General features: G+C 38.8%; 1 protein-coding gene across 1 annotated transcript; it reads right to left on the bottom strand.

Moving 5' to 3' along the window:
• Window positions 1-35850: 35850 nt before the first annotated feature.
• LOC128642088 (phospholipase A2, minor isoenzyme-like) lies at window positions 35851-69415 on the bottom strand. The gene is made up of 3 exons (XM_053694750.1): window positions 69253-69415; window positions 36253-36380; window positions 35851-35972 (listed from the first exon to the last, which is right to left on the bottom strand). The coding sequence occupies exons 1-3, from the start codon at window positions 69405-69407 to the stop codon at window positions 35851-35853; spliced, it is 405 nt and encodes a 134-aa protein (XP_053550725.1). The 5' UTR covers window positions 69408-69415.
• Between the last annotated feature and the right edge of the window lie 2674 nt (window positions 69416-72089).

Genomic DNA, 72089 nt, shown 5'->3' with positions numbered 1-72089 from the left:
GTGGGTTTAGTTTGTTAAATGGCTTGCAGGATTTCTTTGTTTGAAAATAGTTCTAAGAGCACAGGTAGGTATAAAAAAAACCTAGATATGCTTCTTCTTCATCTATGGGGTGTGGGACCTCATGCTCAGAGCTCTGTAAGTTATAGAGTTTCTCATAGAACTCAATGAAGGAATTCCCTATGGCATCTGGAGAAATTAGACTTTTCATTTTTACCTCTAACCCTTGTATTCTGGAATATAAAGCTCTCCCTCTAAGTTTGTTGGCTAGGTATTCATTGGCTTTATAACCTTTAGGGTACATCAATTGTTTAAATATGACAATGTTGGGGGGGGGGGGGGCGGAGCAAGTAGCTGAGCTGGCAAGTCGCATTTCTAGGGAGCTCTGCAATGGCACATAACTTTCAGTAACTTATCATTTTGAAGAGACTATATTGGCTCATGAGGATATAGAGATGTGTTTTGTCCCTTAAAGAAGTGGTTTGGCAACTTTGGAAGTGTGGTTTTGACCCCTGCTACCCAGCTTATAGGATACAATAGATATTAGACATCAGAACCACCAGGGTGTTCACCTTACTATTTCATTTAAAGAACCATGCCTACAATACAGCTAGAAGAGAAGATATCCGAGCTGTTGAAGCGACACCACTCTGAAATGTTAGTGATAATTTCCAGATGGCTCACACAATCAACTGCGCAACTTGTCATCCAAGATGGCGTCGTCCCGCTACCACGCACTGTTGAACCAACGAAGCCTGACTACTCAGCGAGAGATATTGAGGTCTTGATGAGATGTGCAGCCAACATAGAGATCTGGGACTCACCAGAGTTCTGTCTACTTCAGCCGAGACAGTTGCCTAGGCCAGACTGCTGTTGGGTAACTACGCAACCAAATTCTGTGGCTGACAGCCGACATATCACAAGTGCTGCGAAGTTGGGGCAGACACAAGGGAGAAGAGCCGGTGCGGTGGGCATCGGAGAGCCCCCCAGAGGAGAAAATCTACCTATGGTTGACTATGAGGAGAGTGGTAAGAACTCTAGATCTACGTTGGTGGTCATGGTGAATCCAACCCTGATACTGCCTATACTTAATAACTTACGATGGGCTGATACACTTGGTAGCTGCTTCCTTTCTGTGGCCTCTTTCATACATACAGCACTCCACGCTATCCTGACGGCAGCAGAGAGGTTTTGGTTCGCGGAAACGGACTTGCTGCTCTACCTATACTTGCTCCCAACGTCTGGCGTGGGGTAATGGGGCAGAATATACTAAAGGAGGACTTTGGTGAGAGAAATATCACTTTAGCCCCTCAAATTGGCTATATGTACTGCATTTATATATCCTCATTGTTATTTTCGCTCCTGCTTTTCCTTTTGGCTCTACTTTTCTTATGTTAAAGACTGCCACACTTCAATGACTTCATATGCCCTAATACCTCAGAGTTTAGGAGTTGGTTTAACTTATATATGCTTGAGATGTCCAGCATTGGGACTCTGCCATAAAAGTCATAGACTTTGCTTTTCCATGAGCTATAAACTTTGGGAAAATTACAGTGCTATAGAAATATTGGGTAATATTATGTTTTTTCTTTATGTTCACCTAAGATTCTCTGCTGCTCCTTTATGACAAATTCACTAAGAGGCTGTTTAACATTCAATTTACCATAGCAACTTAGTTGAGTGGCCTTCTTTTAAGCCCTATAATTTTATATCACTTGAGTAAAATTAATACAATTTCATAGAAGATGCCGTTGCTACTTCTCGCCACCAGAGGGGAGTCAAGACTTAATTTTAGCCCATTAATGTTTTTGTATGATAGGGGAAATATACAGCCCTGTTATTTTATTTCTTTTATTTACTTATTTATTTTTAGTCTCAAAGTCTTATTGATAAGATATGAAAGCCAGACCTCAATATATCTGTCCCACCCGCCACATAATCACTACCGGGTATGCTGAACATAATGTTATGTATGGAATGAAATGTGGTGGGGATTGTCTCTCTTATATATAAATGTGTATACATGTATAATGGCTAGACAATATTGTTTTACTTGCTCAGTTTAGAATTTACCATTGTCTTTCTTAATGGTAGATTTGCTATGTTATGATATTTTAGTTGCAGAAGCATGTTCACTTATATAGATCCCTTGCTGTCGGGTATAGGGCCCATACCCAGAGAGCAGACTACATTATCTTTTTTAGGATCATAGTGTTGATGCAAACGTTGGTTTATCCTGAACTAATACGAGCAATCACATAATTGACCATCTCAACGATCGTCTTAGTCTCATGACATATCTAGAGGTTACCCCCACTTAGGTAGCATTTTCCTATACATTGTTATTTCGGCAAAGGCGTAATAATGAACCCATTAATATTACATTTATTAAAAGGCCCTATAAAGGCACTTCTGGTTAGACAATTGGTCAGATTTCTTCTCCCCCCCCTCCCCATATAGTACTATGGTATTCCCTGTACCACCTCCCTCCCTCCCTTATTGTTAACCCATATCAGTCACCTGTCTAATGTCCCAAGCTAATTACTTCTATTGCCACCCTTCACTCCCCCCCCCATCCACAAATTTAAGTTTTGCATATATTTCTGCTGTTTTCCACCCCACCATGGTTTGACTATTTAAAGTAACTTCCAGCAACCTTTTGTGAGCTAATATACGCCATATATATAATTACATTACTCCAGCTTAGAGATAATTTTTAATCAAGGTTGACACTACTAGCTATAATGCCTAGACCATACTTAGTTGTCACTCCCACCATATCACTGTGTGCCAACCGTGCATCCCAGAGGTCTTACTTGATATTTCTGTTGTTTTCATAACTAATTCCTACTCTTGCTTGTTATATTTATATATATAGCTCCCCCCTACCACCAATACACTCAGGCATCCGCAAATATGCTTGACGTGTTTTAATGCGGTTTCCTTGATAAATACCGCAAATATAATCATATTTTTTCTTATGTATTGAAGTTTGAACCTTATATCCTTGCTTCATATTGCATAACTGTGCATTTTTATAATAAGGAATCTACATATATAAACTTTAAGCCACACGGTAGTTCTACTTCTACTTCAATATCTATCTTCCCCCGCTATAAAAGACTTATATGTTATTCTTCTTTTCACTGCAGGGAAATATCCTTTCACACAGTTTTAGTATAATATTACTTATATTCATTCAGGCAGCAACCTGATAAGTTATTCAATAATTGTAACATCCCTGTGATGTTTTTTTGTCCTCATATCAGCAGGTTGTTTATGTTTAATGTTCACTGTTGTTTATTATGTTACTGCTTTTCCCTATGCAACACTTATGTAAAGAACTGGGCCCGGTAGGTCCTAAAGGCTCACTAAGGGAACTATTTCTAAAGGAATGGAAAAAAGTGAAAATCTGAGGTCCCTTCTTTTTTTCTTTTTCTTTTGATTGTTAGATACTAGGCTACAACAACAAATTGGATTGCAAACATATGTTAAGATATTTGATATGCTCACAATTCTATGGAAATAGATGCAGCTCTTATATGTTTAGTTTGGATACGTACTGTAAAATGTTGTAGTACTATGATTTGTATCTTGTTTCAAATGATAATTGTTTGTAAACCTATTTATGAACCTCAATAAAAAAATATTAAAAAAAAAAAAAAAAATATGACAATGTTGGCTCTAATTCTCTCCTTTTCTCTTTCTAGTAACTTTGCTCAAAGGTTAGAGGTAACTGTTTTCAAGGTCTCATTTTGTCATTGTTTGTTTAGTTTTACTTTATTGCATAACTCATATACCAGAAGTCCCATTGGGCCTCCTCTTTCTTTCTTAATTTTGGCTACCTTGGCTATGCAAAATCCTCTAACATATACCCTTTGAGCTGCTCACACAGTCTGGACTGATGTCTGAATATTTAGATTTAATGCAATAAATTCTGTTACTGTCTCAGATAGGTATTCAGAGAATTTTGGTTCTTACCACAAATACTGTGGGAGCTTCCATGAAGCTCTAGAACACTGATAAGTACCCACCACTGCCATTGAAACTACACCATGTGCAGGTGTGTATATTAGCCTCTGTCATGTTATTAAGTAATCTGGAATCTGTGAAAAAATAGTCTAGTCTAGAATACTTATGATGAGGATTGGAAAAAAAGTAAAGTATTTTTCTTCTGGATGATATGCACACCAAACATTGTATAAATTGTACTACATAATAATTTATCTGAACTTATTACCAGAGGAGATAGTGAAGGAGTCATGTTTTTTATCCGTCTTCAGTCGTAATTCATAGGTAGTTTCCCAGACTAGATTGAAGTCACCTCCAACTATAACTCACCCCTGGCCCACTGGTTCTATCCTCCATAGTATGTTTTTTAGAAAAATAATTTGACTCTGATTGGGGGCATACAGGTTCACTAGGGAGAACAGCCTCCCATTAAGATGACAGATACATATGAGATCTCCCCCCCCCCCCCGACATCCTTCTCCACAAAGATTTGTTTGTAAAATGTTTATGGACCAGGATCACTACGCCTCTCATTTTATTGGTGTATGAAGCTGAATAAAATGTGGGTAAAATGGAGATCTATATGGATATTGTTGGGATATAAGCCAGTGTGTCTCTTGCATAAAGACAAAATCAGCACACAGTCGTTTACTATAGGACAAGAGCAAATTGCGTTTAGTGAGGGAATTTAGAAATGCAACGCTAGGTTACGAGTTTTGCGGTAAGGTAAAAAAGCAACGTTAACAGGTCCTAACGCTGCTTTTTCACTACCGCTGCTATTACGAGTCTTGCAGATTTAGGGGCCCCGGACACTTTTTGGCCTTACCGCAAACTGACTTATGTAAACTTCGTAAACCCTTTTTTCAATGGGACTTGAATAGCGCCGGTATTACGAGTCTGTCCTGAGAGGCCAAAAAGTGAGCGGTACACCTTCTACCTCCAAGATCTGTAACTTATTCTAAAGTCAGTAGTTATGAGTTTTACACTACAATGCCGTAGCATAAAACTCATAACTAAAGTGCTAAAAAGTACAATAACACCCATAAACTACCTATTAACCCCTAATTAGTTCCAATCAGCCAATAGAATTCAAGCTCAATCCTATTGGCTGATCCAATCAGCCAATAGGATTGAAGTTCAATCCTATTGGCTGATCTAATCAGCCAATAGGATTTTTTCTACCTTAATAGAATTCTATCAGCCAATCGGAATCTAAGGGACACCATCTTGGATGACATCACTTAAAGAGATATTCATTACGAAGAAGCCATCGTTTGAAGAGGATGCTCCGCGTCTGATATCTTGAAGATGGACCTGCTCCGCGCCAGAAGGATGAAGATAGAAGATGCCGTCTGGATGAAGACTTCTGCCCATCTGGAGGACCACTTCTGCCCGTCTGGAGGACCACTTCTGCCGGCTTCGTTGAGGACATCTTGCCGCTTGGATGAAGACTTCTCCCGGTAAGTGAATCTTCGAGGGTTAGTGTAAGGATTTTTTAAGGGTGTATTGGGTGGGTTTATTTTTTAGGTTAGGGCTTTGGGCCTGCAAAAGAGCTAAATGCCCTTTAAAGGACAATGCCCATCCAAATGCCCTTTTCAGGGCAATGGGGAGCTTAGATTTTTTTAGTTAGTATTTTATTTGGGGGGTTGGTTGTGTGGGTGGTGGGTTTTACTGTTTGGGGGGTTGTTTGTATTTTTTTTACAGGAAAAAGAGCTTATTTCTTTGGGGCAATGCCCCACAAAAGGCCCTTTTAAGGGCTATTGGTAGTTTAGTTTAGGCTAGGGTTTTTTTTTATTTTGGGGGGGGCTTTTTTTGATAGGGCTATTAGATTAGGTGTAATTAATTTAAAGATCTGTAATTTGTTTTTTATTTTCTGTAATTTAGTGTTTGTTTATTTTTGTAATTTAGCTAATTTAATTTATTTAATTGTATTTAATGTAGGTAATTTATTTAATTATAGTGTAGTGTTAGGTGTTAGTGTAACTTAAGTTAGGTTTTTTTTTTTCAAAAATATTTTTTATTGTAGAATAAACATATTAAAATGACAACAGTTTCAATGAGATTGTATGAAATCAAAGGTCCAACAGTTATTGTACAATAAATGCAATTAGCATAACTATGAGGACAATCAGTTGTTTAGGATGGACATAGATAAGATTCTCTAAAATTAGGGAACCTTTCAAATTAAACAAAAGTTGCTATCATAATTCAATTGCAGAAACTAGTACAGTAAGATACCCAGAAGTATTGTAATTGACAAGAAAAGTCAGCCGGTATTTACCATTTAATAAACCTCTTTTGATAACACGTAGGTTTGGGTGCGATGTGCATCCCCAGGTGGGGCAAGAAACCCCAAGAGAGGAGGGGGAGGGGTAAGAGTGGGGAAGGGGAGTGAGAGGTCACCTAGCAAGGGAAGGGCGGAGGGAGGAGAAGGGGGGAAAGGCCTCAGCCAAATGCTAGCTTCAGGTAGAGTTTTAAGCTAAACTTTATTATAGGGAAAACCTAGGAACCCTGTTCTGTACATGTACTTGTCTTCAGTCATCTTGGTAGACAAACCAGGGTTCCCAAATCTGCCAATATAAATCTTCTTTGTCTAGACTATAGTAAACACTTTTTTCCATATACCTGAATTATAGGGGTTACGGCTGTAATGTCTGGAGGTTGAGACTGCTTCATGCTCTAGCTATCGCCAGTTTCATGGCTGCAAGAATAAAGACTATCAATTTAGATAGGGGAGTCTGAACATTTTGTGGGAATATATGTAGGAGGGCCATCTCTAGGGTTAGTGAGGTTGACAACCCAAGAGCTGAGCAGAGCAGAGGTCAGATATTTGGTTCCATTTGGGCTGCAATTTGGGACAATCCCACCATATGTGGATATCTGAGCCCTTTTGTCCACATTCCCTCCAACAGAGGGGGGATGCTGAAGGGAACATCTGCGAAAGTCTGGAAGGGGTGTAGTACCATCTTAAGAACAGCTTCATGTAGGATTCTAAAGTGTCTGCACAATGTACAGTCTTTTTAGTTAAAGTCATAGCTAAATGCAAGTCCTTGTCCGTAATTGGTCTGGATAAGTCCCCCTCCCAGGCCCTAAGTTGCCAAGGTCTACCCTGGTTAGTGGACGTCTGTATTAGATTATAGTGGTATGATATGAGTTTAGGAGTCTTAGTTTGTAACTGCCACAGTTTCTCCCAGGTAGTCAGGGGTCTACTGGAGACTTTAGAGAATCCCCAGGATAGTAAGAAGGAATATAGCCTGGAGTACTCAAATGTGGCCCACAGTCGAGGGTTTTGTACGATAGAGCCCAAATTACTCGGAATAAGCAGTAACTTAGGTTAGGTTTTATTTTACAGGTAAATTTGTATTTATGTTAGCTAGGTAGTTATTAAATAGTTAATAACTATTTAATAACTATTCTACCTAGTTAAAATAAATACAAACTTGCCTGTAAAATAAAAATAAACCCTAAGCTAGCTACAATGTAACTATTAGTTATATTGTAGCTAGCTTAGGGTTTATTTTATAGGTAAGTATTTAGTTTTAAATAGTAATAATGTAGTTAATGATAGTAATTTTATTTAGATTTATTTAAATTATATTTCAATTAGGGGTGTTAGGGTTAGACAGGTTTAAGGGTTAATAAATTTAATATAGTGGCGACGACATTGGGGGGTGGCAAATTAGGGGTTAATAAGTGTAGGTAGGTTGCGGCGACATTGGAGGCGGCAGATTAGGGGTTAATAAATATAATGTAGGTGTTGTAAATGTTGGGGGAAGCAGATTAGGGGTTAATAAGTATAATGTAGGTGGCGGCAATGTCCGGAGCGTCAGATTAGGGGTTAATTTATTTAATGTAGGTGTTGGCGATGTCGGGGGCGGCAGATTAGGGGTTAATAAGTGTAAGATTAGGGGTGTTTAGACTCGGGGGTTCATGTTAGGGTGTTAGGTGTAAACATAAAATGTGTTTCCCCTTAGGAATCAATGGGTCGTAGCTTAAATGTGCAGATATAGGATGCGATTTAACCATTTATTTGTCTCTTTCAGCAAATGTCTAGTTTTAGCGAAAAACGCATATGTAGCAGGTCATAGCTTAAATGTGCAGATATAGGATGCGACTTAACCATTTATTTGTCTCTTTTAGCAAATGTCTAGTTTTAGAAACAAACAGATAAGTAGCAGGTCATAGCTTAAATGGGCAGATATAGGATGCGCTTTAACCATTTATTTGTCTCTTTCAGCAAATGTCTAGTTTTAGAAACAAACAGATATGTAGCAGGTCATAGCTTAAATGGGCAGATATAGGATGTGCTTTAACCATTTATTTGTCTCTTTCAGCAAATATCTAGTTTTAGAAACAGATAGATATGTAGCAGGTCATAGCTTAAATGGACAGATATAGGATGCGATATAGCCATTTGTTTGACAATTTCTGCAAATGTCTAGTTTAGGCGATTTTCGTATACACAAATGCATTGTATCACTGCATTTAAATGTATTTTCATATCATAATTTGTAAGATATTTGTAATATTGACGTTTTGTCATGTTTATCATTTATAGGTGATTCGGGTTACATGAGCCGGACTTGGCTCATTATGCCTATAAGTAACCCAGCTGACAACGCCCAGGTGCGCTATAGTCGGGCGCACAAGCGGACTAGGGCTGTAGTGGAGTGGATGTTTGGGTTCCTCAAAATGCGGTTACGATGCCTTGACAAGTCTGGAGGAGCCCTCTAATACAGCCCTAGTAAGGTGGCGAAGATCATTATAGCCTTCAGCATCCTGCATAACATTGCTCAGCAGGCTGGGATGTTGCAGGCCATCCAGGTGCCCTGAGACCTCCTCCAAGATGAGGAGGACAACCCAGTTCCAGAAGGGACATTCCGGGATGAGGGGATCAATGTCAGAGACAAAATTATCAACCGCCACTTCAGACGGTAAATACTATAAGTTATATAGGAGCATTGTGAATATGTGAGGCTTTTAGGAAAATGAAAGTAGAATCGTGCGAACATGTTAGGATTGTTCAAGAAATTATTATTGAAAAATAAAAATTATATTTTATTATCATAGGTAATTTATACATCAGATGATTCTGGCATTGGCTCCTGTAATGACTTTGCCACCTGATTTTTGAAGACAACATCAGATGGTAAGTAGACACAATGTATGGACTGAGACTGGGGGAGGGGATTTTGCACAATGATCCATCATATGGCATACAAGTAGTTTCAATGTATATTTAGTTTAGACATTATTAGATTTCAGATATTCTGAAAGGGATACATGCCACAGATAGCAGATAAAGGGATACTCTGAAGCACATAGCATTGTCAAAGTCATATATCAGAGGTTAAGTCTGCACAATTTATGTGACTCAGTTTAACACTTGATTGTCAGAACATAACACAAAAGAGGCTACATATGCTTAGTAAGCTATTGCTATAAACATATTAGAAATTAGGTAGTGTTAGGGGGAGGGATGAAAAACTATGTACAATTTTTTTAGATATTTGATTTTCAATTTATTTAACATTAGGGAGATGACTTCATCTACAGACTGAAAGTGAAGAATACCAATGTGATCATATCTGTAGCATTGTCTTTCAACTGTGCTGACTTCAACAAACATATCAAGACACCTTCACATTGTAAGTATATCCTTTGTATGGAGCCAGATGGGGGGTTGGCCCCTGATCCATAGCAGAACTATGTACCATTTTATTAGAGATTTGAGGTATACTTTATTTTCTATTAGGGAGATTTACTTAATCTACAGACTGAAAGTGAAGAATAGCAGACTGAAAATGAAGAATACCAATGTGATCATGTCTGTGACATTGTCTTTCAACTGTGCTGACTTCGAAAAACATAGAAAGACATGTTCACATGGTAAGTGTACACAATTCTCTGGAACAAGACTGGGGATGCAGGATACATCCTATGGGAAACAATTATGTTTCCTTTTTTTCTTTTAGATTTGGAAAGTGATAAATATGAAACAAAATGAAGATAAACTGATATTTTGAATAGAATCAACTTTTAAAGACCATACATCCAGGTTAGTTTGCACAATGCATGCTATTAAGAATCATAGGAGAAATAATGTGCAAATAATTCATAATATATTGAATGTGTAAGACAATTTTAAACATGTCCTATTTTTGAAGTGTGATGGGATTTCATTAACCCTATGTTATACTTGTAATTTTTAGTTAACAATGCATAGCTTTGCAAATAAACTTTGTTTATAGCATGCTTGTCTCAATAAAAGCTGCTATGTAATGTTAGATTGCAAATTAATATTGCTATTTCACTTGATAAATATGACAACAGTAAGAAATACATTCTTTCAGAAAGACACTTATAACTTACTATAAATGATAGATTTCTTTTAAATCTATCATGTACAGCTTCTTTACATAAAGACTGTACCTTGCTATAAAAGCCTGTTCACATAAATTGTGAAAAATATAATCTTTAATATGCTTATTTTGCAATATATGTATGATTATATTCAAATATATGTTTAAATGATGTACAATGTGTACAATGTATAACTGAATACTTTTATATGTTTAAACAAAAGTCTTACAATATAAAAGGTTTTTATTATCTGTCTGCTAACATACTAACCAACTAACTAGTTTTAACATAAGATGTTATATGATTTAAAATGGAGGTTTATTCAACCTTGAATTTATAGCTCTAAAATGGATGCTCATTGCAATTTAAAGTGCGTATGTTAAACTTGCATAACAATTTCTCAAGGATAAGTATAAAATGTTTATGTTTACAATAACTTAAGATGTCTGCATCTGATTACAGAAACATTATAAAAACACCTCTTCTGTAAACAAGAGGCATGTCTTTCTAGGCCATCTAGAGATAAGGTGACTGGTTGCATAGAAGTCATTTAAAGTGGTATGTAAACAATTGTTATAGTTGTTATTGAAAGCAAGTTTTAAACTGATAGTCAATTAACTCTGTGTGTAATTTGGATTTAAATTAATTTAATTTGTATTGCTTCTGTATGCTAATTATTTTGTATAATAAAAAATGTATTAAAACAATTTTATACTCTCAAGTACCATTTCTTTATTGTACTCAAAACTTTATTTGTAAGAAATGAGACCTGTTTCACTGATATAATATTTAAAGTTCAGTGCTTGGAATTTATATTTCAATATAACTGTGCTTTAAGACCTTATAAGTGAATTAGGTGTGAACCACTACAGAAGACATTTATTTAATATACATTCTCCCTACTTTGTGCTAGAGAGGACTCAGATTGTGATCAATCAGACAGATAAACCGATACATTTCATAGTTGACATTTAGGTATATTAGTTTTTGAAGGGACAGGAAATATTTCATTCAATTATGTCCCTCATATAATTGAATAATTAGGAATATTTGAACAAAATTGGATATTAGGCATTATTTTGTCTAATTTTAAATGTTAATATGTAAGTCAACTTTTGATTAGACAATTTAGTGTGATTAATGTTAAATTATGTGTAGATAGATATAGATGATATAGATCATCTCGATCTCCATTCTGAACCTGGCTTTAATATCAAAATATTAGAGCATAGACAGAACATGAATTTAAAATTATTAGATTTACAGAATATCTGTTTGGTCATGTGTTCATTAAATAACATAATTGATTTTATATTCTAATCTCTTCTTTTTTTTTCTTACAGATTTTCATTTTTGATGAATTCTAAAACGAATATAGATTTATTGTTATATTATTTTTCTAATAAATATCTTTACATACTATATATATATTTATATATATATATATTTATATATATATATATATATATATATATATATATATATATATATTTAAATACTATATATATATATTTAAATACTATATATATCCATTCTCTATCCAAGTAAGATAATAAAAAATACATCCTTCTAATATTAGGGCATGTAAACAAAATATTAGTCCCATGACTGCTGTTTGTTAAAGTATCTTTTTACAAGCACATGCCTGATATTAAATATAATACAGTTGACATTTTAAGTAACAAATTCAAAAATCAACACAGCTCAAGCAGATTATGGGGGGTAGTTATCAACGCTTCTACTTTTCCTGCCTTCGCCGGCCCAATACGCCCGCCTAAGCTCGCCTCACATCGCCGCCGCAGACCAGCAAAAATTTGCCTAAGTTATCAAAAAAGCTGTCAAAAAGCTGCGCACCAAGTACGGGGCGATGAGCAGCAGACTGTGAGAGTTATCACTCATCCGATCTCGCTGCTCTTCGGCTTTTTTACAGCTTTTTTGCTAGCCTGTCACTAAGCACCCACACTAAACTACACTGTTCTACCCCCTATACCGGCACCCCCGGAGCCCCCCGCAACTAAATAAAGTTAGTAACCCCTAAACCGCCGCTCCTAGACCCCGCCGCAACTCTTATAAATGTATTAACCCCTAAACCGCCGCTCCCGGACACCGCCGCAACCTACATTATACCTAGTAACCCCTATCCTGCCCCCCCTATAGCGGCGCCCTCTATAATAAAGTTATTAAACCCCTATCCTGCTGATCCCGCACCTCACCGCAACTAAATAAATAGTTTAACCCCTAAACCGCCGCTCCAGGACCCTGCCTTAACCTATATTAAACTTATTAACCCCTAATCTGCCCCCCTACACCGTCGCCACCTATAATACATTTATTAACCCCTATCCTGCCCCCCACTACACCGCTGCCACTGTAATAAATTTATTAACCCCTATCTTGCCCCCCACTACACCGCCGCCACTGTAATAAAATTATTAACCCTTAAAGGGACAGTCTATACCCAGTACAAAATTTTAATAATGTATTAGTGCATACCAGAGAAGCATCCTTCAACTGGTCACACAGCTATAAACTTGTAAGAAGTATATAAAATATTTAAATACTTATCGTTTTTTAGACTCCTAAAATGGTCGCTAAGCTCCGCCCACTACTGCATATATGTTTTGGTACATTATCTTTTTCCAATCACTGTCGACTCGTAAATAACTTTTCCTGCTCGCACACGCTGATTTTGAACATGCGCAGTTATTCAAGAAAGTGTTACAGGCTAATTATTCCCCAATGCTCTTTCTCCTCATTTTGGTTCCGGATATAATTGTGCACTGCTCTGCATAGTGTTATGTTGTATTTTGCGGGGCAGGGTGAAATCAAATACTTGTAGCAGGCATCGCACTCTGAGAATAGCAGCATGAGAGGATCTGTCTGTACACACACAGCACCACTGTATTATAGAAGTGCTGTGTTAGAGCAGCGATGTGGAGGTATGTTTTTTGAGAGCAGTGGGGGCATATTTTATTAGTGGGACAACACTGCTGCTTGTAATCTATGCCGGAGTGTGCACACCTTCCTGTCAAAGAGACTTTGAGCCTGTCATAGTGCCTCATCTACTTTCAGTCTGCTGGCTAATTTGTTAATGTATTAAAATGCAGCTCTAACTTTCTCTTCAAGGTGCAGGGGGGACAGTTTTTTTTCCCACAATAGCACACAGCATTCTCTCTCTGCGTTTAGCATTAAACAAACAAGCATGGATCTTTCAGTCCAGTCCTGTTCCCTGTTGTTAATCTTTAACCCCACCCTCCCTTCCTTTATGACCTCTTTCTAATCAGAAGTAGAAGAGAGGCAGTACTCGGCTCACCAGTGCTTTTGCCGGTATGTGTGTGAAGTGATTTATTTTACATTGGGTGTTAGGGCTTTCAGGAGTACTTCAGAGTCTGTCATTTTTGTTTTCTTAAGGGGTATACTGCTTTCTCTTTTAACCTATGAATAATTATACAGCTAATAAATGCACATAAACTGCAACTTCTGTCTTTATTTTATTGGAGCCAAAAGAAGGGACTCTTAAGCAGAACAAAAATGTCTGTGTGTGTGTGAGACACTGTGTGTGACTGTGTGTGTGAGACTGTGTGTGTTACACTGTGTGTGTGTGTGAGACACTGTGTGTGAGACACTGTGTGTGACTGTGTGTGTGAGACTGTGTGTGTGTGAGACACTGTGTGTGTGTGTGTGTGTGACACTGTGTGTGTGTGTGTGTGTGAGACACTGTGTGTGTGTGACACTGTGTGTGAGTGACACTGTGTGTGTGACACTGTGTGTGTGTGACACTGTGTGTGTGTGACACTGTGTGTGTGAGACTGTGTGTGTGTGTGTGTGAGACACTGTGTGTGTGTGTGACACTGTGTGTGTGAGACACTGTGTGCGTGTGAGACACTGTGTGTGTGTGTGACACTGTGTGTGTGTGACACTGTGTGTGTGACACTGTGGTGTGTGTGTGACACTGTGTGTGTGTGTGTGACACTGTGTGTGTGTGACACTGTGTGTGTGTGTGACACTGTGTGTGTGTGACACTGTGTGCGTGTGACACTGTGTGCGTGTGTGAGACACTGTGTGTGGAACACTATGTGAGTGAGACACTGTGTGTGTGTGTGGAACACTTTATGAGTGGGACACTGTGTGTGTGGAAAACTATGTGAGTTGGACACTGCGTGTGTGTATGACATGAAGTATGTATAATAAAATGAGTTAAGGAAACCTATGGGACCTATAAAACTACAAATAAGGTGATAAGCAGTGAGTGACCTTACAGGATACACAAAATGTAATTTAAAAAAAGGGAGGGAATTGCCTGATTTGTATTCATTTTTTAAAAGCTTTGTTTAAACCTCTAATTTAGCCTAATTGAAATATGCTGTGTGTGTTTTTTCTGTTATACACTATAATTTTATAATAATTATAAAATAATAATAATAGTATATGTTAATATTTTAATAGACAACAGCATTCTAGACTAAATGTGCACTTTACAAAAAAAAATATCTTTGTCTACACAGGAATAAAAGTGCACAGGCCAAAACTGTTCTGCACACTGCTTAAAAAATATTGCTGTTGGGTAAAACTTAATGTGGGGGCACAAGTTTAGTAGCAAAATGTCACTGTGTGTCACAGCCAGTGTGAGTATGTGTGTGTATGTATGTATGTATGTGTGTGTCACAGCCAGTGTGAGTATGTGTGTATGTATGTGTGTGTGTCACAGCCAGTGTGAGTATGTATGTATGTGTGTGTGTCACAGCCAGTGTGAGTATGTGTGTATGTATGTGTATGTGTCACAGCTAGTGTGAGTATGTATGTATGTGTGTGTCACAGCCAGTGTGAGTATGTGTGTGTGTCACAGCCAGTGTGAGTGTGTATGTATGTGTGTGTCACAGCTAGTGTGAGTATGTATGTATGTGTGTGTGTCACAGCCAGTGTGAGTATGTATGTATGTGTGTATGTATGTGTGTGTGTCACAGCCAGTGTGAGTATGTATGTATGTGTGTGTGTGTCACAGCCAGTGTGAGTATGTGTGTGTATTTCGATCTGACACAGCAGGTCAATTATGAAGATGTACAGCGCAGGCAGCACATGGAAGACACATGAAGCAGTCAGTGGTTTCTGCTTGGTAGCGGTAGTGCCTGGGCGAGTTCTTCAGAGGAGTGCAAACTTTTTGCATATAAGGTAGGCCACAGACTCAGCAGCAGAACCATATACGCCATAGTGTTTAACTGCATACTGTGTTAACATTATGTACAAGGTCTCTCCCTACAGGTGGTCTCCTTAATTTAGCCAGGTTTGTAGCATCCCTGGTTACCTTAAGGGGACCACATGTAGGGAGAGACTGTGTACATAATGTTAACGCATTATGCAGTAATTTATTATAATAAAAACGTCTCCCACAGTTTTTTAGTGTTTACCTAGAGTTTTATATATTGCTATATAAATAGTTAAATATTTATACCACAATTTACACATCCCAAATGCCTTCACCTTTCTCTAACTATTTTTCTTCCTTCTCTTCTCTCTCCCCTTCTCTTTCTCTACTCTTCCTCTTTCTCCATTCTTTCCATCCCTTATCTCCCTTCTTCCGCTCCTTTTCTCCTCTTCCCTCAATCCTTTCTCTCCCTCCCTTCTCACTAACACAGACACACCTACTCATGCCTTCCTACACTGCATTACTCTGCTCACATAACCTTTGGAGGCATTTCTGCCTAAAAAGAGAGGCGGACCTTGCAGATCCACATCCATTTTTGTCAGGACCATGCTTCTTGTTGTAATTGTCTATTCTATTTACTATATATATATGTGTGTGTATGTATATATATATATATATATATATATATATATATATATATATGTGTGTGTGTATGTATGTATGTGTGTATATCCTATATTTTATAAAAGGCCAGGTATGTTTGTTCTGGGCATCTCTCTGCCGCGTTCTTGCTAAAAGTAGCAAGTGGGGCAGTGCAGAAATAGTCTTGCAGAGGTACAGAAGCAGAGAGGGACACTCTGTATCCCTCTCTGCATCGGGCAGTCGTGGTGCCGATCTTTGGTGGTAAGGGAGGGTTAGGAGGGAGACAAGTCGGTGGCCCATCGCTGGGGGGGGTGGGACCGCTACGCTACAGAAAGAAAAATGTTTAGAGCGGCAGTGAGTGGGAAGGAGGGAGAGTGGGCTCCTATAGTGGAGGGGGGATTAGAGGGTGTGCAATCGATCTGGGAGGGGGAAGGGGATAGGGTAATGGGGGGAGGCAGCTACACTACAGAAAAAAAAAATGTTGAGATATAGGGATAGAGGGATATGGATAGAGGGATAGAGCTAGAGGGAGGGGGCAGGAGAGGGTGGGATCGCTGCGCTGCAGAAAAAAATGTTGAGAGTGGCAGGGAGGAGGAATGAGGGAGAGGGGATCCGATTTTTTTTTTTATATTCTTTTAATCTCAAAAAACTCAAAGGAGTGACCATGAGGTGTTACCTCAAAAAAATAAAAAAAATATCAATGGATAGTAGCCACCATCTCGCAGCACTACACATGTAATCGATAGCTATGCGCACAGAGCAAAATCAAATTGCTACAGCTGGCACAACTATACACTATGGGCTAGATTACAAGAGGTTATTGCTACCGCAAGTTTGCGGTAGCAATAAGCGCTCACAAAATTAACTAGAAATTAGATCTCTGGTTAATTTTTTTAAAAGTGTCCCAAATGCCCTCAAAAATAAATTTAAAGTAAAAAACAACTGCACTAGGCAGTTTTTGGGGTCTAAAGTTGGTGGGGTGTAAAAATGGAACTAAAAAGTGCCTTTACATTGTGGTCTATGGGAACTGGGTGTTCCTATAGACCGCAATGAAAATATATATGTATATTTATGTGTATATAGACATATTAACACATAAATATATATGTATATAATCATATACATATATATTTAAAAATGCTTCCCATCGCTGAGGTGCATCAGAATGAGGCTCCCATAGGAGCCTATGGAAGGGCTCACACTCGCATTGTGATTTACTTGTAAGTGCACATTATCGTGCGCTGGTATTACAAAGTGGAGCACTAATCAAGCAATATTAAGCGCTCCACTTGTAATCTGGCCCTACCTAAGGGGGAGGTGTAGAACTTTGTCTCCCTGCAGAGACCGGGAGATCAGGACAACTGTTTTATAATTATTCATAAGTAATGAGGAACTAAAATTCATAAGACTTTATTAACAATAACATAAATCAACAATTGAAGGAAATACATTTTGTTACCAAGAGATTATTAAGATTATTTATATTACAATAATCTCCAGCAGTAGAAAAACTTCAACATTTTATAAAGCAAACAGAATGCCACTAGAAAGCTATAATAACTATTGCTAGTTGTAGGAATTGATGTTGGTCCGCCTACAATAAATGTCCCCTACATTTCTGGCTGAGGTTAAAAAAAAACAAAAAAACTGCACTGTGCAATTTGAAATCTAACTGAAAAATCTTAAACGTGCACTGCTAAACTGTAATACAAGAAAACAGCTAGCTGGACAAGAAGAAAGCTATGGGTGGAGCTTAGTGGCCATTTTCAGTTGCTAACAAACGATTATTATTTAAAAGTTTCATGTGCTTCTTACCAGCTTATAGATGTGGCACCTGTTGCAAGATGCTTGTCTGATATGTAACAATAAGTAATAAAGACCAAGTATTCAGTGTAGACTGTCCCTTTAAACCTAAGTCTAACACTAACCCTAATACCCCCTAACCTAAATATTAATTAAATAAATCTAAATAATATTTATCTTATGAACTATATTAATCCTATTTAAAACTAAATATTTACCTTTAAAATAAACCCTAATATAGCTAAAATATAAATAATAATTATATTGTAGCTATCTTAGGATTTATTTTTATTTTACAGGCAAATTTCAATTTATTTTAACTAGGTACAATAGCTATTAAATAGTTATTAACTATTTAATAGCTTACCTAGCTAAAATAAAGAGAAATTAACCTGTAAAATAAAAAGTAACCTAAGTTACAATTACACCTAACACTACACTATACTTAAATAAATTATTCCTATTTAAAACTAAATACTTACCTGTAAAATAAACCCTAAGATAGCTACAATATAATTAATAATTACATTGTAGCTATTTTAGGATTTATATTTATTTTACAGGTAACTTTATATTTATTTTAGCTAGTTAGAATAGTTATTAAATAGTTATTAACTATTTAATAACTACCTAGCTAAAAGAAATACAAAATTACCTGTAAAATAAATCCTAACCTAAGTTACAATTAAACCTAACACTACACTATCATTAAATTAATTAAATAAATTAACTACAAATCACTACAATTAAATACAATTACATAAACTAACTAAAGTACAAAAAATAAAAAAAGCTAAGTTACAAAAAATAAAAAAAATAAGTTACAAACATTTAAAAAATATTACAACAATTTTAAGCTACTTACACCTAATCTAAACCCCCAATAAAATAACAAAGCCCCCCAAAATAAAAAAATGCCCTACCCTATTCTAAATTAAAAAAGTTCAAAGCTCTTTTACCTTACCAGCCCTTAAAAGGGCCTTTCGTGGGGCATGCCCCAAAGAATTCAGCTCTTTTGCCTGTAAAAAGAAAAATACAACCCCCCCAAAATTAAAACCCACCACCCACATACCCCTAATCTAACCCAAACCCCCCTTAAAAAACCTAACACTACCCCCCTGAAGATCATCCTACCTTGAGTCGTCTTCACTCAGCCGAGCAGCAATGGAACCGAAGAGGAGATCCGGAGAGGCAGAAGTTATCCTCCAAGGGGCGCTGAAGAAATCTTCCATCTGATGAAGTGATCCTCCAAGCGGCGCTGAAGAAGTCTTCCATCCGATGAAGTGATCCTCCAAGCGGCGCTGAAGAAGTCTTCGATCTGGGTGATGTCATCTTCCAAGCGGGGTCTTCAATCTTCTTCTTCAGGATCCATCTTGCAGACCTCCAACACGGAACATCCTGCTGGCCCGACGGACTACCGATGAATGAAGGCTCCTTTAAGGGACGTCATCCAAGATGGCGTCCCTTCAATTCCGATTGGCTGATAGGATTCTATCAGCCAATTGGAATTAAGGTAGGAAAAATCTGATTGGCTGATTGAATCAGCCAATCAGATTGAAGTTCAATCCGATTGGCTGATCCAATCAGCCAATCAGATTGAGCTTGCATTCTATTGGCTGTTCCAATCAGCCATTAGAATGTGAGCTCAATCTGATTGGCTGATTCAATCAGCCAATCAGATTTTTCCTATCTTAATTCCGATTGGCTGATTGAATCCTATCAGCCAATCGGAATTGAAGGGATGCCATCTTGGATGACGTCCCTTAAAGGAGCCTTCATTCGTCGGAGGTCTGCAAGATGGATCCTGAAGAAGAAGATTGAAGACCCCGCTTGGAAGATGACATCGCCCGGATGGAAGACTTCTTCAGCGCCTCTTGGAGGATCACTTCATCAGATGGAAGACTTCTTCAGCGCCGCTTGGAGGATCACTTCATCGGATGGAAAATTTCTTCAGTGCCCCTTGAAGGATAACTTCTGCCGCTCCGGATCTCCTCTTCAGTTCCATCGCTGCTCGGCTGAGTGAAGACGACTCAAGGTAGGATGATATTCAGGGGGGTAGTGTTAGGTTTTTTTAAGGGGGGTTTGGGTTAGATTAGGGGTATGTGGGTGGTGGGTTTTAATGTTGGGGGGGTTGTATTTTTCTTTTTACAGGCAAAAGAGCTGAATTCTTTGGGGCATGCCCCACGAAAGGCCCTTTTAAGGGCTGGTAAGGTAAAAGAGCTTTGAACTTTTTTAATTTAGAATAGGGTAGGGCATTTTTTTATTTTGGGGGGCTTTGTTATTTATTAGGGGGCTTAGATTAGGTGTAAGTAGCTTAAAATTGTTATAATATTTTTTAAATGTTTGTAACTTATTTTTTTTATTTTTTGTAACTTAGCTTTTTTATTTTTTGTACTTTAGTTAGTTTATGTAATTGTATTTAATTGTAGGGATTTGTAGTTAATTTATTTAATTAATTTAATGATAGTGTAGTGTTAGGTTTAATTGTAACTTAGGTTAGGATTTATTTTACAGGTAATTTTGTATTTCTTTTAGCTAGGGAGTTATTAAATAGTTAATAACTATTTAATAACTATTCTAACTAGCTAAAATAAATACAAAGTTACCTGTAAAATAAATATAAATCCTAAAATCGCTACAATGTAATTATTAATTACATTGTAGCTATATTAGGGTTTATTTTACAGGTAAGTATTTAGTTTTAAATAGGAATAATTTATTTAAGTATAGTGTAGTGTTAGGTGTAATTGTAACTTAGGTTAGTTTTTATTTTACAGGTAAATTTCTCTTTATTTTAGCTAGGTAGCTATTAAATAGTTAATAACTATTTAATAGCTATTGTACCTAGTTAAAATTTGCCTGTAAAATAAAAATAAATCATAAGATAGCTACAATATATTTATTTAATTATTATTTATATTGTAGCTATATTAGGGTTTATTTTAAAGGTATTTAGTTTGAAATAGGATTAATTTAGTTCATAAGATAAATATTATTTAGATTTATTTAATTAATATTTAAGTTAGGGGGGTGTTAGGGTTAGTGTTAGACTTAGGTTTAGGGGTTAATAATTTTATTACAGTGGCGGCGGTGTAGTGGGGGGCAGGATAGGGGATAATAAATTTATTACAGTGGCGACGGTGTAGGGGGGGCAGGATAGGGGTTAATAAATTTAATATAGGTTGCGGCGGGGTCCGGGGGCGGCGGTTTAGGGGTTAATACATATATTATAGTTGCGGCGGGGTCAGGGAGCGGCGGTTTAGGGGTTAACATGTTTATTATAGCTTGCGGTGGGCTCCGGGAGCGGCGGTTTAGGGGGTAATACATTTTTTTAGTTGCGACGGTGTAGGGGGGACAGATTAGTGGTGTTTAGACTCGGGGTACATGTTAGGGTGATAGGTGCAGACATCTCCCATAGGAATCAATGGGATGTCGGGCAGCAGCGAACATGAACTTTAACTATGGTCAGGCTCCCATTGATTCCTATGGGATCCGCCGCCTCCAGGGCGGCGGATTGAAAACCAGGTACGCTGGGCCGTAAAAGTGCCGAGCGTACCTGCTAGTTTTTTGATAACTAGCAAAAGTAGTCAGATTGTGCCGCACTTGTGTGCGGAACATCTGGAGTGACGTAAGAATCGATCTGTGTCGGACTGAGTCTGGCGGATCGAAGCTTACCTCACAAAATTCTACTTTTGCCTAGGGCTTGATAACTTAGGCGAATCAGCCTCGACACAAATACGCTGCGGAATTCCAGCGTATTTGCGGTTAACAGCTTGATAACTACCCCCCTATGAGTGTTAAAATCTTGTATCTTAGAAAAGTAAAGGTGGAGTTAGATACAGCCATCTAATTTTTGGTTGTCTGACTTAGGGATGTACAAATCCTAAAATTTTAATGATGAGGCTATGCAGTATAAAGTCTACATAACAACTTTGGTCATGTCACTTTTAAGAAATGTGTAGGGTGAACTTGTTAGATTAAAGTGACAGTGTAGTGGTTATGAGTCACTGCACTAACCCTAGCTAAACTTATAAGATGTGTGTACAGCGATGCTTTGGCGTAAAGGGAAGCTGCTGAAAAGCAGACTTGAAGTAAAAAGGTTTGTCATTGTGAACCTAATTTGCATATATTACCCAGAATCCTTTGGAAACAATGTAATTCAGAGGTTTTCTGTGGAAAAAACAAGCCTTCTGGCCTCTCTAGATTTGTTAATGAACTACACAATGGGCCTGTGTAATTTTCCCTATGGTTCTTGCACCCAGACCTGTCTGGAGTAAACTGCCTGTGACAGCACAGCTTCCTGTGAGTGCTTTGAGCACCCAGGGCTGAGCATGTTGCAGGGTCATGTGATGTGTACCCAGTCCGGTATGAGAGTGCAGTCCCCTTCCGTGTTTTGTATATGTCTAGGGTGATTACATAAGCCTGTGCACCCTTCCCTTGTTCCCAGTTTGTTTGGATTTGAGAGCTTGCATTGTGTGGCTGTTTTAGGGACCCAGGTATTGGAAAGGACCTTGATGTGGTACCTGGGCTTGTCCCATTTGGCCAGATGCGGTAACTAACCTTTCCATTTTTGCCCTGGGCTTGTCCCATTTGGCCAGATGCGGTAACTAACCTTTCCATTTTTGCCCTGGGCTTGTCCCATTTGGCCAGATGCAGTAACTAACCTTTCCATTTTTGCCCTGGGCTTGTCCCATTTGGCCAGATGCGGTAACTAACCTTTCCATTTTTGCTTTTAAATCTTAGCTGAGAGCTTGTAAGTTAGTGCTGAACTTTCTCTGTGTTATATATATATATATATATATATATATATATATATATACAGTGCTTTTTTGTAAAAGAAAAGGTGCCGGTACTCATTCATTTTTTATTTATAATTTCTGCTTAGTAACTTTTAGCAAAGCAAAGTGGCAAGATTATTTATGTTTCATGCATTTTACAGCCCCCACTTGTGAAAACTAGAGTATTTACATTATTATTACAAATATTACCTCTTATGACTTGGCAGAGGTGGGGTTACTCAGTACTGGTGAGTACAGTCCCCCCACAAAAAGAGCCCTGTATATGTATATATATATATATATATATATATATATATATACTGTATATATATATATATATATATATATATATATATATATATATATATATATATGTACACATTGGGCTAGATTAAAACTGAGGTGCAAGAAATATTGTGTTTTCGTGAGCCTTTTTCATTCCGTTGATATTACAAGTTGAGCGCAATTGCCATTTATGCTTCCATCCATACCGCAATCTCAGAGCTGTGGTTAACTGTTTTCCAAAACTAAAAAGTGTCACAAAAATACATTAGAAAGTACAGTTACACTCATATTAACACTGTCTAATCTAAATTACAAAAAAGTTATAATGGCTCAAAGATATAAGATCTCTTGTGTTAGAAAAAAAGTAGCCGAACGTCTTTAACATTGAGATGTCTAAATATGTATATGTACTGTATGTATGTATATATATATATATATATATATATGTATATATATATATATATATATATATGTCTATATAAGTGTACATATAGATTAATGTATTTATATATTTACAGACATACTGTATATACACATATAAAAACATTAATACGTACAATATGTACACATACAGTATATAGACATATCTATATATAAGTGCATTAGAGCCCTTTGCAATTAGGTAGATGGAAACATGATAAAACATATTTATGCAATATTCGTATTTAATAAAAATGTTAAATGGACAGGAAACCCCAAAATTTTCTTTCATGATTTGGCTAGAACGTACATTTTGAAACATCTTTCCAATTTACTTCTATTATCAAATTTGCTTCATTTTCTTCTTATCCTTTTATGAAGGAGCTGCATTGCATTACTGGCAGCTAGATAAACGCATATAGTTAGTCAATCACAAGAGACAAATGTGTGCAGGCACCAATCAGCAGCTAGCTCCCACTAGTGTAGGATATGTGCATATTCTTTTTCAACAAGAGAACGAAGCACATTTGGAAATAGACGTAAATTTAAAAGTGTCTTAAAATGAAATGCTGTATCTGAATTATGCAATCATAATTTTGAGTTTCCCTTTAACTATGTATTTACTGTAAATATTTGACATTTGCTAATGCGAATATGCATTGTTTGTGCGATGGGTGTTTTTTGTTCTCCATTGACTTCTATGGGGAATGCAAAAATGCAATGGGGTTTGAGCAATCTTCTGTGTTTTTTTCGGACTTTTTTTTTCTCCATTGATTTCTTCAAGCCCAGGGACAGTCCCTTGTTTTAGAGAATTCTCTAATGGTGGCCCCTGTGAGTGTCAGTAAGATTTTTAATGTCTAAGAGCTCGTTTCCATTAAACCTCAATTGGGTTTTTGCGAGGTTGCAAAATGAAAAAACTGCTGTCGGAAGCTATTACGCTTATCGACAGATTCTGATGGTGCATTTTCTATCAGAATTTTGTAGCCCATAGAAAATTTTGTAAGCCAAAAAGTGCAAATTTAGACCAGGTGTCCACTGAAAGTGCAAAAACAGTCAATGGAAATGAGACCTTATATGCAACTCTTAGCTAATCAGGCTCTATGAGAGGTGAAAAATAATAATCTGAACACAGTTTTATGGAGCTTATTAATGATTTTCAGCTTGTCATATGCCGCCATAATCGGATAACGCTTTCGACAGCAGCTTCTGCTTGGTGTAAACTGTTAAAAGGTCCTTAAAGGGACAGTATACTCCAACTTTCATTTAAAGGGACAGTCTAGTCAAAATTAAACTTTCATGATTCCGATATGGCATGCGATTTTAAACAACTTTCCATTTTACTTCTATTATCTAATTTGCTCAATTCTTTAGATATCCTTTGTTGAAGAAAGAGCAATGCACATGTGTGAGCAAATCACACAAGGCCTCTAGGTGCAGCAACCAATCAGCAGCTACTGAGCATATCTAGATATGCTTTTCAGCAAGTGATATCAAGAGAATGAAGCAAATTAGATAATAGAAGTAAATTAGAAAGTTGTTTAAAATTACATGCTCTTTCTAAATCCCGAAAGAAAAAAATTGTCTTTCATATCCCTTTAACTGCATGTAATATATACTACTATAAAGAATAATATGCACAGATACTGTTCTAAAAATCCATTATAAAACCGTTTAAAAATTTACTTAGAAGCTCCCAGTTTAGCTCTGTTGAAAAGGTTAGCTGGAACACCCATTGCATGTGGTTCTATAGCAAAAAAAAAGCAGACACTCCCCTCCCCCTTCCCTTGTGTATGAAAAGACTCTACACAAATATGAGCAAGCTGGAGTAGGTATACATCAGTATTCTCCTAAAACTTTGGTGCTTAGTTAGGAATCAGCGCAATGTTATTTAAAAATTAGCAAAACTATACTTTAAAAAAAAACACTAAACCCAAATTTTTTCTTTTATAATTCAGATAGAGCATGCAATTTTAAGCAACTTTCTAATTTACTCCTATTATAAAATTTTCTTCATTCTCTTGGTATTCTTTGAAAAGCAAGAATGTAAGTTTACACGCTCGTGCACGATTTCCCCATAGACATCAATGGGGAGACCCGGGTGAAAAAAAGCCTAACACCTGCAATAAAGGAGCGTAAAGCTCCGTAACGCAGCTCCATTGATTTCTATGGGGAAAGAAAATGTATGTTTAATCTGCCGCCCTGACATTGCTGACACCTACATTACAATTATTAACCCCTAATCTGCTGCCTTCACATTGCAGCCACCTACCTACACGTATTAACCCCTAATCTGTCGCCCCTAACATCGCCGCCACCTACCTACACTTATTAACCCCTAATTTTCCGTCACCTACCTACATTGATTAACCCCTAATCTGACACCCCCAATGTCGCCACTATACTAAAGTTATAAACCCCCAAGCCTAACCCTACGTCTAACCCAGTGACGTTAGAGGCTGGTGAGGCAGTGGCTAGGATACGCCTTCATTCTTTAGATATCCTTTGTTGAAAAAATAGCAATGCACATGATGAGCCAATCACATGAGGTATCTATGTGCAGCCACCAATCAGCAGCTACTGAGCATATTTAAATATGATTTTCAACAAAGGATATCAAAAGAATCAAGAAAATTAGATAATAGATGTAAATTGGAAACTTATTTAAAATTGCATGCTCTTTCTAAATCATGAAAGAAAACATATGGGTTTCATGTCCCTTTAAATTGTGTCTTGGAAAACTGGTCAACTTAGTAAACATCTGATTTTAGTCTAAAGGATTGTAACAGAAACTCTTGCCAGATAACAAAATGCTTGCTCTGATTACAAGATCTAGAAATCCAGGCCCATTAAAATATGTTTAAAACATACTTTTTACTTTAATGCTGCAAATTATGCTTATAGATTCCTTCATTATTCAGTAAATATAAAAATGTAGATCCAGTGGTGGCTGGTGAAATTTAAAGATGGTGGGGCACTTGACCCCACCCCTTTAAATAAAGCCACACCATCAGATGGCACTACCAATTCATTAATTAAATAAATAAAAGGTAGACAGAAACACAGAAAAGCACTCGGGGGGAGAGGGAGAGGGAGACGGGGGGAGAGGAAGAGAGACACAGAGGGTTAGAGAGAGAGACACACAATCACACACAGGGGGTGAAAGAGAGAGAGAGAGAGACACAATCACACACAGAGGGTTAGAGAGAGAGAGAAAGAGAGAAGCAATCACACACAGAGGGTTAGAGAGAGAGAGAAAGAGAGACACAATCACACACAGAGGGTGAGAGAGAGAGACACACACAATCACACACAGAGGGTTAGAGAGAAAGAGCAAGAGAGAGAGAAAGAAAGAGAGACACAATCACACACAGAGGTTTAGAGAGAGAAAGAGAGAGAGACACAATCACACACAGAGGGTTAGAGAAAGAGAGAGAGAGAGAGAGAGAGAGAGAGAGAGAGAGAGAGAGAGAGAGAGAAAGAGAGACACAATCACACACAGAGGGTTAGAGAGAGAGAAAGAGAGAGAGACACAATCACACGCAGAGGGTTAGAGAGAGAGAAAGAGAGAGAGAGAGAGAGAGACACAATCACACACAGAGGGTTAGAGAAAGAGAGACACAATCACACACAGAGGGTTAGAGAGAGAGAAAGAGAGACACAATCACACACAGAGGGTTAGAGAGATAAAGAGAGAGAGACACAATCACACACAGAGGGTTAGAGAAAGAGAGAGAGAGAGAGAAAGAGAGACACAATCACACACAGAGGGTTAGAGAGAGAGAAAGAGAGAGAGACACAATCACACGCAGAGGGTTAGAGAGAGAGAAAGAGAGAGAGAGAGAGACACAATCACACACAGAGGGTTAGAGAAAGAGAGACACAATCACACACAGAGAGTTAGAGAGAGAGAAAGAGAGACACAATCACACACAGAGGGTTAGAGAGAGAGAGAGAGAGAGAGAGAGAGAGAGAGAATCACACACAGAGGGTTAGAGAGAGAGACACACACAATCATACACAGAGGGTTAGAGAGAGAGAGAAAGAGAGAGATACACAATCACACACAGAGGGTTAGAGAGAGAAAAAGAGAGAGAGAGACAATCACACACAGAGGGTTAGAGAGAGAGAAAGAGAGAGAGACACAATCACACACAGAGGGTTAGAGAGAGAGAAAGAGAGAGAGACACAATCACACACAGAGGGTTAGAGAGGGGGAAAGAGAGACACAATCACACACAGAGGTTTAGAGAGAGAGAGACCATCATGCACAGAGGGTTAGAGAGAGAGAGAGAGAGAGAAAGAGAGAGAGACACAATCACACACAGAGGGTTAGAGAGAAAGAGAGAGAGACACAATCACACACAGAGGGTTAGAGAGAGAGAGAGAGAGAGAGAGAGATACAATCACACACAGAGTGTTAGAGAGAGAGAAAGAGACACAATCACACACAGAGGGTTAGATAGAGAGAAAAGGAGAGACACAATCACACACAGAGGGTTAGAGAGAGAGAAAGAGAGAGATAGACACAATCACACACAGAGGGTTAGAGAAAGAGAGAGAGACACAATCACACACAGAGGGTTAGAGAGACACATAAGGGATGAGAGAGTCAGAGGGGGAGGAAGAGAGACAGAGAGAGAAAAAGACCTTGAGGGAGAATGACACATAAGGAGAGAGATGGATAGATAGAGAGAGAGACACACACACACAAGGGGGGGAAGGGATTACTGTATTTTTAAGTAATATTTTAAGTGACTATCAAATGCTAATAGTCTACAATCTATTTTAAATATCTGAAACAGAACATCACATATGAATGGGAGCATTAATAAATTATTTATTTGTTGTCTACATCAGGGTTGTCCAAAATACACCTAAGGAATCACTGGATTACATGAAATACTATAGCTACAGGAGCCATGGAGAATATTTGCTATAACTCATTCTAAATTGCTTGGTTTCATTTTACATTACCATGCTGTTGGTCTAGCTTACTCTTGTCAAATAACAACTCATCCATACAAACAGCAGAGCTACAGAGAGTTCAGAAACTGAGACTATATATTAGTGTGCAGTACAGAGGCAAGCTGCTGGGTGTAAAGTTTGAGTAAACAAAATACAAAAACAATCCTTAAACTGCTGTAAAAGAGTAAAAAAACAAAAAACACTAAACCACATTCATTAAATTATAATTTTAACTAACAGAATCCCTTTCATTAAAATCTAAGGTTGCAGAACTTACTTTAATAAAATGTGGCTAAAACACTGCTCTGAGTCTGCATCTCTTCCTGCTCTATAGTCTGTAAGGAAGTGACAGTGGAACATTCCACTGCACTTGGAGGGGAAGAACAGAACTCTCTTTTTTTATTGAATAAAAGCTTACAGCTGAACAGGGCAGCAACAGAATAAATAAAAGTATTTTTTTTTCCGTTTTTGTTTTGTTTTATATGATTAAACATCCAGCCCCAACCCTAAGTTCCACTTACTAATGCCTCTCACTGTATTGGTTCAGCCCAAATAGGACTGCCTCAAATAAGCAGTTATGTGCCATGCAATGATCTTAACCACTTTCATCCAGTAGGTGGCGCAGCATGTTGTGTAATGGTGGGCAGACCTGCTTGTGCCTCTCCATTGCACAACATGCAGCTGTGGAAAAAAAAATGCTGGGGGAAAAAAAATTTAAAGCCAATAAAAAAATATATATTTTTGCCCATATGAGAGGTGAAGCACTGCCTCACCTGCCTCTAGTGACTGCACATCACTAACACCCCCTAACTTTAATATAATTAAAATAAATCTAATAAAAAATTCCTATCATTAAAGGGACACTGAACCCAAAAATTTTCTTCCGTGATTCAGATAGAGCATGCAATTTTAAGCAGCTTTCTAATTTACTCCTATTATCAATGTTTCTTCGTTCTCTTGCTATCTTGATATAAAAAAGAAGGCATCTAAGCTTTTTTCTTGGTTCAGAACTCTGGACAGCAGGTTTTGATTGGTGGATGAATTTATCCACCAATCAGCAAGGACAACCTAGGTTGTTCACCAAAAAAGGGCCGGAATCTAAACTTACATTCTTGCATTTCAAATAAAGCTACCAAGAGAATAAAAAACATTTGATAATAGGAGTAAATTAGAAAGTTGCTTAAAATGTCATGTTCTATCTGAATCACAAAAGAAAAAATGTGGGTTCAGTGTCCCTTTAACTAAATAATTCCTATTTAAAACAAAATACTTACCTGTAAAATAAACCCTAAGATAGCTACAATATAACTAATAGTTACATTGTAGCTAGCTTAGGTTTTATTTTTATTTCACAGGCAAGTTTGTATTTATTTTAAGTAGGTAGAATAGTTAATAAATAGTTATTAACTATTTACTAACTACCTAGTTAAAATAAATACAAATTTACCTGTAAAATAAAACTTAACCGGAGTTACACTAGCACCTAACCTTACGCTACAATTAAATAAATTACATAAAATTAATACAATTAACTAAATTACAAAAACAAACACTAAATTACACAAAATAAAAAATAAATGATCAGATATTTAAACTAATTACACCTAATCTAGTAGCCCTATCACAATAAAAAAAGTCCCCCCAAAATAAAAAAAAACCTTAGCCTAAACTAAACTACCAATAGCCCTTAAAAGGGCCGAAGTCTTCATCCAAGCTGGCAGAAGTCTTCATCCAGACAGCATCTTCTATCTTCACCCATCCGGCGTGGAGCGGGTCCATCTTCAAGACATCCGGCGCGGAGCATTGAAAAAAGGACTTTTTGAAAGCTGCGGTAAGTACGTTGCGTTACGGCCAAAAAAGTGTGCGGTGCAGCTATACCAGTGGTAGTGAAAAAGTGCCTTAACGCTGCTTTTTCACTCATACCGCAAACTCGTAATCTAGCCGAAAGACAGCAAGAGTACGAAGAAAAATTAGTAATAGGAGTAAATTAGAAAGTTGTTTAAAATTGCATGCTTTATCTGAATCACAAAATATTTTTTTTTTGGTTCAGTGTCCCTTTAATGACTGGTATGAAAACATATTTAAAACGTATGGAAAACGCACATATTAAAGGGATAGTCTAGTCAAAAATAAACGTCCATGATTCAGACAGCGCATGCAATTTTAAGCAACTTTCTAATTTACTCCTATTATCAATTTTTCTTTGTTCTCTTGGTATCTTTATTTAAAAAAAAAAAATTGGAAAGTAAGTCTAGGAGCCAGCCCATTTTTGGTTCAGCACCTGGATAGCGCTTGCTGATTGGATGGCTACATTTAGACACTAATCAGCAAGCGCTATCCCGATGCCGAAACAAAAATGGGCTGGCTTCTAAACTTACATTCCAGCTTTTTAAAATAAAGAGAACAAAGAAAAATTGATAATAGGAGTAAATTAGAAAATTGCTTAAAATTGCATCCTCTATCTGAATAATAAACGTTTAATTTTGACTATACTATCCCTTTAAATAATATAATATAAATAATTAAGAATATTGTTGATTATTAAATTTTATATATAAAATACACCTATAAAAATCAATATTTAACATATTAATTACTGAAATATATTTTCAAGCAATAATTCCTAATTCATTATTATACAAATGTATTTCTTAAACCACTACAAATATATTAACTAAATAACAGACTCTGACAAAGGTGTAAATTAATTAAATTAGTACAAATTTAAAAATGTGTGCTTATGTACTAGTAATTTTTTTTTTTTTTTAGATAAACTGTTACATTGCTGAATGTTACGGTAAATGAAAATATGGGGGAGGGTTACTCTTTTTACATCTGACTGTTCATGCAGTTGTAAAATGGAATGAGAAAATAAGTAATGAAGAAACAGGAATGCGTGAGACCATTGGAAAGCAGAGAGGTTTATTGACAATGGGCTTATGTTGAGAAAGTAATGTACATATGATAATAAATGTGACAGCAGAATGTTCCATCTATTATTCACCTATGTAATAAATGTAACATTCTAAGAATATGTTTTGTTTGTCAAGTACTGCTAATAAGCATTGTATTCAGATTCTACTGCAATGTTGACAAGGTCTACTAAAGTATAAAACAGTTTAAGGGACTTTGCACTATAAAATGTTCTCCCCTTTAACATGTTTTCAATTATCCATTTTACTTGCTAGATTGTATTAAATTGTTTACAAATAGCTACTTTACCTTTATTTTGTCATTTGAAGGAACTGCTTTTACTTCTTAAAACTTACACCTTTTCTGAAAATGTTAATAGTGCAGTATTGGCTATAGAAATGCTACATTATGTATACAAGATGCAGAAACATAACTCAACGTCCCAGTGGGGTTGGGGGTAATAGAGAGGGACAACTCAACCCAGTTAAAATGGTGTTCCTATAGTATATTTGATTACAATCAACACTTATCAGCTGGTTCCCTAAGTACGTTGTCCCATTAAAGGGACAGTAAACACCTTGAGGTTTTGATATAACATGTTTTGTTATGCATAATGAAACAACTTTGCAATATATTTTTATTATTTATTTTCTCCCCTTTAAATGCAATTTCATTCTGAAAATTGAGCAAATCTTCTCAGAACTGAAATACACCCTGCTGATTTCTCAAGTCGAACCCTGCTACATACATGTCCCTTATTGGCTTTACCAGATAACAACTGTAAAATAATTAATTTTGTACTAACCTTATGGCAGTGGCTATTCTTGCAATCTGCAGACTAAAGCCCTGTTTGGCTCCTCCAAATAAGCAAATGTTGGGTGGAGTTTACTGTCCCTTCAAGGCTTGGTGCAGGGAATTATGTTACAACTCTAAGATGTGCACTTCCAAGAATTATTTTACTTAGGAAATATATAGTTAGAGTTAATTTCAGGAATTAATAGATAATGAAGTAACTGACGGCTAGATTACGAGTTGTGCGTTAGGGTTAAAAAGCAGCCTTGAGAGGTCCCAACACTGCTTTTTAACGCCCGCTGGTATTACGAGTCTTGAAATGACAGGCTCACGGCTCACTTTTTTGGTCTGACTCGAAAATACCGCAAATACACTTACGTCAATTGTGTATCCTATATTTTTAATGGGACTTGTATAATGCCGGTATTACGAGTCTTCCAAAAAGTGAGCGGTACAGCCTCTCCTGCCAAGACTGATACCGCATTTAAAAGTCAGTAGTTAAGAGTTTTATGGGCGAACGTCATAGTATAAAACTCTTAACTAAAGTGCTAAAAAGTACACTAACACCCATAAACTACCTATTAACCCCTAAACCGAGGCCCCCCCCCCACATTGCAAACACACACAAAAATTTTTTTAACCCCTAATCTGCCGAACCAGACATCGCCGCCACTATAAAAATATATTAACCCCTAAACCGCCGCCCTCCCGCATCGCAAACACTAGTTATATTTTATTAAACCCTAATCTGCCGTCCCTAACATCGCCGACACCTACCTACATTTATTAACCCCTAATCTGCCACCCCCAATGTCGCCGCAACTATATTAAATGTATTAACCCTTAAATCTAAGTCTAAACCTAACCCTAACATCCCCTGACAAATATAATTACAATAAATCTAAATAAAATTACTACAATTCACTAAATTATTCCTATTTAAAACTAAATACTTACCTATAAAATAAACCCTAAGATAGCTACAATATAACTAATAGTTACATTGTATCTAGCTTAGGGTTTATTTTTATTTTACAGGCAAGTTTGTATTTATTTTAACTAGGTACAATAGTTATTAAATAGTTATTAACTATTTAATAGCTACCTAGTTAAAATAAATTCAAATTTACCTGTAAAATAAATCCTAACCTAAGTTACAATTACACCTAACACTACACTATAATTAAATGAATTACCAAAACTAAATACAATAAATACAATTTAAAAAAAATATCTAAAGTACTAAAAAACCAAACTCTAAATTACAGAAAATAATAAAATAATTACAAGTTTTTAAACTAATTACACCTAATTTAATCCCCCTAATAAAATAAAAAAGGCCCCCAAAATGATAAAAAGCCCTACCCTATACTAAATTACAAATAGCCCTTAAAAGGGCCTTTTGCGGGGCATTGCCCCAAAGTAATTAGCTCTTTTACATGTAACAAAAAGTGCAATACCCCCCAACATTAAAACACACCACCCACACAACCAACCCCCCAAATAAAATAGATATTTTTTTTAAATTGTATTTAATTGTATTTAGTTTAGGTAATTAATTTAATTATAGTGTAGTGTTAGGTGTATTTGTAACTTAGGTTAGGATTTATTTTACAGGTAAATTTGAATTTATTTTAACTAGGTAGCTATTAAATAGTTAATAACTATTTAATAACTATTGTACCTAGTTAAAATAAATACAAACTTGCCTGTAAAATAAAAATAAACCCTAAGCTAGCTACAATGTAACTATTAGTTATATTGTAGCTATCTTAGGGTTTATTTTATAGGTAAGTATTTAGTTTTAAATAGGAATAATTTAGTTAATTATAGTTATTTTATTTAGATTTATTTAAATTATATTTAAGTTAGGGGGTGTTGGGGTTAGACTTAGGTTTAGGGGCTAAGAACTTTATTATAGTGGTGGCGACGTTGGGGACCGCAGATTAGGGGTTAATAAGTGTAGGTAGGTGGCAGTGACATTGGGGGCGGCAGATTAGGGGTTAATAAATATAATGTAGGTGTCGGCGATGTTAGGGGTATCAGATTAGGGGTTAATAAGTATAATGTAGGTGGCGGCAGTGTCCGTAGTGGCAGATTAGGGGTTAATAATATAATGTAGGTGTCGGTGGTGTAGGGGGCGGCAGATTAGGGGTTAATAAGTGTAAGATTAGGGGTGTTTAGACTTGGGGTTCATGTTAGGGTGTTAGGTGTAGACATTAAAAGTATTTCCCTATAGGAATCAATGGGGCTGCGTTAGGAGCTTTACACTGCTTTTTTGCAGGTGTTAGGTTTTTTTTTCAGCCGGCTCTCCCCCATTGATTCCTATGGGGAAATCGTGCACGTTTTGCCAGCTCACCGCTACCATAAGCAGCGCTGGTATTCAGGTGAGATGTGGAGCTAAATTTTGCTCTCCACTCACTTTTCTGCGGCTACGGTCGGGTTTGTAAAAACCTGTAATACCAGCGTTGTCTGTAGGTGAGCGGTGAGGGAAAACTGCTCGTTAGCACCGCACCCCTCCTAACACAAAACTCGTAATCTAGGTGTGAGATTGGGAAGTATGTTATCAGGTGTAACAGGATTTTATTTAACTCTGTGTTACTCTTGTATTTGTACATGTAATTTAGCTAACACAAGTGCTTAACTTTACAATAAAGTTTTATCTATAGCAAGCTTGTCAATAAAAGCTGCTATGTAAATGTTAGTTTGCATATTAACATTACTATAAGATGTTTGATTAAAAAATACACCAACAGTAAGAAATACATTCTTTTAGAAAGACACTTATAACTTATTATAAATTAAAGATATCTTTTAAATCTTTCATATACATCTTCTATATATAAAGGAGAGTACCTTACTATATAAACCTGTTCCCATGATTGTCCTAAAGATAAAAAATATAATCTTTCATATGCTTATTATACAATATATAAAATGTATAACTGTATTCAAATATATGTTTAAATAAAATACTTCTGCAATATATAAAATGTATAACTGTATTCAAATATATGTTTAAATAAAATACTTCTGCAATATATAAAATGTATAACTATTCAAATATATGTTTAAACAAAATTCTTCTGCAATATAAAAGGTTTTTATAACTGTTCAAACTAAAATACTAACCAACTAACTAGACTAATTAACAAAAGATGTTAAATGATTTTAAAATGGAGACTTATTCAACCTTGAATTTATAAGCTTTAAAATGGATGCTCATTGCAATTTAAGTGTGTATGTTAAAACTTGTATAACAATTTTTCAAGGCTATTTACAAAATGTTTATGTTTTAAAAACATACGATGTCTGCATCTGATAACAGAAACATTATAAAACACCTCTTTTGTAAACAAGAGTCAAGTTGTTCTAGAGCATCTAAGAGATTAGGTGACCGGTTGCAAGGAAGTCATTTCAAGTGGTATGTAAATAATTATTATTGAAAGCAAGTTTAACTGATAGTCAATTAACTCTGTGTGTATTTTGGATTTAAAAGAATTTCATTTTATTGCTTCTGTAAGTTAATTTTCTGCATAATACAAATTTATTAAACAGTATTTCTCTCTCAATAACATTTCTTTATTGTACTCAGAAACTTTCTTTGTAAGAAATGAGACCTGTTTCACTAAAATAATATTAAAGGTTAGTGCTTGGAAATCATATTTCAACATTACTGTGCTTTAAGACTTTATGAATGAATTACGTGTGAACCTCTACACAGGTCCTCCAGTTTGCCTACTGACAAATCTGGCTTTTGCCAAGATTCTTGTATTTCTCATTATAGGTTGATGTAGAGAAGCAGAGCGCAGCATTCCGGTCACACTCACAGATGTGCGTTTCACAGCGGTTGTTTTCACCTGTTTAGTAAAAAGATGACAAATATCAGTCTGGTCTAGTGGAGAAAAAGAAATATGTTGTTGTAGCATTTGGGAACATGCAAAATACATTTGCTACAGTTTTTTCCCCCAAAGGATGTAGATTATACTTTAATTGTGAGTTATGTAACAGTGGGTGTGACCATTTTTAGGTATTTTACATGTTATGTGCTTTCTTGTTAAGAAGTGACATACACCTTATGTATGTGTAAGGTGTAAGCATATGTAAATAGGCTTTCAAACCAAATCTCAGAGCACTTACTGGAGCAGGTGACAATGTTATTTTTGCAGCTGTAAGAGTAAATCTCAAAATATGGGCTATCAAAGATAGGATTGCAGTCGGCAGCTTTGCTGGAGGCGGAGTAGCAGTTATCGTGAGTTTCACAGCATCTGCAGGGGAAGAGCATAAGGAGAGGGTATCAAAGGGGCATAATAATAGAACGTTATGTAAAATATATGAGGGTTATAAACAGATGATGTGAAGTTAAGTGTAGCTGCAACTTAAATGGACATTAAACACTAAGTACATGCTAGATAGAATGATGCATTCAAAGAAAAGATTAGTCCATGAGTAACATGTAGATGTATTTTTTAAAGTTTCATTAGTTGTTTAAAAAGTGACAATATAAGTGTAAAGTTTTAGTGTCTATAAAACACTGGGAGCTGCCATGTTGTAACTTGTGTTACCTTCTCTGCTGTGGCCAATTAGGGACAGTTATACATAGGTCATTAAAGTGTGCAGCCAATGGTTGTGCTGGATTTAACAGTGTTCTGCACTTCCATTTCTAACAGGAACTGAAAAGTTCACAATTTCATAATGGAATTACAGGCAAAGAGGACAAAATAAATAATGAAAGTATATTGCAGAGTTGTTTTATATATACAATTTATCATTTTATATTACCATCTCAAAGTGTTTAATGTCCCTTTAAGAGGAGAAATGTGAGAGGAGTAAGGAAAGAACAGGCTAAGAAAACCAGGAAAAATCATTTTCCTCATCTAAGAATGTGAGGCACTAACAATGAGCAGAAAATAAAGGATTGGGAAAATGTTTATGGAAATAGACACCTGCTGGACCACAAAAACTCAGGCCTACATATGAAAAAGACTTGACCTGGAACTGTCTGCAATCAATGTTTATGTAGTTATCTAAAGGAACCCTAGCAATGAAGTTATTATTTATGAATCTGGGCTTGGATGTCTAACAGCACAGGCTTTGAGAACAAAACAAAATGCTTACAAACTTGAATTCTATATGATATCTGTCTATGTTTAATGATGCTCAAGATCAACTGGAAGGAAATCTAAAGAACTTCAAGCTCTATAAAAATTGTTGAGACCTTTGGAATTGAATTAACCCCTGGGCTGATCAAACATATGAAATATGTAAACTTGGATTAAAAACTATTCCTTAAAGAACAAGAGGAAGGATTATGATATTGATGATTTTAATCCACTTCTACAATTCTAAAATCAGAAGATAATTCTAATACAATTCACATTTGGACGCATATGTTATTGTAGTTCTTAGCACACTAATACAAGTTGAAAGTAAATGCAAACATGTGAGCGCAATTGTGTTAGAAGGACTACAGAGCTTTAGTTGACTGTTACGCGAAACAAAAAAGTTAAACAAAAAAACATAAAAAATATATTTAAAAGTAAAGTTGCAATAATAATATCACTGTCTGCTAAAAATTATTAAAAAACAATGACCTAGATTACAAGTTGTGCGCTAAACCCGGTGTGTAAATAATGCTAAAAATTTAACGGTACCAAACTTTCAATAGCGCTGCCATTACAAGTTACAAAAAAAACGTATTTTGTCATGCGGTTTGACGTGCTCATGCACGTGTCCCCCCCATAGACATCAATGGAGAACAAAATGTTAGAAAAAAACCTAATACCTACGATTACGGAATAACGATCGCTATAACACATTCCCCATTGATGTCAATGGAGACAAGAAGGTTATGTATAAAATAAGAAAAATACAGATCCATATTCCACTGGTGCGTAAGCTGGCGTGGGTCAGTACAGGGGGTGGCGTGGAGCTGACCAAATGCGGTGGACAAATTGTGAAATTAAAAAAAAACAAAAGAAAGCCGCTACTGAGCAACAGAAAACGTGAACTTTAATCCAGGATTAAAATAGACACAAATACAGAAGGAAGAGCCTTGTGTATTTGTGTCTATTTTAATCCTGGAATAAAGTTCACGTTTTCTGTTGCTCAGTAGAGGCTTTATTTAGTTTTTTTGAAGGTTTTGTTTAAACACCCTAACATAAACCCCTAGTCTAAATACCCCTAACCCGCCACCCCTCTACATCGCTACTACTAAAATAAACCTATTAAACCTATTAAAACCTATTAAAGTGAGCGTAGAGCTAAATTGAGCTCCATACCTCACTCCAATACCAGCACTGCTTAAGTCAGCGGTGAGCTGGTTGTACGTGCTCGTGCACGATTCCCCATAGACATCAATGTGGAGAGCCGGCTGAAAAAAAGCCTAACACCTGCAATAAAGCAGCGTAAATCTCTGTAACGCAGCCCCATTGATTCCTATGGGGAAACTAAATTTATGTTTACACCTAACAACCTAACATGAACCCCGAGTCTAAACACCCCTAATCTTATACTTATTAACCCCTAATCTGCGGCTCAGGACATCGCCGACACCAACATTATACTTATTAACCCCTAATCTGCTGTCCAACATCGCCAACACCTACATTATATTTATTAACCCCTAATATCCCGCCCCCAATGTTGCTGCAACCTACCTACACTTATTAACCCCTAATAGGAATTTTTCAACTTTAATTCCGATTGACTGATAGAATTCTATCAGCCAATCGGAATTCAAGGGACGCCATCTTGGATGACGTCATTTAAAGGAACCTTCATTCTTCGTTAGACGTCGGAAGAAGAGGATGCTCTGCGCTGGATGTCTTGAAGATGGACCCGCTCCGCGCTGGATGGATGAAGATAGAAGATGCCGTCTGGATAAAGACTTCTGCCCGTCTGGAGGACCACTTCTGCCGGCTTGGATGAAGACTTCTACCGGCTTCGTTGAGGACTTCTTGCCGCTTCGTTGAGGACTTCTCCCGGCTTCGTTGAGGATGGATGTCTGGTCTTCAAAACTGTAAGTGGATCTTCGGGGGTTAATGTTAGGTTTTTTTAAGGGTTTATTGGGTAGGTTTTATTTTTAGGTTAGGGTTTGGGCAGCAATAGAGCTAAATGCCCTTTTAAGGGCAATGCCCATCCAAATGCCCTTTTCAGGGCAATGGGGAGCTTAGGTTTTTTTTTTAGTTAAGATTTTATTTGGGGGTTGGTTGTGTGGGTGGTGGGTTTTACTGTTGGGGGTTGTTCGCATTTTTTTTTACAGGTAAAAGAGCTGATTTCTTTTATGGCAATACCCCGCAAAAGGGCCTTTTAAGGGCTATTGGTAGTTTAGTTTAGGCTAGGGTTTTTTTTTATTTTTGGGGGGCTTTTTTTATTTTGATAGGGCGATTAGGGGTATTTAGTTTAAATATCTGATAATTTTTTATTTTGTGTAATGTAGTGTTTGTTTGTTTTTTGTAATTTAGGTAATTGTATTTAATTTAGGTAATGTATTTAATTGTAGTGTAATGTTAGGTGTTAGTGTAAGACAGGTTAGGTTTTATTTTACAGGTAAATTTGTATTTATTTTAGCTAGGTAGTTAGTAAATAGTTAATAACTATTTAATAACTATTCTACATAGTTAAAATAAATACAAACTTGCCTGTGAAATAAAAATAAAACCTAAGATAGCTACAATGTAACTATTAGTTATATTGTAGCAAGCTTAGGGTTTATTTTACAGGTAAGTTTTTTTCTTTTAAATAGGAATTATTTTGTTATTAATAGTAGGTTTTATTTAGATTTATTTTAATTATATTTAAGTTAGGGGGTGTTAGGGTTAGGGTTAGGCTTAGGTTTAGGGGTTAATAAATTTAGTATAGTGGCAGCGACGTTGGGGGCCACAGATTAAGGGTTAATAATATTTAACTAGTGTTTATGATGCGGGAGTGCGGCGGTTTAGGGGTTAATATGTTAATTATAGTGGCTGTGATGTCGGGAGCGGCAGATTAGGGGTTAATAATTTTATTTTAGTGTTTGCAATGCGGGAGGGCCTCGGTTTAGGGGTTAATAGGTAGTTTATGGGTGTTAGTGTACTTTTTAGCACTTTAGTTATGAGTTTTATGCTACAGCTTTGTAGCGTAAAACTCATAACTACTGACTTTAGAATGCGTTACAAGTCTTGCGGGATAGGCTGTACCGCTCACTTTTTGGCCTCCAAAAAAAAGCTTGTAATACCGGCGCTATGGAAGTCCAATTGAAAAAAGACTTTACGCAAAAAAGTGTGAGACCTACAAGACTCGTAATAGCAGCGGTAGTGAAAAAGCAGCGTTATAACCCATAACCCTGCTTTTTTACTCATAAAGCAAAACTCGTAATCTAGGCAATTACTATTTAAAAAAAAATATATACCAAAAATAAAAAAAAATAAATTAAAAAACCCTAACACTACGAAAAAAACCCCCTAACAATACAAAAAATAACAAACTCTAAAATTACGAAAAATAAAAAAAATCTAAGATTACAGAAAATAATAAACAAAATCATCCAAAATAATAAAATTAAACCTAATCTAATACCCCAATAAAAAAACAAAAAAGCCACCCCAAAAAGGGCCTTTTTTAGGGCATTGCCCTAAGTTTTACAGCTCTTTTACATAAAAAAATACAAATTACCCCCTAACAGTACAAAACCCCATACACCCAATCCCCAAAAATAAAAAAAACCTAACTCTAAAAAAACCTAAGCTACCAATTGCCCCTAAAGGAGCATTTGTATGGGCATTGCTTAAAAAAAACAAAAAAGCCCTAATCTAAAAAAAACCCACCCAAACAAACAAAAAAAAACCCTAACGCTAACCCCAAAATAGGTACTCACCATTCCTGAAGTCCGGCGGTGAAGATCTTCTTCCAGGCAGATCCATCTTCATCCAGCATGGGGCCATCTTCTTTCTTCATCCCGGTGTCGTGGAGCGAAGGCAGCGCAGATGGAGCAGGAATGGCGGCCGCGCAGATATCTAGCGTGGTGCCTCCTCTTAATACAATCGTCCGCCGCACACTGAAAATTTAATGAAAGGTATCCCTTTTATATAGGAGTACCTTGCATTCCTATTGGCTGAACATTTTTAATCAGTCAATAGGATGAGAGCTGCTTAAATGGCTGTTTAAATATAGTTTTTCATCGGTATAGCCATACTGCACAACTTGTAATCTAAGTCAATATGAGTTCTCAGGTGTTAGAAAAAAAGGGCTGCAAAGGGCTTTAACATAGAGATACATCATATACATGTCTAAATATGTGTATGTATGTATATAATAGGGTATAATATAGGGTTATGTATAATATAGCTTGTACTTTTCCCTATGTGCCTTGCACCCAGACCTGTCTGGGGTTAACTGCCTGTGGCTCTGAGGACAGCACAGCTTCCTGTGAGTGCCATTGAGCACCCAGGGCTGAGCATCTTGCAGGGTCATGGGATATGTACCCAGTCCAGCCTGAGAGTGCAGTCCCCTTCCATGTTTTGTATATGTCTAGGGTGATTACATAAGACTGTGCACCCTTCACTTTTTCACAGTTTGTTTGATTGAGAGCTTGCATTGTTTGGCTGGTTTAGGGACCCAGGTTTTGGAAGGGACCTTGAGGGGTACCTGGTCTTGTCCCATTTGGCCAGATGCAGTAACTAACCCTTCCATTTTTGCTTTTAATCTTAGCTGAGAGCTTCTAAGTAAGTGCTGGATTTTCTCTGTGTGTTGTATTAATTTTTTTTGTAATTTTCCCTATTTGCTTTGCACCCATATCTGTCTGGGGTTAACTGCCTGTAACTCTGGGGTTAGCACAGCTTCATGTGAGTGCCATTGAGCACCCAGGGCTGAGCATGTTGCAGGGTCATGGTATGTGTACCCAGCCCAGTCTAAATATATATACACACACACACACATACAGTATATATATATATATATATATATATATATATATATATATATATATATATATATATATTATATATATATATATCAGGGCTCAAAATTTCAAGTCCTATGCTATTAGCCAGGCCAAAATATTATTCGCCACATCTGGTCCATTACCTGCCCAAACCACACCCACTACTCCACCCCCTCTTTGCATATGATTAGCTATTGTGAAACATCTTATTGTGCAGTAATTTTTAATATTGTTTTTATTTTATACCATAAAAAATTAAATAATGCTACATATTGTAATACATTAACAAAAATAGCTGCAGTTAGCAACATCAACTAGGGGTTCTGTGGAAGACAACAGCTGGATAGAAAAAGGAAGTTGTTGAACTTAGAGAGTGCAGAGCAATCTGACAGTCATGGAAAGTCATAGCAGACCTGCAGATTTTTTTTTTTATAATTTTTTAATAATTATTATATCTTTCTTCTCTCTCTTAACTCTCTCTGCACTCTCCTCTCTTCAATCTCCCTTTTTACCCTCTCCCTTCTCTCTCAGGCCATGTCTTCTTTTTACACTTTCTTTGCCCTCTCTCATATCTCTTCACCTTTCAATCCAATCAGCCAATAGGATTGAGCTTGCATTCTATTGGCTGATTGGAACAGCCAATAGAATACAAGTTTAATCCTATTGGCTGATTGCATCAGCCGATAGGATTTTTTTCTACCTTAATTCCGATTGGCTGATAGAATTCTATCAGCCAATCGGAATCTAAGGGACGCCATCTTGGATGTTGTCACTTATAGAAACATTCATTCTGAAGAAGCCGTTGATTGAAGAGGATGCTCCGCGCCGGATGGCTTGAAGATGGAGCCGCTCCGCTTCGGAAGGATGAAGATAGAAGATGCCGTCTGGATGAAGACTTCTGCCCATCTGGAGGACCACTTCTGCCCGTCTGGAGGACCTCTTCGGGGGTTAGTGTTAGGATTTTTTAAGGGTGTATTGGGTGGGTTTATTTTTTAGGTTAGGGCTTTGGGCAGCAAAAGAGCTAAATGCTCTTTTAAGGGCAATGCCCATCCAAATGCCCTTTTCAGGGCAATGGGGAGCTTAGGTTTTTTGAGTTAGGCTTTTATTTGGGGGTTGGTTGTGTGGGTGGTGGGTTTTACTGTTGGGGGGGTCGTTTGTATTTTTTTTACAGGTAAAAGAGTTTTTTTTATTTTGGGTTGGCTTTTTTATTTTGATAGGGCTATAAGATTAGGTGTAATTAGTTTAAAGATCTTGTAATTTGTTTTTTATTTTCTGTAATTTAGCGTTTGTTTGTTTTTTTGGTAATTTAGCTAATTTTATTTAATTTATTTAATTGTATTTAATGTAGGGAATTTATTTAATTGTAGTGTAGTGTTAGGTGTTATTGTAACTTAGGTTAGGTTTTATTTTACAGGTAAATTTGTATTTATTTTAGCTAGGTAGTTATTAAATAGTTAATAACTATTTAATAACTATTCTACCTAGTTAAAATAAATACAAAGTTGCCTGTAAAATAAAAATAAACCCTAAGCTAGCTACAATGTAACTATTAGTTATATTGTAGCTAGTTTAGGGTTTATTTTACAGGTAAGTATTTAGTTTTAAATAGGAATAATTTAGGTAATAATAGGAATTTGTATTTAGATTTTTTAAAATTATATTTGTTAGTGGGTGTTAGGGTTAGGGTTAGAGTTAGGTTAAGGGGTTAATAAATTTAGAATAGTGGCGACGACGTTGGGGGCAACAGATTAGGGGTTAATAAATGTAGGTAGGTTGCGGCGACATTGGGGGAGGGGGATTAGGGGTTAATAAGTATAATGTAGGTGGCGGCAATGTCCGAAGCGGCAGATTAGGGATTAATAAGCATAATGCAGGTGTCAGCGATGTCGGGGGCAGCAGATTAGGGGTTAATAAGTGTAAGATTAGGGGTGTTTAGACTCAGGGTTCATGTTAGGATGTTAGGTGTAAACATAACTTTAGTTTCCCCATAGGAATCAATGGGGCTGCGTTACTGAGTTTTACACTGCTTTTTTGCAGGTGTTAGACTTTTTCTCAGTCGGCTCTCCCCATTGATGTCTATGGGGAAATTGTGCACGAGCACGTATAACCAGCTCACCGCTCACTTAAGCAGCGCTGGTATTGGAGTGCGGTATGGAGCACAATTTTGCTCTACGCTCACTTCTTGCCTTTTAACGTCGGGTTTATAAAAACCTGTAATACCAGCACTGCAGGGAAGTGAGCGGTGAGAAAAAACTGCATGTTAGCACCGCACAGCTCATAACGCAAGACTTGTAATTTAGCCGACAGTGTGTTAAAGGGACATAATACTCATATGCTAATTCCCTTGAAACTGATGCAGCATAACTGTAAAAAGCTGACAGGAAAATATCACATGAGCAACTCTATGTAAAAGAAAGATAGTTTACCTCACAATTTCCTCAGCTCAGCAGAGTAAGTTCTGTGTAAAAAAATAAAAAAAATGAAGAAATGAACAGCAGCCAATCAGCATCAACAGTGCTGAGGTCATGAACTCTTTTACTATGATCTCATGAGATTTCACTTAACTCTCATGAGATTTCATTGTAAACTTCCTTACACTGAATAGAGAAATAAGATGAGTGTGCACGAAAGCTCGCTCCTTCCGCTGTCCATGGACAGACATACTGATTTGTTGCTTAGAATATCTTTCTTTTTTACATAGAGATGTTTAGGTGATATTTTCTAGTCAGCTTTTTACAGCTATACTGCATCAATTTCAAGTGTTTAAACATTTGGGTATTATGGCCCTTTAACTTACTTATTTTATTTATTACAACATATTTATCAAAGCCTCAACTATGCTGCATTCGCCGGCACCAATACGCTCGCCTAACATCGCCTAACATCGCGGCCGCAGACCTGAATACGATTTCTATATTTATAAAAAAAGCTGGCAAAAAGCTTTGCACCAAGTACGGGGCGATGAGCATTGGACTGTTGTTAACTACCAGTCATCAATCTCACATCTATTTGGCTTTTTACTAACTTTATTCATACCCTGTCACTAAACGCCTCCACTATACTAAAATGTTTAACCCCTATCCCCCCGCTCCTGGACCCCGTCACCAAATAAATAAATGTATTAACCCCTATCCCGCCGCTCCCGGACCCCGCCTCCACCTAAACAAATGTATTAACCCCTATCCCGCCGCTCCCAGGCCCCGCCGCCACTAAATAAATGTATTAACCCCTAAACCTCTGGTCTCCCACATCACTACAACTAACTAAACCTATTAACCCCTAAACCGCCAGCCCCCCACATCACCATAAACTAAATTAAGCTATTAACCCCTAAAACTAACAAGCCGCTAACTTTAATTTAAAATTACCACATCCCTATCTTAAAATAAATTTAAACTTACCTGTAGAATTAAAATAAACTATTTTTAAACTATTAATTAACCTACCCTAACTATTATACTACACTTTAATTAAACTACCAATTAAATTAACTAAATTACATATTAAAAAACCTAACCCTATTCAAATTATTTAAATCTACTGGAACTTGAATGCAAGTGACGTCATCCAAGATGGTGTCCCTTGCATTCCTATTGGCTGAAAGGTTCCAATCAGCCAATAGGATTAGAGCTGCTAAAATCCTATTGGCTGTTCCAATCAGCCAATAGGATTTGAGCAGCTCTCATCCTATTGGCTATTCCAATCAGCCAATAGGATGAGAGCTCAATCCTATTGGCTGATTGGAACAGCCAATAGGATGAGAGCTGCTCAAATCCTATTGGCTGATTGGAACAGCCAATAGTATTTTAGCAGCTCTAATCCTATTGGCTGATTGGAACCTTTCAGCCAATAATAATGCATGGGACGCCATCTTGGATGACGTCACTTGCATTCAAGTTCCAGTTTACAGTGGCGACCGTTTTGAAGAGGAGTTCCGCACCACATGTCTTCAGGATGGACCCGTTTTGCACCGGATGGATGAAAATAGAAGATACCGTCTGGATGAAGACTTCGCTGGCTGGATGAAGATGGAAGAGGCCGCCTGAATGAAGACTTCTTGCCGGCTTGATGGATCCTTCAAGCGGGACTTCAAGAACTCTAAGTGGACAGTCGGGGGTTAGTGTTAGGTTTATTTAAGGTTTTTTGGGTCGGTTTTATTTTTAGAGTAGGGTCTGGGCAGTAAAAGAGCTAAATGCCCTTTTAAGGGAAATGCCCATATAAATGCCCTTTTCAGGGCAATGGGGAGCTTAGGTTATTTTAGATAGGCTAAAAGTAGTGAGATTGCACAATTTCTGCATGCCCCACAAGGGGGGCAGTGCAGAAATAGTCTTGCAGAGGTACCGAAGCAGAGAGGGACACTCTGTGTCCCTCTCTACATTGGGCAGCGGTGGTGTTGATAGTTGATGGTGTTGGAGGGTTAGGATGGAGGCGAGTGGGCGGCCCATCGCTGGAGGGGGGTGAGAGGGGTAGCGAGAGCGGGTGGGACCGCTGCGCTGCAGAAAAATAAAGTTGGGATAGAGATAGAGGGATAGAGATAGAGGGATAGAGATAGAGGGATAGATGGATAGAGGGATAGGGATAGATGGATAGAGGGATATGGATAGATGGATAGGGATAGTGATAGAGGGATAGACGAATAGATGGATAGAGGTATAGGGATAGGTGGATAGAGGTAGAGGGATAGAGATAGAGGGATGGGGATACATGGAAAGAGTGATAGGTGGATAGATGGATAAAGGGATAGAGATAGAGAGATAGGGATAGATGGCTAGGGTAGAGTGATAGGGATAGAGGGATAGTGATAAAGGGATAGATGGATAGAGATAGATGGATGGATAAAGGGATAGAGATAGGGGATAGGGATAGGGGGACAGATGGATAGAGGAATAGATGGATAGAGGGATAGGGATATAGGGAAAGAGATAGAGGGATAGGGATTGATGGATAGAGGGATAGGGATAGATGGATAGAGGGATAGGGATAGATGGATAGAGGGATTGGGATAGATGGATAAAGGTATAGGGATAGAGGGATAGATGGATAGAGGGGTAGGGATAGGGATAGATGAATAGAGATAGAGGGATAGATGGATAGGGATAAATGGATAGAGGGATAGGGATAAAGAAACAGTGATAGAGGGAAGGGGATAGAGGGGGTGGCAGGGGGCGAGAGCAGGTGGGACCGCTGCGCTGCAGAAAAATAAAGTTGAGAAAGGGATAGAGATAGAGGGATAGGGATAGAGGGATAGAGATAGAGATAGAGATAGAGGGATAGATGGATAGGGATAGATGGATAGGGATAGATGGATAGGGATAGATGGATAGAGGGATAGGGATAGATGATAGATAGATAGATAGATAGATAGATAGAGGGATAGTGATAGGGATAGAGATAGAGGGATAGAGGGATAGGGATAGGTGGATAGAGGGATAGAGGTAGAGGGATAGAGATAGAGGGATGGGAATAGATGGAAAGAGTAATAGGTGGATAGATGGATAAAGGGATAGAGATAGAGGGATAGATGGATAGAGGGATAGGGATAGATGGCTAGGGGTAGAGTGATAGGGATAGAGGGATAGATGGATAGACATATATGGATAAAGGGATAGAGATAGGGGGATAGGGATAGGGGACAGAGGGATAGAGAGATAGGGATAGAGGGATATGAATTGATGGATAGAGGGATAGGGATAGATGGATATAGGGATAGAGATAGAGGGATAGATGAATAGAGGGATCAGGATAGAAGGATACAGGGATAGGGATAGAGGGATAGAGGGATAGGGATAGAGGAATAGAGATAGAGGGATAGGGATAGATGGATAGAGGGATAGGGCTAGATGGATAGAGGGATAGGGATAAAGGAATAGTGATAGAGGGAAGGGGATAGAGGGATAGGGATAGAGGGATATTGATAGATGGATACAGGCATAAAGAAATAGAGGGATAGATGGATAGAGGGATAGGCATAGAGATAGAGGGATAGAGATAGAGGGATAGATGGATAGAGGGATAAGGATAGCGATAGAGGGATAGAGATAGAGGGATAGAGGGATAGAGGGATAGGGATAGATGGATAGAGGGATAGAGATAGAGGAATAGGGATAAAGGAATAGAGATAGAGGGAAGGGGATAGAGAGATAGTGATAGATGGATATAGGGATAATGATAGATGAATACAGGGATCAGAATAGAGAGCTAGAGGGAGAGAGGTAGAGGGATAGAGATAGAGGGATAGAGATAGAGCAAGAGGGATAGAGGGAGGGCTGCGGGAGTGGGACTGCTGCGCTGCAGAAAAAAAAAGTTGAGAGCGGCAAGGAGGGAGAAAGGAGGGAGGGGGGATGAGGGAGAGAGGATCCGAGTGGATGGGGGGATCAGAGGGTAGGGAAAAGTTTTTGGAGGGAGAGGTGGGTAAATGAGGGAGGGGGAGGGAGTTGGACACATTTTAAACCCCCTGTACACAGGCTTTAACACTAGTACTATAATAAAAACAGAGCCACTACACAGCAGGTTATGCAGGCTTTGGACTTTGTTTTTCTGTCTTAACTTACAGTTAGCAAATGGAAGGCTTATTGGAAATATTATTCCATGTATGCAGTGTATACAGGAGCTGCCTTACTAAATCATAAATTTAGAGTAGTGTGAATTGTAAAATTTCATTAAAAATAGGTAAAACAAGAGAACGCAATTAACTAACCACTTCAGAGGACACACACAATGGTTTTTGTTTTTGCAACTTTTTACCATGATTAAGAAGCTCACTCACTTAGACTTCTGTGAGCCAAGAAATATTTGATAAAAGAACAAGAAGAGTTTTAGGGGCTGAATTATCAAGCTCCGTATTGAGCTTGATGCCCCTTATTTCCTGAAGGCTCACTGGAAACAAGTTATGAAGTAGCGGTCTAAAGACATAACTTGTCCGCCTGCTCTGAGGAGGCGAACAGAAATCAACCAGATCGAATGAGATCGGGTTGATTGACACCCCCTGCTAGTGGCCGATTGGCCACGAATCTGAAGGGGGCGGTATTGCACAAGCATTTCTGGTGAACTGCTTGTGCAATGATAAATGCCGACAGCGTATGCTACATCACTGGCACTTTGATAAATATGCCCCTTAGTTGTAAACAGGACAAGAGTAAGTGGTGACACATGAAGTATTTGTAGGAGATAAAAAGAGGTTGAGAGCAATACAGAGGTCAAGGACCAGTGAGTAGTGAGAATGGAAGTAAGTACAGGAGTATACTGGTAGAGGAAGAAACAATTAATTGAAATAATTGTTGTTATTATTTTTATTATCATTAGACTAGGGACCAGATTATTAAAAATATGCTGGGTCAGACGTGGTTTTCCCTCCTAAAACATACAGGGGCTGCCCTATGGGAATTAAAGCATAAGTAAGGGTTGTTACCCGAAACGTCGCTTATTATTTGGGATGTCTGAGTGACCAATAAAGAATATTGAATAAGCAAAGAAGCGCTGTGGACATTTACTTATTACTTTGGATTTAAGGGATTGTTGCAGTATCCCTGTCTTACGTGCGCCCACTAAAGAGGTTGCTGTCTCATTACCTATACACTATGGGAATTCTATAAAAAGGGGCTGTCCCTACCAGTTGTGAGATGCCTCAGATAGAAATTAATAGAGCTTGCTGGAGAGGGAAGCTTTGCAGGGGAGAGCAGTATTAGCAGGAAGCAGGGGGCACATTTATAAAATGAAATCCTGCATCAATACAAATCAGATTACTCTGCTTTCAGTGTATTGTACCTCAAAAGAATTCCACAGCCTTTTTTGCTATTATTCACCTAGATTACATTTACGAGTCTTGTCGATAAAGCTGTACCGCAAGCCTTTTAGCCTGTAACACAACGTCAGTCCAGCACTAGAAAAAATGACGATTCCCATAGCTCTGCCATTACGAGTTTTGCGGTGAGACTAAAAAACTTGCGTTCCAGCCTAAACCAACATGATCCGTACCACCATCTGAGATCAGTAGCTATGAGTTTTACACAACAAAACTGTTAATCAAACTCATAACTAAACTGTTACAAAGTACACTAACACCCATAAACTACCTATTAACCCTTAAACCAAGGCCCTCCCGCATCGCAAACACTATATTAAAGTTATTAAAGGGGGGGGGCGGAGCTAACTGCCGAACAGACCAGTCGCCATATCATAGAGCTCCTCCATAGCTATCTCTAAATAAGTTTATTATTCCTGTAAATGGAAGCCCTAACACCTATACTTTTGTGGACACCCTCTGACAAAGAGTCCCTGTCTAAACAGAAGCTGGGGGATCACTGTTGAGAGTCCAGATCAGACATAGGATACCTAAAGAGCGGAGGCCGTCAGAGGCAGTTGAAGTGTCGGGACGGATACAAGAACCCCGGCAGCACCGGGATATTCTACTTTGTGACTTTGGTTTATGCAAGCCGAATTGCGCCCTATTCCACATCAGCTAACCTACCTCATCCTGCTCCGGAGGGTCGGGGATCCGCTCCGGAGCATAACTGATACTACCGCTACAGAAAGCAGAACAACGCATGGGGCACAGCTGAAAAATACTATCACGAATCAGGCTAACAAGTAAGTGTGAGCAGCGAACAGGCTAACACAGTTATCACTTTTACAGTGCCACACTTACCCGCCCTAGTCATACGACAGCACAAAGGACATTTTACATTAGGCTTTGAGGAACTGTTTTCTCAGCAGTGGCGCGAAACGCCATTTTCAGATTGCCCCATAGACACGCAGAACTGATACTGCCGATACAGAAAGCAAAACAAAGCATGGGACACAGCTGAAAAATACTATCACAAATCAGGCTAACAAGACTATTTTGCCTGTGGGTCATACACCAATACCTTCCCCCTCAATCGTCTGACAGAGACACTGCCCCAGGGGAGAGAGTGCAAAAGTTACAGAGAATCGATCCATGCAGAGCGGTTGTAAATACAGGAGCTCTCCCAATAATTGACCAAAAACTCATCTATATACCTTTTCCCCTGTAGATATCTACTTCTAATTTTATCCCCTATACTCCCCTATAAGTCCCACACCACCAAGTAAGCAGACTAACCCACGAGGGAACTCGGCTGACACCTCTCATTATCAGCACATTGAATCGGCCATAAGATCTTCCCACTGAGTGACTCCCTGCCTAAAGCCTGGTCACCACCTAGAAAAAGTCTCCTTACAACTTCAGTGACATTCGGGTATTCACCCGACATCATTTTCAGTCCACCCGGAGGAGCCGCAGAAAAGTGACACATCACAGGCAGCGCATACCAGCCTGCCGGATACTTACACACGCGGAGGATCAGCGCAGTCCCAGCCGAAATCCACGCTGCTGGGGAGTCCCTACCACACATCGTCACCGTCATACCGGACACCTAGTGGGACAAAGGACAGCATAGAGATACATACCGGACGAACATACAGCATCCCTTCAGAGCTCCCGGCCCATCAGAGCGAGAGGCATACTTTTGGTGCGAACGGACGCCATCTTCCTGGCCACAACCCAGCTGCATCGCACCCTCAGATCACGGCCGTCTTTCTCACAGTTGAGAGCCTAGGTCCATTTGATAGCAGAAGGGTAAGCACGTTTAAGACACAATACGGACTCTCATCTCAAAAGCCTCCTACACAACAGCACTAGTCCTCCTACCACGGGCCACATTAAGGGGAATCAGGGGAACTGATCTGCCACAATTAGACCGTTATTTCCTTCACCCATACTGATCTGCGCAGCATGCTTCAATATTCCCCCTGTATAAATATAAGAAGGGGTAAAATATTCAATAAAGTGCACTGTGGGATACTTTTGCTAAGGAACTGAGGTTAACTACCGGTACCTATTACCTCTCAATCTTAACACCGCCACTGTAATTTCTGGCCTCCACAATTAGGAAAACCACTTGCACTGTTTATAAAGACAGTTGAGCCTAACATACTAGCCATTCTGTATCGGGACCCCCTGGCAAACAACTACAAGCTGATTGAACCCCTCTTAACTTAGCCACGGATCCTTAGTGCTCCTGACTTAGAGATATTGGGAAGCCTTTTACTCAATACTTGCTGACTCACTGTGAGAGCTGTGCAAGGGCTGGAGGCCTGCTGACAGACACGTAACTTATACTGCAGACTCTCACTCCCTGCTGCAGGACACTTGTGTCACAAGCATACATCTGCACACCAGCACAGACAGCTCTGCCCACTATACTGAGCACTTGCAGAGGGCCTTAAGCTACTTGGGCCACACATACAGGATATATCCCAGCTGGAGAAGCAGCCCCAACTTACTGGGACTGATTACTGTCCCCATCCTACCTAGGACCATCAACAAACCCTGCAGAGAATACACACAGTAAACTAAGTAACTTCAGCAATAGAAAGGTCAATTCATCTTGCTTCACTTCCCTAACTGGAGCCCAAGTGATTGAGACATACTCATAACCTAGACCCTGAGAACTGGACACTACAGCCAAACCTTACAGTGAAGTGTATGCAGAGTATCCTTTGTTGATTAACACAACCTTGTTCTTTTTCTGTGGAGTGAAACTTTTCACACCCCCTACCATTGAGACATTCTCACACTAACCTCTTTTTTATTTATGCTAGCTGCTGCGACAGCTTTATTGTCCTCAGGTTCACAGCCTGAGGTGGAGTGTGATTTCACACTGCTGCCTTAATCATACATCTTTCTTCCACAGGTATTTAAGTGTATCATGATAAGTGCTGGTGTAACTCCTCATTGATATGACGTGCTGACAGCAAGGCTAAAAAACACTGGTCTTTCACTAAAGGTTCTAGTACCCTAGCCTAACATATATACTTACCTAAAGCTACCAAGAAGTTTAACCAACACTTACCCCCCGAGGCGCATACACATAGACACACATATTGACGTGGTCCCCTAGCCACACATACACTGACACGTAGTGGCAAACACACTAATTACACATAGCCTGATCTTTCCACACCACGCTCCCCCTAATGTAACATACCTTCTGAATTCTCAGATCCAGTAGAACTTCACCTCCACCTACACTCCTAAACTAACAATTTAAGGACTTAATAGCAAGGTATCTTATCCACCCCTGCTCAATATTCCGCTGAGTTACACTGTCTGTTAATTCTCTCTGGCACCTCTCCCTTTCCGGTCCAGCCAGTCTGGACTGGTCACTTCCCCTCTCCTTTTTCCCTTCTGTATAGTCGTATCCCACCACCCCCTGGGGTGCCAGTGACTCACATACCTGCATTTATATGTTGAAATCGAAGGGTTCAATTACTATCTATTATTTGATGCTGTAACAAAATGTCATAAATATAGAAAATGTTATTGACCCCTGCTCCGCAGTCTAGCAATACATATCAGACCTAGTAAACTTTACTGTACGGTGCTTTATACTTTTCAGATTGTTTTCAGAGCGCTCTATAAGAGAAGGTTGGTGTTAATCTTTAACCTACAGGCATACCTAACAGTCTTAACACAATGCCCCACGGGCCCAGGCGTCAGGGGAAGCCCTCCACTACCACTCAGAAGACTGTTTATGATCACTTTACCCAATCAGGAAAGGAATCTAACCCTGTCACCAACAAGGAGATGAGCGACCCTGAGTCGATCGATGCTGAATCTCATTCTAGTGTGCGCTCAGAAGCGCCATCACATCATTACATTACTAAGGCTACCCTACAGCATATGTTGGCCAGTCAAACGCGCTCTATCACCCAGGTGATTCAACGGTCTTCTGCGGAACTGAAAAAGGAAATCTCAGAGATTGGAGAAAGAGTTGAAGCACTAGAGCGGAAACAGGATGATCTAGCAGTAGACCAATCAAACCTGCTCACTTACTCTGAAACCCTAGCAGATCAGATGACTCAACTTGAATTTAAAATGGCAGACATCGAAGACAGATCTCGCAGAAATAATATCCGGTTTAGGGGTATCCCAGAAACCGTAGAAAATACTCATCTCCAACCCTACCTAAAGGAGCTGTTTGCAGTACTCGTGGGCACCCCAGATGGACACACTGATACAATGGAGAGAGCCCATAGAGCTTTAAGATCACGACTTACTCCAGCTGACAAACCAAGAGATGTAATTGTCTGCTTTCACAGCTATATATATAAAGACAAACTTATGCAAGCAGCCTTCAAAAGACCGCCTATGCCAGAAAAATTTAAGGATGTTCAACTCTTGCCCGATCTTTCAACTCATACCCTACAGTACCGTAAAACCTTTCAACAAATTACCCTGACGCTCAGGAAGGCCAACATTAAATACAGGTGGGGCCACCCTACAAACCTAGTGGTCACCAGAAACAACCAGAGCCACACAATTAACTCCATACCTCAGGGTATGGCTCTCCTGACCACATGGGGCCTACACCAGGAACAGCCTCCACCGTTACAGCCAACCCACCCAAAGCTGAGAGCTTCGGCTCCCGAATGGACTATCAAAGAGCAGAGAGCCAAGAAATCTAAAACTAACCCACCGTAAAAACACGCCTGGTAACCTTTAACGGAACCTACCTAGACTTTATTTGACCTGGAAGTTTGACCTGTCTCCAACAGATCATAACTGAGACTGAGTTAAAGCTTGAAAAGTTTACTATTAGATAGTACATTTAAGTTAAGTGTTAGATTGTTGTTTAAGGTTGTTGTCTTAATTTAAGTATTGCACATATGTAATAGCAAGTTAATTTACAATGATTACTGCGGAGCAGGGTCCATTCCAAAGACCCCTGTTTCTGTTAGCTTTTTGCCCCCCATCACAGGCAGCCCACACTAGGGCTCCACCATAGCGAACTATTTTCGCTAACTCTTCTTCACACTATCTGTTGCCTATTTCCCTCCCCCTATCCTCCCCACTCACACTAATTCTCAGTATTGAAAGATCTGACCTACTCTCCATACCTCTCTATGCCACCCCTTAAAATACTAACCCACAATGTACGAGGCCTGAACTCCCCACATAAGCGTAGCCTTTTGGCTAGATCACTCAAATTCCATAACCCTGACGTAGCATTCCTTCAGGAAACACATTGGTCATCAGACAATCCTCCTTACACAATATCTAAAGACTACACTGTCCTTGAATACACCTCTTTTTCAAAAAAAGCTAGAGGTACGGCAATTTTAATCCATAAAAGAATAGCTTATGAACCAATCCAAGTCCTAAAAGACCCCCAATCTAGATTTCTCATTCTAACATGTAAGCTAGACCATACTGACCATACCTTAGTTTCTATCTATCTACCTAACTCACATCAGCCTAGATACCTCAAACAGATCCTACATACAGTTGACCGGATAAAAATAGGCAGAGTTTTACTAGCGGGGGACTTCAACATGACTTGGGACCCAGCACTAGACAGAAAAAGAACTGCCCGGACAAAACACATTACCCCTCCTGCTCAACTTTCCCAAAAGTTCAGACAAATAATTACCCACTTCAGTTACTTCGATGTATGGCGTTCACTTCATGCTAGAGATAGAGACTACACTCACTTCTCATTCCCTCATAAAACATACTCCAGACTCGATTATGTCTTTTGTTCAGCAGAAACCCTTAACCTAGTCAAACATTCTAGCATCTCCCTATGCCCATGGTCAGATCATGACCTAGTCTCAGTAACTCTCCGCTCAGCGGAGCGACATAATGTGAAGCCTTCTTGGCGCCTCCCGCATGACATCCTACAGGATGCTGCATTTAAGGAAACCTTGAGAAAAGACATAACCTTCTACTGCCAAACTAACGACAATAATCAGGTCAGAGACGACACATTATGGGGGGCGGCAAAGGCCACCTTTAGAGGTCTCATAATTAAAAAACAAGCTCATCTTAAAAAACTATCTGGCCTTCCCCTTTCCAAGTCTCATATTGAATTGCGCCGACTAGAACTCCTAAATAGAAGTACACCCTCAGATGATACCACAGCTCAAATTATACAGATTAAAAACCATATTAACCAACTAGAGCTAAAACGCACTCAGGCTAACTTATTTAAACTGAAACAGATTACTTACCATAAGAGTAACAAAGCAGATACACTACTAGCAAATAAACTCAAAAACAGAGCGAGTACCTCAAGAATTCACCAGATCCACTTTGAGAACCAGACACACCGCAAACCCTCAGATATCGGTACTTGTTTTGAGAAATTCTACTCAAACCTGTACAATCTAGAAAAAAATGCAAGCGACAAACTAACTCCTGTTGACAAAATACACTCCTACCTTCGCAGCCTAAACCTCCCCTCATTGACACCTGACGACCAAGAAACACTCTTATCCCCATTCACCTCTAAGGAAATTAAACATGTAATAAATTGTCTAAAACCCTTTAAAACTCCGGGTCCAGATGGCTACTCAGCAGCCTTCTACAAAACATACATAAACGAACTAACCCCACTACTCTTAAGATTCTTTAATCACGCTAGAGAACAGGGTAGGTTTAGTCAGGAATTTTTGGAAGCAACGGTGATTACTATTCCTAAACCCCAAAAAGACCCATCCTTATGCTCCAATTACAGGCCAATCTCCTTGATTAATTTAGACATTAAAATTTATGCTAAACTATTTGCTACACGTATCTCTAAATTACTCCCGAACCTCATAAACTTAGACCAAGTAGGATTTATCCCTCACCGCGAGGGGCCAGACAATACTAGACGTCTCCTAAACATCTGCACCGAATCCACCAGACTAAATAGGCCATTCTCTGTTATCTCATTAGATGCAGAGAAGGCTTTTGACCGTGTTAGATGGTCCTACTTATGGGAAACTCTTAAATTTTTTGGTTTCCCAGATCAAATTATCAAAGCGATACAGGCTCTTTATTCCACCCCCACAGCAGTAGTTAGAGGCCTAGGCTTTGCTTCATCCCCCTTCCCAATTTCTAATGGCACCAGACAAGGGTGTCCACTCTCACCCCTGCTCTTTGCCCTGGCAATCGAGCCACTAGCAGAACAAATTAGACAAGATAAAAAAATCGATGGCATTCGCCTACATGGCACAATTCACAAGATTGCACTCTTTGCAGACGACATTACTATATTCTCGTCAGACCCCCTATCTTCATTCCCGAGACTGATAGAAATCTTAAACTCCTTTGGAGACATGTCACTCTACAAATTAAATCTAGATAAAACAGAAATCTACACCTGGGGAATCCCACAGAACACAGTTGACACCCTCAAGGTCCAATACAGAGTACACTGCGTCAATAACTTCATCTCCCACTTAGGTGTTAAGATATCGAACAATATCCCTCAGATGATCAAAGACAACTATCTGCCCCTCTTAACCGAACTGCGTACTTTGAAAGACAAATGGGACTATACTCACATTTCATGGATAGGTAGGTTAACAGCCCTTAAGATGTCCTTTCTACCTAAAATTACTTATTTATTTAGATGTCTCCCTCTCCGTATCCCGGAATATCTCCTTCACCAATTTCAGAGCGAATTTACAAAATATATATGGCAGCACAAACCCCCCAGAGTGGCGCACAAAATCCTTCAAAGCCCCCTTAGTAGAGGAGGTATAGCCTCCCCATCAATAACTAGGTATTATGAAGGAGCCATGCTCACCCATATCTCACAATGGGGTGCTAAAGACTCTCCTAGTAAATGGAAAACCATAGAGCAAGCCTCCCTCCCAAATCATATATTTCTGCCCGACTTAATTTGGATTCCGGCCCACCTAAGGCGTACCACAGACATTAGCAATAACATAATACGAGAATGCCTCGCCATATGGGACAAGCTTAGACATTATCCACACGTCGCCCCACACCCTTCGCCTATTACTCCCTTGACAGGTCTCCTACGAGGCTTACCTGACTCTCATCCTTATGGCTGGACTAGAATTGGAATACAAACTGTAGCTGACCTTTGGGTTACTTCACCAACCCCGTGCTTTATGACACTCTCAGAAATAAAGGCAGATTCCAACTTACCCAGGTACATGACATACGAATACACAAGACTAAAGAGCTTTCTTACTAGCTGGGGATTCCAACCTGAGCTACACCGACCCCGTACACTCTGGGAAACGACTTGGCAACAAGGTAACAAATTACACAGACCTTTATCAATGCATTACACTTTAATAGGAAGCACAGACCCTGAGAACAAACTTCCTCACTTACTCACTTGGGAATCAGTCCTGAACCTGAACCTGACCCCACAAGTATGGCAACACGTAATTTCCCTCACTAAAAAAGCACTGCACTGTGTCACACTCTTTGAAACATATTATAAGCTCTTAACGAACTGGTACCTTACCCCTGCGAGACTTAATAAAATGTTTGTCTCGGCCTCTCCCCTATGCTGGCGCAATTGTGGAAAAAAAGGAGACTCCCTACACATATGGTGGGAATGCCCCAAGCTAAAACCCTTATGGAGTACATGCTTCCGTACGCTAGGGAGATTAGGCATAACACTTCCTATAACCCCTTCTAATGCCCTCTTGCACATAGGCATCACTAAACTACCCAAGCACCAAGCATACCTAGCAATTTATTTGCTAACAGCTACTAAAGCGACAATAGCCAAGGCATGGAAAACTGTGACGCCCCCAAAATGGTCATGCATTCTAAACTATATGGCATATATCTACAATATGGAAAAACCTATCTTTTCCTCTATAAATAATTCAGACCTATTTGAATTAGTGTGGGCAGATTGGCAATCTAACCACACCACTACTTGGGCCCCGAACACTAGAGTAAACACACACTAGGCAACCCTCCCCAAGTACCACCCGCACATGAACCAAATCCCTGCCTCTAGCAATTACCCTCCCGTTCCTCTTTCCCTAATCTCTTCCCCCCACCCCAATTAACCCACCCCACTTGACTTGAGCTATATTCCGTTCACTTTTTCATTTCAGGAATGCATTCTAACTTGACATATTTTTGAATGTTCCAATTTTTCTGCTCATACTGTCTGTAGGAGCCTACGTGCTCCAAATTATTTAATATGTCACTGTTGTATCTGAGAAATCTTTACCAATAAAAACTTGAAATTTAAAAAAAAAAAAAAAAAAAAAGTTATTAAAGGGACAGTAAACCATAAAAAAAATGTTATATAATTCTGCACATAGTGCAGAATTATATAACATTATAATAGCGCAAACATTGTAAAACCGAATTTCCCCTTTGAATTTAAAAAATAACTGCTGTTTTACAGACCCGCTCTCTGTGATCTTCTGAGCGGGTCTGTTTTTTTCTAACAGCGCATCGGGCCAGCTGTATAGTCACAGCCCGGCCTGACCGCGCCATAGCACTAAGTGCAGCTCGCTCCTGCTCTGTCAGACAGCAGGAGCGAGCTGCACTTAGTGCTATGGCGCGGTCGGGCCGGGCTGTGACTATACAGCTGGCCCGATGCGCTGTTAGAAAAAAACAGACCCGCTCAGAAGATCACAGAGAGCGGGTCTGTAAAACAGCAGTTATTTTTTAAATTCAAAGGGGAAATTTGGTTTTACAATGTTTGCGCTATTATAATGTTATATAATTCTGCACTATGTGCAGAATTATATAACATTTTTTTTATGGTTTACTGACACTTTAACTCCTAATCTGCCGCTCCCAACATCGCCGCCACTAATAAAATGTATTAACCCCTATTCCGCCGCTGCCCGACATGGTCGCCACCATTAATTAATAAAGTTATTAACCCCTATTTCCCCGCACCCCAACATTGCCCACACTATAATAAAGATATTAACCCTATTCCGCTGCTCCCCGACATCGCCTCCACTAAATAAAATTATTAACCCCTAAACCTCTGGCCTCCCACATCACTACCACTAAATAAACCTATTAACCCCTAAACTGCCAGCCCCAACATTGCAACACACTAAATTAAACTATTAACCCCCTAAACCTAAAACTATAAATTAACCTAGCATAACTATTACACTAAAATTAAAATAAGTACAAAATTAACCTAGCATAACTATTACACTAAAATTAAAATAAGTACAAATTAAATTAATTAAATTACTCATTAAAAAAACCTAACACTACTAAAAAAATTAAATCTACAAGTACTAAATTACAAAAAATAAAAAAATACTAAATTACAAAAAATAACTAACAAAATTATCCAAAATAAAAACAATTACACCTAATCTAATAGCCCTATCAAAATAAATACATAAAAAAAAAACCTAGCATACAAAAAACTACCAATAACCCTTAAAAGGACCTTTTGAATGGCATTGCCCTAAAGAAATCAGCTCTTTTCCCTGAAAAAAAATACAAAGACCCCCCCATCAGTAAAATCCACCACCCAACCAACCCCCCCAAAATAAAACTAACTCTAAACAAAAACTAAGCTACCCATTGCCCTGAAAAAGGCATTTGTATGGGCATTGCCCTTAAAATGGCATTCAGCTATTTTACTGCCATTAAAAGGGCATTCAGCTAATTTAGAATTGCCCAATAGCCATAATCTAAAAAAAAAACAAAACAACCCACAAATAACTTTAAAAAAACCTAACACTAACCCCTCTTTACATACTCACAGTTGCTGAAGTCCGGCTTGAATGATTTTCATCTCAGCGGCTCCATCTTCATCCAGATGGCTCCATCTTCATCCATCGAGGGACCGGCATCTTCTTTATCCCTTTGGAGAAAGAGTAGTCGATGCACGGAGGGGGAGGTCCATGCGAAGGTCCAAGGTGGAGGTCCAGGCGAAGGTCCATCGATCCGACTTGGAGGTCCTCTTCATGCGATCGTCCGCCACGCACTGAGGATTCAAATGCAAGGTACCCCTTTTATACTGGGTGTACCATTGCATTCCTATTGGCTGAAAAATGTAAATCAGCCAATAGGAAAATAGAGCTGCTAAAATCCTATTGGCTGATTTGATGAATCGGCTGATTTGATTGGCTGGGATGAAGATTGTTCAAGCTGGACTTCAGCAACTGTGAGTACCTAAAGAGGGGTTAGTGTTAGGTTTTTTTAAATTTTTTGGGGGGTGAGTTTTTTTTTTAGATTAGGACTATTGGGCAATTCTAAAAGAGCTGAATGCCCTTTTAAGGGCAGTAAAAGAGCTGCATGCCCTTTTAAGGGCAATACCCATACAAATGGCCTTTACAGGGCAATGGGTAGATTAGGTTTCTTAAGTAAGGTTTTTATATTTTGTGGGTTGGGGGGGGGTTGTAATGTTAGGGGGTGTTTTTTTATTATTTTTTTATTAGAAGATTTTTTTTCCTTTAGACATTTGTACAGAAGGGAAAAAACAGAAAGAAAACATACCAATATATTCATAAACATACCTCACACCAGTATTGTTTAAAATAAACAATCCATCCGATGTGAATAGAGGTCCCATGTTTCAAATGGTAATTCCCATTGTTTACAAAATTATTCAGAACCTGATATTTAACGCATATTCTCAGCAATGAAGGACAATCCCCTCCATGCCGGATATTTACACAGAGAGAACGAGAAACAACAAAAAAAAAAAAGGTGTTCTCTCTCTCCCCCCCCAAACTATTCCCCCACTCTCCTCACCTCCCTCAATTGGATCGAATAGCCATTCATCCCTTAGCCTACAATTTTCCATATACATTGTTTTTTCAAAAGTTTTTTTTTTATTTTTTTTATATATTTTATTTGATTTTCATAATAAATAAGTAACATTGCACCCAACAGTGCTCAACACATTACATAAGTTTAGTAACAGGATATGTAAAGAAAAAAAAAAATAACAGATACAATGGCAATATAGCCCGCCTCTGGGCTAAATCATTGCCCCTAACACATCATTGCAAAGTTATATTCAGGAACATAGACATGAAAGTAAAACAGAGAAAACACACATATATATATATATATATATATATATATATATATATATATATATATATATATATATATGTTCTATATGGGGGTGGGTAAAGGAGGGGGGGCAGGATAAGGGTAGAGGGGGAGATCGGGGAGGGCCATTGTAAGGCCTCTAGAAGTCTGGCTGGAATATCCACTAGGTGTGGGGAGTGTTTGTTTTAATACTCGAATCAGGACGTGGAAGTCTCTATACATCTATTTTCGGGCACCATTGGGTGTCGTACTTAGATTTCCACTCTGCCCATATTAGTTCAAAAAGGTCTATTTTTCCAACAGAAAAGAAAATATTCTTCTCCATTGAGTACATATAGGCCATAAGCCTGACTATGTCAGACCATGGCGGGGGGGTTGACGGTTTCCAGGATCTAGCAATTGAGAGCTTAACTGTGGAGAACAAGTAGATACTCAAAAATCCTTGATACTTAGATAGCCTGTTTTTTTTAAAGTTTTAACTACTCGTCTTTGATCTTCGTGGTCTAAGGTTTTTAACCACTTCTCCCATTTATCAAAGAACCTTTCAATATTAACTTCAAGATTAAACCAGGTATCTTGCTGTTCTATGAGAAATTGTTTATGAATACTCTGTTTAAGGGCCATCAAAGATGGTGCTCTAACACTCTTCCATACTTTCAAAATAAGCTTCCTACCAATTAGAACTACCATTGTTATGAATTTCCTCCATTGAAGATATCTCCCTGCATATTGGAAGAAAAAAATCTGTTCTGCCTGTAAAATTATTTGGGATTCATAGATCTTGTTAATCCAGAAATTTACCATTTTCCAGAATTTTTGTATCTTTGGACATAACCAGAAGCTATGTAGCAGATTTGTTCTACTTTGTCGACACTTTATACAATAGGTTCCTTCCCCTGTACCTCCCCACTTATCTATCTTCTCCGGTGTAATATATGCCATCCATAGGATCTTTATATGCTGTTCTCGCATGGGTACTTTTTCAATACGGTTTGTTCTTGGAGGTTTGTGAAATACATTTCTCTCCATTTTACAACCGCTCTATCAAGGTGTATTTTATAGTCTATATTATTCACTATATTGTAAAGAAGTGATATTGAATATTTGCCATTTTTGATGGTATTAATTACTGGAGCTAATGGTGCAAGATCCCATTTATCTCCTTGTATTCATATTAACTTCTGACAGTAATGCCTGATTTGCAGGAAGGGGAAGTATGGTTTAAGGGGGTGAGCGCAAAAGAGAGAGGGGAGAGAGCCCAAAAGAGAGAGGGGAGAGAGAGCGCAAAAGAGAGAGGGGAGAGAGAGCGCAAAAGAGAGGGGGAGAGAGAGAGAGCACAAAAGAGAGGGGGAGAGAGCGCAAAAGAGAGGGGGATGAGAGCAAAAGAGAGGGGGGAGAGAGAAAAAGAGAGGGGGAGAGAGCAAATGAAAGAGGTAAAGAGAGCAAAAGAGAGGTGGAGCGAGAGAGCGCAAAAGAGATGTGAAGAGAGAGAGCGCAAAAGAGAGGGAGAGAGAGCACAAGAGAGAAGGGGGAGTGAAAGAGCGCAAAAGAGAGGGGGAGAGAGAGCACAAAAGAGAGGGGGAGAGAGCGCAAAAGAGAGGGGGAGAGAGAGAGCGCAAAAGAGAGGGGGGAGAGAGCAAAAGAGAGGGGGGAGGGAGCAAAAGGAAGGGGAAAGAGCAAAAGAGAGGGGAGAGATAGCAAAAGAGAGGGGAGAGAGAGCAAAATAGAGGGGGAGAGAGAGAACAAAAGAGAGGGGGGAGAGAGAGAGCAAAAGAGAGGGTGGAGAGAGAGAGCAAAAGAGAGGGAGGAGAGAGAGAGCAAAAGAGAGTGCGGAGAGAAAGCAAAAGAGAGGCGAGAGAGAGCAAAAGAGAGGGGGAGAGAGAGAGCAAAAGAGAGGGGGAGAGAGAGAGCAAAAGAGAAGGGGGAGAGAAAGCAAAGAGAGGAGGAGCGAGAGAGCACAAAAGAGAGGGGGAGAGAGAGCAAAAGAGAGGGGGACAGAGAGAAATTCATTTGTTTTTCTTTTTGGGGTGTGTTTTTTTTTTTTTTTTAGAATAGCCTATTAGCCATTTTTTTATTTTTAATGGGCAGCAAAAGAGCTGAATGCCCTTTTAAGGGCAATGCCCATACAAATGCCCTTTTCAGGGCAATAGGTAGATTAGGTTTAACTTTATTTTTATTTTGTGGGTTTGGGGGTGTTTGTTTTTCTTTTTTAGAAAAAGAGCTGATTTCTTTAGGGCAATGCCCTACAAAAGGCCCTTTTAAGGGCCCTTGGTAGTTTATTATAGATTAGGTTTTTTTTTTTTTTTTTTTTTTTTTTTAAAAGGGTATTAGAATAGGAATAATTTTTATTGTTTTGGATAATTTTGTTTGTAATTTTGTGTAATGGTAGGTTTTTTTATTTTTGTAATGTTAGTTGTTTTTTGTAATGTTAGGTTTTAGTGTAAGGCAGCTTAGGTTTTACTTTTATTTCACAGGTAAGTTTGTATTTATTTTAACTAGGTAGTTAGTAAATAGTTAATAACTATTTACTAACTAGTCTACCTAGTTAAAATAAATACAAACTTACCTGTGAAATAAAAACCTTAGCTAGCTTACGGAGCTTTTCATTCCGCGATCGCAGGTGTTAGTTTTTTTCTAACAAGCTCTCCCCATTGATGTCTATGGGAAAAGCAGGGGTCAATTCGGGCGGGATCGCATGGGAACGGAGTTCCTGCACTATTTTTGCAGGAGGAACTAAGTTCCCTCTGGGCAGAGAACAGAAAGCTTTAGTAAACACTGCTGCTGCTTGTAAGAGGAGCTGGAGCACAGTCTGGTTAGAGGGATAGTGAGATCCTCTAGTAATGGGCAGTAACATTTCCTACAATACACTAAATGCAATCCTGTCAGCGGTCATGCAGTGTGATCACCCTGCACTGTGTGGAACACATGGTGCTTATATTTCTGTGTGGCTTGCTCTGGGGTTATTTAGCTCCCCTCAGAAGACATAGGACTATTGCTCCAAAAGTGGGTGAGACACTGTAACAGAGGAGGATTCTCAGGCCCAAAGGCAACAATTCAGATCTTTATTGCATTTCATTTGCTTTCATTAACCAAAGTGCACAGATTATATACATATAAATGCAGTGTGTGTGTGTCTGTATATATATATATATATATATATATATATATATATATATATATATATATACAATATTAATTGTGAGGGGGACGAAGTCTTGGTGAGTTCCCACACTTTTTTTTGTAGGACTTGACCCCTGGGGAAAAGCATGCATGAGCATGTCAAAGCAGCGCTTGTATTTTGTGCAGTATGGAGCTCAACGCAACCATTTCGCACGCACAAGGCGGCTTTTCTAAAACTTGTAATGGCAGCGCTATGAGGGGTGAAATAACACAACTTTTGTTGCGTTCGTTTCACACCCTCTATGGCGCAAAACTCGTAATCTAGGTGATTGTGATTAAATAATAAAACATTTTACTGTGGATTTTTATTTCAATATTTAATTTATTCCTTTTATATGATTTTTTTAATTATGATTTTAGTCCTATTTTAATATTAGCATTACCTTCACATACTTCATATAACCTGTCACAGCTGCGCTTTCCTTATAGCAGCCTGTCATGGTCATGCTCACACTTAGCTCTTGTCAAGTAGCGCACTTTTGGTGTTGCATGCTTCAGACTTTACATCCCTGTTCTTTGCATGCGCCTGCCATTGTGTCTGCACTAATCTCAGCACACTATTCCATGTTGTATTCTGGTGTGCTAATTGTTCATCTGGTGCGCTATTTAAAAGGACAGTAAACACCAAAAATAGTATTGCTTAAAAAGATAGATAATCCGTTTATTTACCATTCCCCAGGTTTGCACAACTAACAAGGTTATATTAATATACTTTTTACCTATGTGATTACCTTGTATCTAAGCTTCTGCAGACTGCCTATTTATCTCAGATCTTTTCACAGACTTGCATTTTAGCCAATCAGTACTGATTCATAAATAACTCCAAGGGCGTCAAACCAATGTTATCTATATGGAACACATGAACTAACGTCCTCTAGCTGTGAAAAACTGTAAAATGCATTAAGTTAAGAGGCAGCCTTCAAGAGCTTAGAAAATAGAATATGAGCCTACCTAGGTTTAGCTTTCAACAAAGAATACCAAAAGAATAAAGCAAATTTGATGATAAAAGTAAAATGGAAAGTTGTTTAAAATGACATGCCCTATCTGAATGATGACAGTTTAATTTGGACTTTACTGTCCTTTTAAGGCCTGCTTAGCACATTGGGGCATATTTATCAAGCTCTGTATGGAGCTTGATGCCCCTTGTTTCCAGCGAGCCTTCAGGCTTGCCGAAAACAGAAGGAATGTTGCAGTGCTCTGAGGCGGAGGACAGAAATTAACCCGATTGACATCTCCCTGCTAGCAGTAGATTGGCCGCGAATCTGCAGGGGGCGGCATTGCACAAGAACTGCTGGTGCAATGATAAATGCTGACAGCATATGCTGTAGGCATTTATCGATGTGCGGCGGACATGATACGCTACTTTGTATCATGTCCGCTCGCACATTGATAAATATGCCCCTATCTCTTTGCCTGTGTATAGTGTTCTACTTCTGGGTACGCTATTTGAGTCTGAATATTTTCTTTTTGACCGACCCTTTGCATGGACTCTAACTATTCTTTGGATTCTGCTTTAGTTTTCTTTTCCTGTAACCTCTGACCTATGGCTAACCCTCAACTATGCTTCTGGATTGGGATTTGGCTTGTTATCTGTCCGCTTGCTTTTAATACCAGGTTTGGTCATTAAGAATATCTTGTCATGCACCTGGGACTTTGTAAAGCCCCTGCTGATTTATTAACGACATCTTTAAAGATTATCTAAATAAGAGCTAGATTACAAGTGGGGCATTATTTAGCACTCCCGCTCGCTAACTTTGCTAGAAGTAAGGTTTTCGTGTGTGAGCACTAATCCTACGCACGCAAAAAGCTAAACTTCAAATAAAACATTAACGTATTCCCCCATAGACTTCAATGGAGTGCGAAAAGTGGGGGAAAATTAAGCACCCTTACTTGCACAATCGCGTTTATTTAAGTGTGCTAAACCGACATTAAATATTATTATTAATTTATTCTTACATACACACACACACATAAATATATATATATATATATATATATATATATATATATATATACACACACACACACATAGGGCTTCATTAGTTGCACCAAGTTTTCTTGAGCTAGAACACATGAAATACCTGAACTGGCTAGGGGTTTTGTTGAGTCTCACGTTTGGCTGCATGTTAGAAATATGGCAAAAGAATGGTCCAAAAAGTTAAGAGAAGAGATCATCACCCCTTCACAAACAAGGAACAGGATACAAAAAGATAGCGAAGGCACTGAATGTTCCTAGAGACACCATTGGAAGCATAGGGGCCTATCTATCAAGCTCTGAATGGAGCTTGATGCCCCGTGTTTCTGGCGAGCCTGCAGGCTCGCCAGAAACAGCAGTTATAAAGCAGCGGTCTTAAAGACCGCTGCTCCTTAACCTGTCCACCTGCTCTGAGCAGGCGGACAGACATTGCCGGAAATCAAACCGATCGAGTACGATCGGGTTGATTGACACCCCCCTGCTGGTGGCCCATTGGCCGCGAGTCTGCAGGGAGCGGCATTGCACCAGCAGCTCTTGTGAGCTGCTGGTGCAATGCTGAATACGGTGAGCGTATTGCTCGCCGTATTCAGTGAGGTCTGGTAGACCTGATCCACACTGTCGGATCACGTCCGCCAGACTTTCTTAAATAGGGGCCATAGTCTGTAAGTTCAAAGTTAAAGGAACAGATGTTACACTACCTTGACAGGGGAAAAAAAGGAAGCTTTCAATGGCTGCAACCAGATTTCTGAGAAGGCAGATTGAGAAAAATCCTTGAGTGACTGTAAAACATCTGCAGCAAGACTTGGTGGCATTAGGCACTGAGGTTGCAGTTTGCACAGTAAGGCGCGTACTAAATGCAGAAGGTTTCCATGCCAGAACTCCAAGACATACACCAATACTGACCCAAAAGCACAAGCATGAATTATCAAGCTCTGAATGACTGCTGCTCCATAACTTGTCCGCCTGCTCTGAGGCGGCGGACAGAAATCAACCCTATTGAATACGATCAGGTTAATTAACACCCCCTGCTAGCGGCCGATTGACCGCGAATCTGCAGGGGGCCGTATTGCATAAGCAGTTCTGGTGAACTTCTTGTGCAATGATAAATGCAGACAGCGTATGCTGTCTGCATTTATCGATGTGCAGCGGACATGATACGCTACATAAATATGCCCTGAAATGTCAACTCCAATATGTTCAAAATCATATATATAAGCCACATAAGTTTTGGTATTCTGTTCTGTGGAGCGATGAAACAAAACTGGAACTTTTTGGCTTGATGGATCAGTGGTATATCTGGAGGAGAAAGAATGAAGCATTAAAGAACACTGCCTACAGTTAAGCATCACAGTGGCTCGGTGATGCCCTGGGGCTGCTTTGCATCCTCTGGCACTGAAAACCTGCCACGTGTGGAAGGCAAGATGGATTCATTATATATTCAGTATCAGGAAATCCTAGGAGAACACGTCATGCTGTCTGTGAGGAAGCTGAAGCTTGGGCATCATTTGACCTTCCAACAGGAATATCCCAAGCATACCTCAAATTCCACCAAGGCTTGGTTGCAGAAGACGTCCTGGAAGATGCTACAGTGGCCATCACAGTCACCTGACTTGAACCCCATAGAAAATCTGGTGGGATTTGAAGAAGGCAGTTGCAGCATGTAAACCCAAGAATATTACTGAACTGGGGGCCATTGCTCATGAGGAACAGGCTAAGATTCATCAGAACTCTGCAAGAAGCTGGTGTCTGGCTATGCATCTCGTTTGCAGCAGTTCATAACAGCAAAAGGGTGTTCTAAATACTAAAGAGTTAAATAATTTTGAGACTGCAGAATTCATTAAAAGTTGCATTTTCAGTTGAATTTGGGGAAACCATTTGTAGCATTAATTGTGTTGAGCTATTTCAATTGCTTTTGTTTGATTTGTTCATTGCAAACAACTGAAAGTCTGTAAATTTTGACAATAAACCTTATTTGCAATGGGGGTTGAATAATTTTGATTACAATTGTATATATACCAGAGTTTTGAAGTTGTGCAATCTCGATGGATATTAAATTCAATTGCAATCAAGTGAATGCATTTACTTTCAACTCGTAACTTAATATACATTCGTAATACATTCCAATGTGTGCAAAATACCCCTTATTGCTCACGTGCTACACTTAGCACTACAATCATAATCTAGCCCTATATTATTAGTATAAACTTTTGATTCTCACAAATTTACCTGTCCAGTGCATCAACAGGGGTTCCAGATCCGCCCAGTCCACAGTAGCAACCATAACCATTGTATGTGTGGAATGGTGTGCTGCCAGGGATGATGCATTTTATTATCTTTCTGAACTGCCAGAGATTTCTTCCCAAGTGGAGGGCACAAATCATGTGACCTGCAAGAAAAAAAGTGCATACTTGTTTAAGCAAAATATGGTACTCCTTCAGGGTAATTCCTAATGGTACCTTTTAGGGTCTAAAGTGCTATTTGTTCTTTGGTAGATCTCTGGATGTTCACTGGTTCAAAATAAATGATGTCAAGTCTATTTTCTTTATTCCTCCCATTGGGCAGACATGTTTGACAGGTTTTAACTGTTATATTTCTCTATTCTTGTTTTGTGAACCTCTCTCAATAGGGCCCTGTTTACCTCTTATGCTGTGAATGAGAACAGAGACAAAATAGGTTAGGAGTGACTTAAGGGTTAAGACCTGCATGGAGAGGAAAGATTAAGAAGAAGGGTTTGAGACAGCAACAATGCTGTTGTCTAGTGAGAGTATCTTCCTACCTGTTAAAAAGTCTCTACACCAGGCTTTGGGCCTCTTCTTCACGTGGGACAGCTGCAAGTTTTTTCCCCTCCCTCCCTATGTGCTGGACTGTGGTGTGAGTATTACGGCTTCCTATAGGTTGCTATACTATTCCCCATGGCGAATTTAGAGTTACTCGAGCCATTCTTCAAGAGACCATGGCCCCTTAATGTTAACTTCCCTCCCCCTTTTAACTAGCAAATAACAGCTTGTACCAGCAAGGCCACCTATGGGTTGAGAGTTTTGACACTCTGATTGTGGGAGGTTATGGCCTATGTCATCACGACAAAGATGTTGGGGTGGAGTAAGGGCCGGACAGCAAAAGTAGTTTCCGAGGTGTCTCTCCTTTGTTTTGGGCCTTTGCAATTCCCGATAACCTCATTGCCTCTGTCTTGAGCAGAGTTTTTTTTGCTGCTGCCTCCTGGCTATTGACCTCTTGTCATGTTGCGGACACTTAGGAACTTACTTGCCCCCATCCAAGTTTTTCAGCCAGTTTATGGTTGTCTTCAAAATGTAAATGTTATTAAATTTACCAGTTCATGTTTTTTCCTCCACTCTTGTGTCTGTGTCATTATTTATTATTCTAAGTTATTTAAGTATAAGTTGAAGTTGTGGGGGGACTTTATTCAGGTAGCGACCAGCTAGGCCTTTTACCCTTAAGGATCACTTGTTTATCACTGCTGAGCTTGCTTGCCCTGCCCTGCCCTATATGACAGAAGCTTACATACAAAAGGAAAATGTGGGACTAAGGGCCCGATGATCTAAACCTTGGCAGATCAGCTGTGTTTTTTCTCGCCAACCCTTGCAGGGAATGTGTGTGTAAGTATATATATATATGTATATTTGTATATATATATATATATATAGCAATAGAAGGTCCCCCCAAGAGGAGAAAAAAGGAGGCTGATGCTGGATCCACAAAGCAGGTTCAAAGTGGGTTTATTGGTTTAAGCAAAAGTGCTAATACATAGGTGATAACAAGGGCTTAACATCTGACGCGTTTCGCACATGCGCTTCATCAGACCTCTGATGAAGCGCATGTGCGCATGCGCGAAACACGTCAGGTGTTAAGCCCTTGTTATCACCTATGTATTAGCACTTTTGCTTAAACCAATAAACCCACTTTGAACCTGCTTTGTGGATCCAGCATCAGCCTCCTTTTTTCTCCTCTTGGGGGGACCTTCTATTGCTATATCCAGCGGATGAGATACCGCTCCTGGCTGTTTGCTATCCGTAGCCCGCATCCTGAACCAAGGAGCCTACTACCTCTAGGATCCAGTGGACGCCTGGTACGTTCCGGTCGACCTCCTGTGCAACGCTGCACACTTCTCTCACGTTTGACTTTGGCGGACCTCCAGTGCGACGCTGCACTTGTCTCTGACGTCTGAGCCCTTGCCCACTGAGGACACGTGAGACGGTGATGTGGACATTACCCTCTGGAGTAACTTGTGGGCTCTTGCCCACCTGGGATCCCCTGAGGAAGTTGTCCAGTTTCCATTTCCACTACGAACTGGTTTGGTCCATCCACCCAGGAGGTATACTTTTTCCTTTTCTTACTGTGCACACCTGGTTGTGCTTAGGCTCTGAGAGATTTCAGCGGGGACTTTGAATACAGCCCACTCTTGTGGTACAAATATAGTCTGCAAATTGGAACTTTCCTACATGTTCTCTCATGCTGTCTGACTATGCCCAGTTCAGCATAAGTGCAGGACTCAGCAACATTACCTTATAAATATATACAGACTGAATCACCACCTGCTACTCAGAGCTAAGGCTCACATTTTTGGTACTTATATCATAGTGTAGCAAAAAGAGTGGACATCAGCATCAGCTGTAATTTGCAATTTGTTACTTGTACTGATTGCAAATTCATTATACATTATTGTTCAAGGTCCCATATTTTTACAACGATTTTTACATCTGTTACCCAGTTCTGTTGTTTTTTTATACATATATATCTCTACTTCAGTTTATTCTTCAAAATAACATATTTGTGTTTGATAGCATTATGTACAGACAAAAAAGGGGTACAGCAATGGGGGCGGTTTGCGCCCCCACCTATGCTTGTTTGCATCTTGGAGAATGTGAGATGGAGATCTATGAAAAATATAGCAATATATTTGAGGAAAATATCATTTTATGGATCCGCTATGTGGATGACGTCCTTATGTTTTGGGAAGGACCTTTGACAGTACTTGAGAAGTTCATTACTGATTTGAACAATAATGAAAAAAAACATTCTGCTCACATATCAGATTAATGAAAAAA

This window comes from Bombina bombina, chromosome 1 (genome assembly GCF_027579735.1).
Source record: "Bombina bombina isolate aBomBom1 chromosome 1, aBomBom1.pri, whole genome shotgun sequence".
In the NCBI taxonomy this organism is placed as follows: Eukaryota; Metazoa; Chordata; class Amphibia; order Anura; family Bombinatoridae; genus Bombina; species Bombina bombina.
This window is presented reverse-complemented; position numbering and strand designations above follow the sequence as displayed.

Bases quoted from the DNA above. Each gene is read 5' to 3' on its own strand.
- LOC128642088 (XM_053694750.1), bottom strand. From the start codon at position 69,407: ATGATTTGTGCCCTCCACTTGGGAAGAAATCTCTGGCAGTTCAGAAAG. The intron at 36,381-69,252 runs GTAAATTTGTGA...CTTCCCCTGCAG, and splicing joins CCTGTTGATGCACTGGACAG to ATGCTGTGAAACTCACGATA. The intron at 35,973-36,252 runs GTAAGTGCTCTG...TTTACTAAACAG, and splicing joins TAACATTGTCACCTGCTCCA to GTGAAAACAACCGCTGTGAA.